We start from the raw sequence: 56,372 nt of genomic DNA on the forward strand, positions 1-56,372 counted from the left end.
AGGTTGCAGGCTGATCCCTGACCTCACTCAGTAGGTTAAGGATCCAGTGCGGCCATGAGCTGCGGTGTAGGTCCCAGATGCGGCTTGGATCCCACGTTGCTGTGGCTGTGGCATAGGCTGGCGGCTATAGCTCTGATTAGACCCCTAGCCTGGGAACCTCCATGTGCCACGGCTGCAGCCCTAGAAAAGCCAAAAAAAAAAAAAAAAAAAAAAAAAAATTAAAAAATTAAATGGGCTCCTTGAGTGAATGCAGCTGGGCAAAGACAGAGGGTGTTATCAAACCCATGAGACTTGAATAAAGAGAACTTGAATGCAAGTGTGGGAAGGATTTGGGCGAAATAATGAACAATGGTACAGCACTCCAGGGCCAGTAACAACTGGGAGCTGTTACTATCCTTAGGTCTCAGGGGTGAGGCAGGGGAGCCCTTGCAGGACCCAAGAGAGAAAGCTGTATGATGAGGGCTGCCCTAGGGGAGCCCATCCCAACAGCCAGCAGGGACAGTGCTGGTAGTGGGGTGGGGTGGGGGGGTGGAAAGTGCCCTGGCTTGAAGCTTCCTTCCACCCTCAGATCTCCAACCAAGATTCCCATTGGCTGAGCTCAGAAACCAAAGGATGAGAAATCCACTAAGGCAGTAGGGGCTGGTCAGCCTCCCAAGGCACAGAGCGGGGTAGAGAAAGACAGAGAATAGATCTGAAAGAGCAAACAGAAGGTATCTAGCTCCCAGACAACTTAACGTTAAAGTAAGGGGATAGTCCTAGGCCTAAGGAATCTGAATGGCTGAGGCGGGGCCTAGGAATCTGGACCCCAAGATGAGTCTGATCAAGATTCAACTTTAAACTCCACTGACCCAGAAGCAGTGGTGGTAGAGTTGCTCAAACCAGAGTTGAGAAATGTCCTGTTGGAGTTAGAATTGTCTGTAAAGGTCTCAATTCTCTTACATGTAGGTACCCTCCTTCCTCTCTCTTTCCATGTGCTTTTCCAGTCTCTGAGAGCTTCCAACTCACCTCAGATGACCCCTGGCCAAAAGCAAGGTGACCTTGGAGTTCCCACTGTAGCTCAGCATGTTAAGAACCCAACTAGTATCCATAAGGATGCGGGTTCGATTCCTGGCCTCACTCAGTGGGCTAAGGATCTGGCATTGCTGCAAGCTGCAGCATCAGTCACAAATGTGGCTCAGATCTGGCGTTGCTGTAGCTGTAGTATAGACCTGAAGCTGCAGCTCCAATTTGACCCTTAGCCTGGGAACTTCCATATGCCGCAGGTGTGGCCCTAAAAAGCAAAAACAAAAACAAAAACAGGGTGGGGAGAGCAAAGTGGCCTTGCCTAGAACCTCCTCCTCCCAATCATTGCATCTGCCCAGGGTGGGGCAGAAGGGGGACTGGGGGCTGTGGTGCAGGGATGCAAGAAGAAACAAGCATCACTGCCCCAACCTAAGGCCCCTCCCCCAGCAGCTTCGGAGACATGCATAAGGCACCTTCCCGGAGAAGACAAATGCATCACTGATTTCCCAACAAGGCCTTGCAAAGTCTGATGTCAGACTTGTTCCCTTGGCCATAAACAGCCGGGCCAGTTTCCTAGCAAAGCTGGCTCTGTACCAAGCCGACACAGCGGTTGGGTCAACTCTTGATTCCCATGAGGTATCCGGTCCCATGTTTTTTTCTCTGTACCACCTGGCACTTTTATAAGGCTTTCTCGGAGGTCCAGCAATGTGCTAAGGGATTTGCTTCTTCGGACTGTACACTTGGCTATGGCCCTTGGCCCTCTGCTGCCCCCAACCAACTCTCTTGTCCAAGGGCCCAACTCAACTGCCAAAAATGAGTAAGCATGACTCCCAAGGAGCTTCCGAAAGCTTCCAGGGTCTCAGTGTTATAGTAGCTCCCAGGGACAAGGTCACTGTTACACCAAAAACCCTGTTTATTGAAGATTCTACTAATTCTGCTTAGGATACACACATACAAGAGGTGCACATGTAATATGTGTGTTAGTCACCTTGTCCCCTCTGCAAAAGGCACCCCTCGAGGCCTGTGCAGTGTCAAACCTACCCATCTGTGAGTGGTGGCCTTGTACTGCTTTACCTAAATCTAGACCATTGGGGTGAAAAGGAGCTTTAAAAATTCACTTCTAGACAGCCCTCCCCTTTTGACAGCTAAGCTACTTGAGGCCCAGAGCAGGTAGGCACTTGCCAAAGATCTTGAACTAGGAGTTCCCACCGTGGCTCAGTGGTTAACGAATCCGACTAGTCCCTGAGGACGCAGGTTCGATCTCTGGCCTCACTCAGTGGGTTAAGGATCCAGTGCTGCCGTGAGCTGTGGTCTAGGTCTCAGACACGGCTTGGATCCTGAGGTGCTATGGCTGTGGTACAGGCCGGCAGCTGTAGCTCCGATTCGACCCGTGGCCTGGGAACTTCCATATGCCTCAGGTGCAACCCTAAAAAAGACAGAAGACCAAAATAAAATAAAATTAATTAATTAATTTTTTTAAAAAATCTTGAACTACCAGGGACAGAAGCGGCCCTGGACCCTGGTCCCCAGGTTCCCCATTCATTCCCCTCTGAACCAGGAAATCTCCTTGCTAGTCCCTGGGGAATCTAATTCCCACAGGACTTGATGGCAGGACTCAAAAGATTGTGCCCGTTAACTTTTTCTTCCAGTACTTGTATAGAAAGATTCAGGAGGAAAGAAAACCTATTTTCAAGAGACACCCACAGGGTGGCCCCAAAGTTACACGTATTCTTTTATTCCCATCCATCACATGATGCAGGTAAATATTTGGAGCTCAGTGGTAAATACTAACACGATGAGAGTCTCTTGCAAGAGTGTGTTTGTTTGTTTGTTTGCTTTTTAGGACCGCATCCACAGCATATGGAGGTACCCAGGCTAGGGGTCGAATCGGAACTGTAGCGGTCAGCCTACACCACAGCCACGGCAATGCAGGATCTGAGCCGCGTCTGTGACCTACACCACAGCTCACGGCAATGCCAGACCCTTAACCCACTGAGCAAGGCCAGAGATCGAATCCATGGCCTCATGAATACTAGTCAGGTTTGTTACTGCTGAGCCGCAACAGAAACCCCATAAATGATGTTTTAAAAGAAAAACTCTAGGGAGTTCCCTGGTGGCCTAGCAGTTAAGGATCTGGCATTGTCGCTACTGTGGTTCAGGTTACTGCCTCACTGCAGGTTCAGTTCCTGGCTTCTGCACGCTGTGGCCACAGCCAAAAATTTAAAAATTAAAATAAATAAATAAAAGAGAAACTCTACTGAATTATGGTGAAAGCAAGCATGAATAAGTAACACCATTATCAGGTGAGTATTGAAAGAAAGTTACCAAATAGTACCTTGAGGTGATTTAGCCAAAGGGTTGAGAGTGTAGGCCCTGGGGTCAGATCCCTACATGCACACCCCAACACTATTTAAATTCTTATGCCTCAGTTTCCTCCTCTGTAAAATGGTCTAAAATTAATGAAGAAGAACAAGCCTCAGGAGATCCCTTGGTGGTTCAGTGATTAATGATCCCGATTAGGATCCATGAGACTTCGGGTTCGATCCCTTCGTTCGGTGGGTTAAGGATCTGGTGTTGCCATGAGCTGTGGGGTAGGTTGCAGATGTGGCTCAGATCCCAAGTTGCTGTGGCTGTGGTATAGGCTGGCAGCTGTAGCTCCAATTCGACCCTTAAAAGCAAAAAAAAAAAAAAAATTTTAAACTGACCTTTTCTACTTTTAGCCATTCATTTACTTATGCCGGCTAAAAAGTCAAACTGGTGAGTTTTCATCTAGGAAGTCACAACCCTGTAAACTTGCAGAAAACTAATCCTAAATTACGCAGCTTCCTGAGGACTAAAACTCATGGGCTGCTGATGAACAGTGAGGAATATGATGCCATCAGAATAAGCCACCACGGTATTTTCTCTTTTCACATCTTATGCTTGAATCCAGCCCCCCAAAATGCCTGCATGTGGTGGATGAAGACTAATGGACCATTCTGGTCATTCATTTAAAAATTAAACATATTCCCCCCATTTTTTTCCTCTTTAAAGATATACCCACAGCATGTGGAAGTTCTGCAGCATATGGAAAGCCGAGGGTGGAATCGGAGTTATAGTTGCTGGCCTACACCACAGACACAGCAACACCAGATCCCCCAACCACTGAACGAGGCCAGGGACCCCCATCCTCACAGATGCTAGTCAGATTTGCTTCCACTGTGCCACAATAGGAACTCCCAAATACATCCCCATTTTAAATGTGGTTCTTCCTCCAAATTTAGAGAAAAAGAATTGAACAGGTTCAGTGACCTCATGGTTTAGCAGAGAGATAGGCCACAAATCAATTAACGCAGCCCAAATATGATCTGTGTTAGAGACAAGATATGCAATGGCTTTATGGGAACACATCGAGGGACTCATAGGTTAGCCTGGGGGATGCTTTCAGGAAGGTCTAATTTGTGAGCTAAACTTTGAGAGAAGAATAGAATTTAGCCAGATAGAGATGCAGGGAAGGACATGAAGTAAAATAGAAGAGTATATGCAAAGTCTCAGCAATGAGATTTTAGAGACAACTGTAAGGGTAGCATTCAAGCCTTCCTTCTCCAAGCTATGTGTGTTCTGGAGTTCCCGTCACGGCACAGCAGAAACGAATCTATCAAGGAACCATGAGGTTGAGGGTTCGATCCCTGGCCTCGCTCAGTGGGTTAAGGATCCAGCATTGCCGTGAGCTGTGGTGTAGGTCGCAGATGCCGCTCAGATACTGAGTTGCTGTGGCTATGGTGTAGGCTGGTAGCTGTAGCTCCATTTAGACCCCTAGCCTAGGAACTTCCATATGCCGCAAGTGAGGACCTAAAAAGCAAAAAAAAAAAAAAAAAAAAAACAAACCAAAAAAAACACCTATGTGTGTATTCTATCTCCCTGGCCAAAGCAGAGCTAGCCAGATTTGTTTTCCGGTAATGGGAGAATGAGTTGTCACCTGGGCTCTTTAATTGATTCAGGATGATACAAACTCATGGATAGCCATGGGCAGAAAGAAACAGAGAAAGCTGGTGTACCTAGAAAGAGGAGTGAAATAGACCTGCTCAATGAAGTAGAGATGAAGAAGCAGTGGCCCTCAAAAAGAGAGAGCTCAGGTGTTCCCGTTGTGGCTCAGCAGGTTAAGCATCCAACTAGTACCCATGAGGATGTGAGTTTGATCCCTGGCCTCACTCAGTGGGTTAAAGGATCCAGCATTGCCATGAGCCCCGGCCCCTGCGTAGGTTGCAGACACCCCTAGGATCTGGCATTGCTGTAGCGTAGGCCAGCAGCTGCAGTTCCAATACAGCCTCTCACCTGGGAACCTCCATATGCCGCAGGTGCAACATTAAAAAGAAGAGAGAGAGGGAGTTCCCGTCGTGGTGCAGTGGTTAACGAATCCGACTAGGAACCATGAGGTTGCAGGTTCGATCCCTGCCCTTGCTCAGTGGGTTGATGATCCGGCGTTGCCGTGAGCTGTGGTGTAGGTTTCAGACGCGGCTCGGATCCCGCGTTGCTGTGGCTCTGGTGTAGGCCGGTGGCTACAGCTCCGATTCGACCCCTAGCCTGGGAACCTCCATATGCTGCTGGAGCGGCCCAACAAATAGCAACAACAACAACAAGACAAAAGACAAAAAAAAAAAAAGAGAGAGAGAGAGAGCCCAAATAAGGAGCCACCTTCCAGTTCCTGCATCAGGTCCCTCTTGGAATCTCGTCACCCTTGGATCCTTTCACTAAATTCCCTTTAGGCTTCAGCTTCTCTAAAGCACGTTTCTATTGCTTACAGACAAAGAGATCTAGACTGAGGCAGACAGTATGATGTGTTTAGGGAAATTCAAGGAATCTTGTGGGGATGCCATAGATAAGCTTGGGCCAGGACTCAGGGCCAAACAGCAGAGGGCCTTGAGTGCTGGGCTAAAGTATTAGACTTCATCCCATGGCAACAGGAGCTTGAAGCAGATGAACTTCTCAATGAGATTGCTCTCTAAGTAGAGTAGGAATGGCCCGAAAGGGCTCAGGACAGGAGTCCGGTTAGGAGGCTATAGAAGAAATGGTGAGTGTTTGGGCAAAGTAATGACCATGGGATGGAGATAAAGAGCTTAAGAGATCTTTAAGGCCAAATCAACAGAACTTGGCTATCAACTGAATGGGGATGGGGCCGCAAGAAAGAGGGAGGGAGCAGAAAAGGAGTCTTCAACACATAGCTTGGACAAACAGCTAGAAGGAAGCAGGTTATGGAGGGAAGATGCTGGCTTTTACTTTGAAGTGATGGGGAGGATACAAGTAGGCACGACAGGGTGCGTGGGAGTCCAGCTCTGGAAGCCCAGGGTAGATGGCTGGCCTAAAAATGTATTTTTGGTTGTCACTCTCACGGAGATGGCAGACCATTCAAGCCACAGGAGTAATGACATCACCCAGGAAAGGCAGACAGGAGGGGAAGGGCAGAAAAGGGGGAAAGAAGAGGCTCTGGAAAAATGTCAGCATTCAAGGAACTGAAAGAGGCAAGGGGCCTCGCAAAGAGACTAAAAGGAAGGCAAAGAGGCAGGAGGAAAGCAGGAGCTCAGGGAAAACAGAATTTTAAGAATGAGGAAGCGTGGTGAGTGGAGAAAAGCCATAACACTCTTCTACACGCCTGGTGGAACTAAAAATTGGACTCCCTTTTCCTTTTTCTTTTTTGTGTGTGTCTCTTTAGGGCTGCCCTTGCAGCACATGGACATTCCCAGGCTAGGAGTTGAATCAGAGCTACAGCTGCAGGTCTACACCACAGCTCACAGCAACGCCGGATCCTTAACCCACTGAGCAAGGCCAGGGATCAAACCCACGTCCTCATGGATCCTGATCGGGTTCGTTAACCACTGAGCCACAGTGGAAACTCTCCCTTTTCCTTTTTGAGCCCTTTCTTTATTTACACCTGTCTGTGTTCACCCAGTGAGCCAGCAGTGATTCAGCACCTCAGGGAACCTCTCCAGGATCCACTTCCCACCATCCCCCCCTGAGGCTCCTGGGCCTTCTTGCCAAGGTGGCCTTCACCCTTCAGCCTAGTCCAGCCTGGCCACCCGGAAGGGAACGGGGCCAGGGTCCCTGATGATGTTGCTTGCACTGCCAAAATCTCCCAGCTTCTCTCATGCTCACTCCCAGCCCCAACTCCCTTTCATTCAGGCGAGAGTCCACAGTCCAGGGCTAGTCTCAGCCCCAGCACCCACTCCCATAGTCCCCAGCCCTGAGCGATGGCCTTCTGCAGGCCTGTGAGCTTTACTCTTGTCCCCTGGGATGAGCTCAGTCCTTAAAGGGCCCTTGACCCCTTATTCCTGTCAGTTGTACCCAGACTTACACAAACCCCAGAATGAGCCCAGGTCAGGACCCAATTAAGACTCTGCTTAGGAGTTCCCCTCATGGCGCAGTGGTTAACCAATCCGACTAGGAACCATGAGGTTGCGGGTTCTATCCTTGGCCTCGCTCCATGGGTTAAGGATCCGGCGTTGCTGTGAGCTGTGGTGTAGGTCACAGACAGGGCTCAGATCCTGCGTTGCTGTGGCTATGGCATAGGCTGGCGGCTACAGCTCCAATTAGACCCCTAGCCTGGGAACTTCCATAGGACATGGTGCGGCCCTAGAAAAGGCAAAAAGACAAAAAAAAAAAAATTCTGCTTAATGTCCCTTGGCTCCCTTCCTAGGCTTAAAGCCTCTCTTGAGCAGTGAGACTCAGAGCTTAGCTGCAATGTGGGGCAGAGAATAGGCCTGTCACTGATAGGGATGTGGGGTCAGGGAGAGTTACGTAAGATGAGAGCTGGAGTTCCCTGGTAGCTTAGTGGTAAAGGATCCAGTATTGGCACTGCTGTGGCAGGTTTGATCCCTGGCCTGGGAACTTCTGTATGCCATGGGTGCAGCCAAAAAAAAAGAAAAAAAAGATGAGAGTGTCTATGCTATCAGCAATGATCTAGGAGAAGAGAAAACATGGGCGTTGCAGGAAGATGAAGGAAGATCATTTGTCCCCTTTCCAAGCTCTGTCTTCTCATGTCAGAGCAGCCCAATGCCCTCGAAGTCCATCTATCCCATCTCTCCTATTAGCATTCTTACCCTGTGATATCAGGCAGGAAACACTGCCCTTAAAATTAGATTTGGGATTACTTGTCTGCTCCTCAACTGATGCACCTTTCCAAGACTCTTTGCTATAATAGGAATGTCTGTCCTTTATCAAGTCCCTAGTCTATTCCAAGAGCCTGGCATCCATTACCTTGAACCCTGGCAAGCTCCTAATGCCACTATCCCTTCAAAGAGACAGGGGTCAGAGAAGTTAAGTGACTTGCTCAGATCATACAGCTCCAGAGAGATCAAGACCCAGCCCAACTCAAAGGCCTCTGGGGCTCTCACTCCACCCCAGTGCTTCTCTGTGTATCACAAGCAATTGAGAGCTCAGTTAATTGAAAGCAGTTAGTCCTTGATGTAAACTCCAATTTGCCACCTATCTGCTGCTGTGTTACCTTGGGCAAGGGACTTAATCTCCTTGGGCCTTATTTTCCTCATCTGTAAAATGGGGATAATAATTCCTACCATAAGGTCTTGGTGAGCGTTCAGTAGAATAATTCATGGAAAAAGGGTTTGTCACTGAGCCTGGCACATCTTAGGTCTGCAGTGACCAGCAGCCGCATCTGTTAGTAAGAGGCTGAGCTAATGTGTTGGATTGTGGCAGGTGAGTTTGCCCATGACCTTGACGGCTCGGAAAGAATGGCTCTTCTGTGAGAATGATTTCAAAAATCCATTCTTTTCCTAGGCTTCATGACTGAAAGAAAAGTATTCCCATCACCAGGAGTATTTGCCTTTTTTCCCAGGGACCTGCCTACCCCAAAGGAACGACATGCTGACAAATGAGGGGGGAAATGTTGGAGGAGGGGTGGGGGAATGGAGGAAGGAGAAAGGTGGGGGCATTGGGCAGAGAGGTCCCTCTAGAACTTTTCATGTCAGACCTGGTCAGTAGCTGCCCAGAAAGCACATACTAAAAAGTACTCTTCTTTGAAACACCTAATTACTAAGGATCATGATCTGAGCAAAGTTAGAAGTTACATATCAGGTTCACATCTGAGATGTATGTTCAGAATGAATGATTGCATTCTTCAATTTAGACCATCTCCTCTTAGAACTGGAAAGGAGTTTACGTAATCCAACCTCGTTTCATGGAAAAGGAAACCTTCAGAAAGGTTTTGCTTGTTTGTTTTGTCTTAGTTTGTTTTTGTTTTAGGGGGTTGGTTTTTCTGGTTTTTTTTTTTTTAGAGCCACACCCATAGCATATGGAGGTTCCCAGGCTAGGGGTCAAATTGGAGCTGTAGCCACTGGCCTATGCCACAGCCACAGCAACATCAGATTGGAGCCACGTCTGCAAACTACACCACAGCTCATGACAACGCCAGATCCTTAACCCACTGAGAGAAGCCACGGATCGAACCTGAACCCGCATGGATACTAGTCAGATTCATTTCCGCTGAGCCACAATGGGAACTCCTATTTGTTTTTACTCTTAAAAGAGCAAACATTTATTGGGCTCCTACGTGCCAGCAGAATGTTTAAATGAATATTCAAGGTCACACAGCTACTAAGTCTTTCTTTTCTTTCTTTTATGTAATTAGAAACCTTTTTTCCTAAATCTTCAGATTCAGCTTGTGGTGCACTAGGACCCCCAGATAAACCTCTTTGTCCTGGTCACCTTGACACTACAGGAAATTTCATGAACTCCTCATATGCCCTCCATTCACAGGTTTCCTTGTCTCCTAAGTTTCGTTCCTGCAGTACCTGCCCTTGTTTTAAGGGTCTAACACAAAGTTGGGTGCATACTAGGCATTCAATACAGAATCAGCTATCTCGCTGTTGCTGTAACACCTTGGTGAATAAGCACAGGGGACTGTGCGTGCGGAGTATCATCAGAATGCCAGCTAAGAAGAGCACAAGGACGCTGGCAAAGTGGGGAGCCCTGGGATATGCAGTCTTTAAGCCTTACTTGTTCACCCTCCCTCCACCTTCAACATTCTTAAAGTTGGAGCAAAGCCAGCTCTTTCAGGAAGACGGTCTTGTTTACAACATGGGAACCAAGAAAAGTACGGATGTGGCCTCATAGGTTTCTGTTGGGCAATACGATTTCTTCCCACGTCGGAAGTGACTGGATTTCTTCAGAGGCACCTCCCCACCTACCTTCTGTATCTTACTTCTCCCACCCTGCTGATGTGAACTTGATGTAGAAGGTGGTAATCCTGGGATAATGCAGGGTCATTCACCTTCAACACACAGATACACCTGCAGATGTGCACCTATGCTTATGCAGCATACACATAACACGCTGTGAGTTAACTAGAAATGTGGTCAATGTGCATTCGAGGTTGACGTGAAAATTTACTGGGAGAAGGCTTGAACATTGCCTATCTTTAAGAAAAGGAAATAAAGAATGGGAAGAGAAAGTGTTTTGTTTCTATGTGCTATTTGAATTTTTATTAACATCCTGTTATGACGGTGGTCTGAGGAGGCTTGGGAAGCAACAACACACACACACACACACACCCTATACTGAAATGTTAGATAACACATTTTTTTTTACAATTTTTTAAATAAATATCTGCTATCAAAAGCAAAGGGGAGGGGGTATTTCTAAGGGCTAAACATGAAAAGGGAACTTAAGAGATGTACAGACTTATCAGGAAGTAGGAATTGAAGCCACAGGAACGCAGAAAGACATCAGAACTGGTCATGTATCTTAAGGATGGGAATGATAGCACCAGGGGTCTATCCAGTAGGAAACTGGATTCTCTGAAAAAAGCCAAGAACCAGGGAAGAGCTGACCCACCCTGGTCTAGCGATAGAAAAACACTTGCTAGCTCTGAGATATGACCCTAAATGAGCTGCCTGCCCTAGACCTGGGAGGTTCACCAGGTGCCAGATAGTCCAGACTTACAAGCCCTAAGTAGTAAATGGTAAGGACCCAAATCTGTGCTTTAAAGTGGTGTGGAAACCTGAGACCAAGCAATAACAACAATGGTAATACAAATACTAAGAATCATATGACCCAGTAAGGCTTCAGCAAGGACTACCATGACACTGTGTAGGCTTCATAATCCAGGACACAGACAAGACTCCCATGGAGAGAGAAATGCCCTTCAATAGAATGAGCTCTCAATCTAATACATTACAAAGAACTAACAACACTACAATCAACAGTCAGCCAAATAACAAATAAGAGAATTCATACCTGAGGAACCAAAGCTATGAAACAACATGAATGTTACTTTATTTTTATTTTATTTTATTTTGCTTTTTTAGGGCTGCATCCGCTGCATATGGAGGTTCCTGGGTAGGGGTCTAATCGGAGCTACGGCTGCCAGCCTACGCCACAGCCACGCCAGATCCAAGCCACATCTGCAGCAATGATGGATCCTTAACCCATTGAGTGAGGCCAGGGATCGAACCGACATCATCATGGATTTTAGTCAGGTTCTTAACCCACTGAACCACAATGGGAACACCAAAATAAGTATGTTTTTTAAATCCAGAGGAATTTTATATCAAAATGGAAGATTGGAGGAGTGTTTTTAGGTATGTTCCCTCTCAAAAACCCACTACACATAACACTGAAGGGATTTTTTTTAAGGCATAGTCCCACATGGTACAACAAAGAGAATAGGAGAGAAAATAAAAGATAAGAGACTTAATGGAAGTCAGAAAGCAGATGTCAAGTGGTAATTGAGTTATCAGACCAAAAGAAAAGACACAGAGACATAAAAGGAGCTAAAGAAATCTTCGCAAGAACCACAATATCCTCAGAAAGATAAGAGGAAATATTACTTCCAGGACACAAGAAAGAAGTGCCATAAAGGCAAATATTGGAGAACCAAAAGAAGCCTACTGGAAATTTAAAATGTGACAGCAAAAATTTTAAGTTCCAATTAAAAGGCTGAGAGATCAGTTTCCGTTGCGGTGCAGTGGAAACGAATCCAACTAGGAACCAGGAAGCTTCGGGTTCGATCCCTGTATTCACTCACTGGGTTGGGGAATCTGGCTTTGCCGTGAGCTGTGGTGTAGGTCGCAGACACGGCTTGGATCTGATGTTGCTGTGACTGTGACATAGGCTGGCAGCTCTGATTCGATCCCTAGCCTGGGAACCTCCATATGCAGCAGGTGAGGCCCTAAAAAGACAAAAGACCAAAAAAATAAAATAAAATAAGTAAAATAAGAGGCTGAGAGATCAAGTTGAGGGTAATTTTATGGCAAGTGAACAGATTAGTAAGATATTTTAAAAATAGGAAAATTGATATTTAAATATTAGAGAATCAATATTGGGAGTTCAACAGTCAAATAAAAGGAATCCTAGGGGGGAAAAAGAGAGAATAGGATAAATGAAGGATAAAAAGTATCAAAGAGGAGTTCCCGTCATGGTGCAGTGGTTAACGAATCCGACTAGGAACCATGAGGTTGCGGGTTCAGTCCCTGCCCTTGCTCAGTGGGTTAACAATCTGGCGTTGCCATGAGCTGTGGTGTAGGTTGCAGACGTGGCTCAGATCCAGCGTTGCTGTGGCTCTGGCCTAGGCTGGTGGCTACAGCTCCGATTCAACCCCTAGCCTGGGAACCTCCATATGCCGCGGGAGCGACCCAAGAAATAGCAAAAAAAAAAAAAAAAAAAAAAAAAAAAAAAGTATCAAAGAAATAAGAAAATTTCACAGAACGTAAGTTTCCAGATTAAAACAATTCACTAGGTGCCCAGCAAAATGAATGGCAAAAGAAAGCCCAACAAGGCACATCATCATGCATTCTAATACTAAAAGAAAAGAGAATATCCTAGAAGTTTCTAAGAGAAAATACAGTCACATGCAATAGATCAAGAAAATAAGATCCTGCTGTATAGCACTGGGAACTATATTTAGCCACTTATGATGGAGGATGATAATGTGAGAAAAAAGAATGTGTATATATATATGTATATATGTGTGACTGGGTCGCCTTGCTGTACAGGGGAAAATTGACAGAACGCTGTAAACCAGCTACAATGGAAAAAAAATAAAAATCATTAAAAAAAAAAAAAAAGAATCAGAACAGCATCCCAAGTGACAACAGCAAACCAAGGAGCTAGAAGAAATTATGAAAAGCCTGCAACATTCTGAAGGAAAATGAATTCTAAAGTAGAATTCAATACCCAGCCAAAATACCACTCACATGTAACAGTGGAATAAAAGTTATTTTTGGAAATTCAGGGTCTCTAAAAAGTTATCTGCTGTACATCTTTTCTCAGCAAAATGCAGTAATACAGCAAAACAAGGGAGTAAACCAAAAGTATGACAGCTAACACTTATATAGCACTTATGATATGAAAAGTATTCTTCTAAATGTTTTCATGTGTGTGTGTAGTCATTTAATTTAATCCTCATAGGAATTAGCTGATCATTATCATCCACATTTTACGAGGTGGTAGAGGGAGGTTAAGTCATCTGCCTTTAGTCACGAAGCCCACAAGAAGGAATCTGGCTCCAGAGGCCATGCCCTTTAAAAAAGAGGAAGATCTAGCACCGTTCATGAAAGGAACTTCCTCAACCTGATAAAAGGCCTCCATGAAAAATCTTTAGCTAACATTATATTTAATAGAGAGAGACTGAATGCTTTATCCCTAAAACTGGAACCAGGGCAAAGATGTCTACTCTTGCAACTTCTATTCAACATTTACTGCAGATCCTAGCCAGTGAAATAAGACAAGAAAAATAAATAAAAGGCATGAAGTAAAGGAAGAAACAAAACCGACTTTATTCTCTGGTGACATAATTGTGTGCATATACAATCCAAAAGAATATTTAAAAATAAAACTATTAGAACTAATAAGTGAATTTACCAAGGTCCCAGAATACAAGGTCAATATATGTAACTCAATAATATTTCTATATACTAGTTAGAAAAAAATTAGAAAATTTTTGAAATTGAAAAAATTAAATACCATTTATAATAGCATCCAAATAACCACAATATATTTAGGGATAAGTTTAACAAAATATGTGTAAGATCTATGTACAGAAAACTATTAACATTGCCGAGACAAATTAGAAAAGACCTAAATAATTGGAGAAAGATGATATGTTCACAGAGGGGAAGACTCAGTATTATTAAGCTATTGATTTTCTCCAAGTCGATCTATAGATTCAATATAATCCAGATCAGAATCCCAGCACTCGACACCACAGATCACAGCAACACCTAATCCTTAACCCATTGAGCAAGGCCAGAGATCAAACCCGAAACCTGATGATTCCTAGTTGGATTCATTTCCACTATGCCATGACGGGAACTCCCAGCAGGATATCTTGTAGAAATTAAAAATCAGATTCTAGAATTTATCTTGAAATGTAGTTAAAGCAATTTGGGGGGTGGGGAAGAAGCAGGCCTGAAGAATAACCTGTCCATATTGGAACTGGGGTCTGAAGGGCTCTAGAAGGGGGTCTCCAAGAAAGAAAAAAAAAATTATAAATTATCTGGAGTTCCCATCATGGTGCAGCAGAAACAAATCTGGCGAGTATCCATGAGGACTCAGGGTTCAATCCCTGGCCTTGTTTAGTGAGTTAAGGATGTGACATTGCCATGAGCTGTGTTGTCATTTGCAGACACAGCTCAGATCCCTTGTAGCTGTGGCTGTGGTGTAGGCATGCAGCTACAGCTCTGATTAGATCCCTAGCCTGAGAATCTCCATTTGCTGCAGGTGTGGCCCTAAAAAGCAAAAAAAAAATTATTTTTATATATATATATATATAAATTATCTAATATTTGTTACCTTGATTATCTGATAAACATGAATGTATTGAGGGAGGCATTTGGCAGTGATATAATGAAAAGTACGTGGAAAAATCCTTTCATTAATTCCAGGAAAAACAAAATTTGTGCCAAAAGAGGAATGTAAACATTGTACCCAACTGTGAATTTTTTTTCCCATGGCATGTAGCACCTTGATGTGGGAACTCAGTTTCACACCAAAGGCTGAACCTGACTGCAGCAGTGAAAGCCCCAAGTCCTAACAACTAGACCATCAGGGAACTCCTTGTAATTATTTTTTATGTAGTCATTTTAACTAAAACATTGAATGTTGATTTAACCAAAATTTGTGGTATTCATGCCCTTGGGAGGACAAGAGAGACCATATTTGTATTTGGACAGGAGTAAAACAAGAGAGTGTTAATTCTTCGTAAGCCAAATAGAAAGTCAATAGATGCTATCTAAAGCTCAGGGAAAAAAAATCTCAAGAGCTGGCAGAATAAGCACGATATTTAGAAATAATATACACCTATTGAATGAAATAGCTATGAGAGTTGAAAGTTGTTGCCTCTGCCTGGGGGAAGTGAGGCAGGAGAGCTGCTGATGGTTCTCATTATAAGCTTGATAAAGCTATTCCATTTATTTATTTATTTATTTATTTATTTATTTATTTATTTAGGTTTTTAGGGCCGCACCCACAGCATATGGAAGTTCCCAAGCTAGGGGTTGAATCCAGCTACAGCTGCCGGCCTATGCCACAGCCACAGTAAAGCTGGATCTGAGCCTCTTCTGCAACCTACACCACAGCTCACGGCAACACCGGATCCTTAACCCACTGAATGAAGTCAGGGATCAAACCCGAATCCTCATGGATCCTAGTCGGGTTCGTTAACCACTGAGCCACGAGTGGAACTCCTATTCCACTTTTTTATGGTAGTTCTTTTTTTTTTTTTTTTGTCTTTTTGCCATTTCTTGGGCTGCTCCCACGGCATATGGAGGTTCCCAGGCTAGGGGTCGAATCGGAGCTGTAGCCACCGGCCTACACCAGAGCCACAGCAACGCAGGATCCGAGCCGTGTCTGTGACCTACACCACAGCTCACGGCAACGCCGGATCATCAACCCACTGAGCAAGGGCAGGGATCAAACCTGCAACCTCATGGTTCCTAGTTGGATTCGTTAACCACTGTGCCACGACGGGAACTCATTCCACTTTTTTAAACAATGTAAGTGAAACACTTCAATAAAAAAGAAAAACTAATTTTAGAAAGTTTGCATTAACATATTCTGCTTGTTTTCATTTTTTAAAATTCTTTAGTTCATTTCTACCCTCAAAGTTGAAAGAAGGATTTTGAGTTTAAAAACAGAATACCAGGAGCTCCTTTGTAGCACAGTGGGTTAAGGATCTGGTCATGCCACTCCAGTGGTTCAGGTTGCTGCTGTGGTGCAAGTCAGATTCCTGGCCCCAGAACTCCATATGCCACAGGTGTGGCCAAAAAAATAAAAATAATAAAACAGTGAAATAAAATAGTCTTTTTAATTTTATTTTTTTGTCTTTTTAGGGCCACACCCACAGCATGTTGAGGTTCCCAGGCGAGGGGTTGAATTGGAGCTGCAGCTGCTAGCCTATGCCACAGCCATGGCAACACCACATCTGAGCCACATCTGCAACCTACGCCACAGTTCACAGCAACGCCGGATCCTTAACCCACTGAGCAAGGCCAGGGATCGAACCCATGCACTCATGGATACTAGTCGGATTCGTAAACTGCTGAGCCACAATGGGAACTCCAAAACAGTCCTTTTAAAATAAATTAAATATTTTAAAATTTAAAAATTAAAATAAAAACAAAATACAAGGATGGATAAAAGCATTCATGGTGAGAGCTCAGCTGTTGGCCACTTGTGGCTTTCTGGGGCACACCCAGAGATCTTTGGGCCCTCCAATCTTTGCTTAGAGATAGCAAAAGGCTATACAGACATACCTCCTTGTTTCATTGCATGTTGCTTTACTTCTTTTTTTTTTTTTACAAACTGGAGGTTTGTGACAACCCTTGCTTCAAACTTCAAGCAAGTCTACTGGTGCAATTTTTCCAACACTGTTTGCTCACTGGTGATCTTTGATGCTACTGGTACAAAGAGATTATGAATCACTGAAAGCTCAGAGGATGGCTAGTATTTTTAGCAATGAAGTATTTTTTAATTAAAAATTAAAGTATTTTTGAGTATTTTTTAATTAATGGGCTTTTAAAAAATTTTACGGCTGCACCTGAAGCATTTGGAAGTTCCGGGGCCAGGGATTGAGTACAAACCCCAGCTGCAACATGTGCCCCATCCTTTAAGTCACTGTGCCAGGCTGAGCTGCCAACCTGAGCTGCTGTGGTCAGGTTCTTAACCCACTGTCACAGCAGGAACTCCAAGGAATGTACAATTTTTAGACACAACCCTAGTGCAGACTGCAGTGTAGAGTAAATATAACTTTTTATGCACACTGGGAAGCCAGAAGAATTCAGGCAACTGGCTTTATCTCCATATTTGCTTTATTGCAGTCATCTGGAAGCAAACACACAACATCTCCAAGTCATGCCTGTACTTCTTCACCATCTCTTGGTTAGAGGTCATGTCTAGAACGACATCTCTGGGAAGACCCTTAGACCAAAGAGGTGATGGTCATTTTATTTCATCTGCATCTATGAGAATTTTTAGTCTCTGAAAGACCCTAATTAAAATACAAGTTGCTGGGAAAGGGGCAATCTTAAACCCCTATGGAATAAAACACAGATTACCATTAATATTTTTGCTGGAACCAGTAAGAATGGGCCACTGGATAGGGAGGTAAGAGGGGGTGAGGGGTCTGGGGTTGGTCAGAAGGGGAACAGTATAGAGGGATATAGTATAATTCAATACAATAACTTGGAGACTGGAACATTTTAACAGCCCAGAAGACAAATTTTCAAAATTTAAAATCAGCAGGCCATTGTGCAGAACTTAGAGTAGCACCCCTCTTTCTGTCCCCCATCCAACTCTTGAAGTTTACCCCATCCCTAACCCAATTCCTTCCCTAATTCTCTCCCCTCTCTGATCCTCCGCTATTCCTCTCCTAAGATGCGCCCCATACCTGATCCCAGCCTCATCCTGCACGTGGAGCTCTTCCGTGAGGTAAACAATCTCCCTGACCTTGACCAGATGTCGAATCTTTACTATATCTGGTGATTGGAACACCAGTTTTTGATATTTTCATACACCTATTATTTCAGTACCAAACCCTGGCATTTTCACAGATCTGAAGTCCAAATCATTGAGCTATACCCAGAGAATTATACACTGCATTAAAAAAAGAATCTAACTAAACTGTGTTGCACTTGTTTGAAAAGAGTTCTTCTCTGTTTAAAAGTCTCCCAAGTTATTAATTGCTGTGTGATTCCCACTTCACAGGTTACTAGTGAGACCAAGCATCTTTTCAGATGTGTATTCATCATTTGTATTTCGCCAGACCCAGTATGGATCCTTATTTACTTGATGGAGTTGTTCTTAGGGGCAACAGAGGATGAAGGAAGATGTGCACTGAGTTATACAGTAGGAGAGGTGGAGAAGGGAGTAAGGGAGGGAGGGAGAGGAAAGGAAGGTTCTCAGACTAGGTTCCCAGAATCTCTCCCCAGATTCTTCCTACATTCTTCTGTCTTCTCCTCCTGAATCAGATGGACCTCTTAGGGCTTGAGCCCCTAACTCCTTCTTCACCAACCTACTCATAGAGTCTCAAGCTGGACAGGCCATGATGTCACCATCCTGGCCCCTGGAAGAGCATCTTAGGCAATGCTCCAGAGAGGATGGTGACACTACTAGTGATGCCTTTTCTTCCAGCCACTAACTAGACTAAACAATAGTGGTCACTATTGCAGCCGCCAACCCATCCCTGACACTCATGCCATTTCTAACACCCTTCCCACACCCCCACATTCATCCCCTTCCCAACCATACCTGCTCCTAAGCCCATTTCCAGCCTCCCTGAATCTCACTCATCCCATCCCTAGCCTCGATCTATTTCTGGATCTCTCCCTTTTCCTGAAATTCATCTGTCTCTGACCATCTGCCTTATCACAAGCTGTCATCCCATCCTCAGCTCTCCTATACTTCCTCTCTGACTCCAACCTAACCCTTGATCCCAATCTTACTGTTGATCTAAATCCCATCTCTGAGCCTTACTCCATTCCCAACCTCAAACCAAATGAAGCTTTTTCCTTTTGTTGTTATTTCGTTGGGATTTTTTTAAAAGAGTTTTGCCATTTTAACTCTTCTGTTTAGGTCTCCAATGCATTCTGAGTTAACTTTTGTATACGGTATAAGATAAGGGTCCAATTTCATTCTTGTGCATATGGCTATCTAATTTTCCCAGCACAATTTGGGGAAAGACTATCCTTTTTCAACTGCATAGACTTGTTATCCTTGCTGAAAATCATTTAATCATTTACTCTTAAGTTTATTTCTGAGCTATTTATTCTCAGGTTCTTTTTATCCTTTGGCTCCATCAGCCGAAGTGTGTTAAGCATAATTTTTGCCTCATTATCGGAAAGTGGCTGCCTCAGCAGCACACATCATGTCCTATAACCATATTCAAAGGCAAGAACCAAGGATATGTACCTATATTTGTGTGTCTCTCTCTCTTCCAAGTCAAGAATATTTCCCAGGAGTCCCCTGGCCCCATTATATTTCCTCTAGTGCTTGTGAAAGAGATTATCACATTTTCTAGGTTTTTTGAGCTGGTTGCTAAACATCACCACCCTTGAAATCAACCATAGAGGGAGCATTTATTTATACCACAGAGCATGGCAAATCCTACAAATCAAGACTTTTTCCCTAGGAGAATGGCTTACCAGCACACTAGTGCCCCTCATTCTTATTAATCAGAACCAGGGGATAGGGCCACTCATAGCTTAAGAGAGGCTTAGAAAGTGAGTGTCTGTCCTTCTCAGCCTCTCTCAAGGGAGGTAGACTTTGCCAGGAGGCAAGGAAAGGGAGAGTTGGGGAAGGAACTCGCAGTGTTTGAGACTGATGGCTCCCAATGGTGGGAACTCTCTGTAATCGCTTCAAGAACACCTTCAAAGAACGTCTGCCAGAAGTCAGAGGGCTGTGGGCTCAATGGTAGAGTCGGGTGGACTGAGCTCTAGCAGTTGACAAGGTAATTACGGTAAGGGCTGGGGGCCAGGGCAGGCTCTCTCCACCAGAAGGTGGGGGCCTGCCAAGGAAGTGGCCTCAGCAACTTCCTGTAACCACAGTGGGGGGCTGCCTTGACCCAGGGCTGTGAACAGCCAGAGGACACGAGGCTGGCTCAGAATGGACACCGAGGGGAAGGGAGGAGTCCCGCGTGGGGGCCTTAGAGGGTGGTAGAAGTGTTCCCTGAAGAAGAGCCAACGAAGGAAGGCCTGCCGTCCTTGACCAAGTACTCCTTGCTGATCAGGCCGTGGATGGCCATGATCTTGAGGAGCCCGTGGCGAAACTTCTGGCCAATGAAGACGTAGATGAGAGGATTGAGGCAGCTGTGCAGGAAGCCCAGGATCTCGGTGGCATCCAGGGCCCGGCCGATGTCGTTGCGGCGCTCACAGGTCTCAGCGATCACCCGGGCCCTCATGAGGGTGTCTGCCACCAGGACCAGGTTGTAGGGCAGCCAGCAGAGCAGGAAGACGAGCACGACGGCAAAGATGACGCGCATGGCCCGGTGCTTCTGCCCCATGTGGGCGGCAAACAGGGTGCGCAGGGTGAGTCCGTAGCAGAACAGCATGACCAGCAGGGGCAGGAGGAAGCCAAAGGTCTGGGGCAGGACCCGCATCACCATCCGCCACTTTGTTGTATTGGCGCCCAGATCCTCGTAGCAGACGGGGCTGGAGTAGGGTGGATGGTAGGCTTCACGGAAGATGAAGATGGGCAGGGCCAGGACCAAGGACAGGGCCCAGATGCCTGTGCATATGAACTTGACCCAGTGGCGCTTCTGGGTCAGCGTGCGTGTGGCGTGGACGATGGCTAGGTAGCGGTCCACGCTGATGCAGGCCAGCAGTAGAATACCACTGTAGAAGTTGACTTCCTTCAGGAGCGAGACCACCTTGCACAGAGGGGTGCCAAAGATCCAGCCCTTTGCCTTGGAGGTGGCCCAGATAGGCAAGGTCAGGGCAAAGAGCAGGTCAGCCATGGCCAGGTTCAGCAGGTAGACATCAGTGACAGAGCGGCCGACACGGCTGTATAAAATGACCAGCATCACCAGGGAGTTTCCCAGTAGGCTTAGCAGGAAGACCAGGGCATAGATGACAACTACGGCATACTTGTTGAGTGACTCAGTGTCTATCCTACAGGGACTATAGTAATGTTCGTCTGTGGGTGGCGTGCCAGTGAAATTTTCAAAGTCATCCCCGAACAATTCCAACAAATCCTTGTCATCCAAGACAGCAGTCATGATGTGATCTAGTTGAAAGACAAGAAAGAAAGAAAGGTGAATTAGTAACTCAGATTCAAGTCACTCTCAGCAAGGATGTGAGAATGGTTGCTAGGATATCTTCTACTTCTCTGTTGGTTTGGCAACTGGAGATCCCTTCCAGCACCTCTATCTTGGACTGCTTTAGAGATTAGCTTCACCATGTTGTCAACTTTCCATAACTCCAAGACTTGAGTGTGGGATAAGATGAACTATAGGGAAAACTTCTGCCATTGGTCGGCCCGACAACGGCATCAACTCTACCTGTAACGCTGCTTCTGTGCTCCTTGGCTTTCTCCATCCTTAGCCATGTGTGTGCATTCGGATGGGAGGACCAGTTTGGTCCTATACATCGGAGGGGGGCCAGCATTAGGTAAAATGGAAGGAAGCAAGTCTGCTCTCAGATGTCCCTGTCTGTGTTATTTTCCATCCTAGGCTTTTCTTGATTCTTGTTTAACCTTCTTAAAATCTACTGTGGGAAGAAAATGACAGCAATGGATTGCTAAAGTGTATTTTCAGCCTTCTCTCTACAGAAGCATTAAATGTTTCGATCTTCCATCTAAAGCCAGTATAAGAATTTGAGAAAGTCCCCACTTGGTCCATGAAATCATACCCTAAACATCCACAGAGTCATTCAGCAGTTTTCAAACATCTTTTTAAATTGTGAAACCTCTGTTGAAGCAAAATCTTTTCAACATGTAAAACAGATAAAAGACCCTCTGCTGGGGAGGGAGGGCATGAAGCTCACTCCACCCACAGACCTGCTACAAAACCCCCAGGGCTCTTTAGAGAACAGTCTGAAAACCTTGAGAAAATTACCAAGACTGGAAAAAAGCATCTTTGGTATCCAGGGCTCATTCTATCCTGATTCTATCATTAATAAGCTGTGTGACCTTGAGTGGATCTTTGGACCTCTACAGATTTCCACTTTCTCATCCAAATTGAGGTAGGCAGAGTAAGTAACCCCTGAGTTCTTTCCAAACCTAAGGTTCTACAAGTTCATTCAAATCCACACCTTTTAATACCCCCGCCAGTACTGCATTTTTACAGAAGACAAAGCCACAGGGCAAAGCAAGAAACATCAGATTTGGGAAAGTCATACTCTTGCCTGTGAAAAGGAGAGGTAGGAAAGGAGGAGGGGAGAGGCTGTGCCTTCCTCAGCACCCTCTACAGCCCCGTTGAAGGTCAGGATTGAATACACTGTCATGAGGGAGAAGGAAGGGAGGCAAATGAGCAGAAATCACAGGTCCCAGACAAATGGATGAATTTTCTAAAAGACAATTAAACTAAGTTGCCCTGCCCCAAAGAAAGTCCTGACAAACAGAGGTGGCTTCCTACCTGAATCACCAGCCATGTTCATCCAGCCAGAGCCTGGAGCTCAGAAACCTGAGTGACTTAACGCTGAGAGGGAACTTGATGAGTAAAGTGCAATTGGGAAGCTACGTCACAGCACACCTCCTCCCCCAGCCCTGCCCATGTCTACCTTTGGAGAACAGGTTAAGTCAAGAGATCACAGAGCATCAGACACCCCCAGGGCCCACATATCCAAGCAGGGGAACCAGAAATGAAAGTGGAGTTGAGAGTCCATTATCTGAATTCTCCGCTCTGTGGGTGACTATTTTTCTTCTCTTTCTTTTCTTGCATGTGTTTCCATTTGAAGCCTTCTAACTTGCCTGCCATGAATAAAGGGGAAAGGACTTGACTTTGTACAGCAGAGACTTCAGAAGGAGTCCACAGTAGGGGGGCACCTTGTAGGAAGCCCCCACTAGGAGGGACTAGAGGGCAGCTTTGTGGAGAGGAGGCAGAAGATTGCCCTTGAGCTGCATTTGGACAGTGAGCACAGAATTTTTGCTGAAACCCTACGCTTCTTTGGGGTAAAGATATTGGTGGAATTTTAAAAGGAGAATTAATCAATTAGAATGGCCCCAAGGCTGGGGGCCACTCTTGGAGTCTGGCTGGACAAGAGAGGGACCACTGGAACTGGGGCAGCGGGTGAAGCAAGGAGTGGGGGTAAGTCATTCTCTCCTCTCTCAGGGATGATGGAACCTGCCTCAGTTGCCACCAGCCACTAACGTCTGTCCCCTGGCTCCACTGCTGGTACGTTTTGTGCCCATACTTTACCTCTGGTACTTCCGTGGCATGTGGACGTTCCCAGGCCCGGGATCGAACTGAGCCGCAGCAGTGACAATGCCGATCCCTAACCCGCTGCACCACAAGAGAAATCCTACCTCCGGTGCTTTAATCACTTCTCCATTATAACATGAACCCCATGGTTCTATGATGATGTGTTTACAAGCCAGCCTGCTCCTCTAGACCATGGGCTGCTAGAGACCCTCTCCGATTCATCTTCAGAGCAGAACAGTGATCCCTCAGTAGTTGGAAAATAAATGACATCAGTCATCTCTCCTTTGACTCACGAGTCCCGGATCCTCATGGTGATGCAGACTGTCTGTCACTGTAAGCCACACGGTCTACATAAGGTGAGCCTGAAAGCTGTACTTCCTTCCAGCTGGGCTGGTCTGTCTGTCCTTTCCAAACCATCGTCTCCTGTTTAGAGTTGGTGCGAATCTGTGCAAGTGTAAATTCTGCCCCTACCATAAGTGCCAGTGTGTCACGGTGCCTACAGTTCTGCCCACTGGCAAGCATATTTTTTAAACTAAGTCATGCTCTCCTCCTGGGTTCTCTTATCCTTTATAAGTAATAGCAGGAAGTGTAAGGAGACAATCGCCCTGGGGCTACCCATGCTTTGCTTTTACAGGTGTTGGACAATTGTGATCTGATGCCTCAACTAGAAAGGACTTGAATATGGGGCAGTCCCTTAAGGGAGCAAATATTCCTCCTGTTAACAATCTTAGGGAAGAGTTCCCATCGTGGTACAGCGGTTAACAAACCAGACTAGGACCCATGAGGATGCGGGTTCAATCCTTGGCCTTGCTCAGTGGGTTAAGGATCTGCATTGCTATGAGCTGTGGTATAGGTCGCAGACGTGGCTCGGATCTGGCGTTACTGTGGCTGTGGCGTAGGCCAGTGGCTACAGCTCTGATTCAACCCCTAGCCTGGGATGCAGCCCTAAAATGACAAAAAATCATCATCATCAACATCATCATCTAGGGAAAAGGTAGCACCTGGGGCAGAAAATGCGGAACGTCAGAGAAAACAGACTGGGGTCTGAACAGCTGAGGGAGTGTTTGCCACAAGGGGGCAGCAGTTCCTGGACAGGGAAGTCTTGGCAAGGAAGGGACTCACTGAGAAAGACCAGGGCGAGAGCCGCCCAATCTAATACCTAGTTTTAAGTTCCTTTTTAAGTATAATTCCTCTCTGCTTTTCCTAAGCCCTCGGTCAAGTTGCTCAGCATTCCGGTCCATTTCAACGAATCACCGGAGTATTAGGGAAGAGTCTGGTTCTCCCTCAAACCCGAGGAGTTATAGGGAAGCAGCCCTTCTGAATGATGGTGGTAGTTTAGGTCTCCAGTGGGAAGACAATCCGGAAGACAAGAGTTGAAAACAGTCTTTCTTTTCATGGTAGAAAAGAGCATTTCCTTGAATGAGAGGGACAGGCACATAGAGATGAGCCTGGAATAACATTTACCCACCTGAAAATGTTCCAGCAAGTTCGCCCACCCAACATATCTTCCGTACCTCACTTCCCACGTGTAACAGCTCCCTCTGAAATGGATTGATAATGTTCCCAGTGGGAAAGCAGTTTCCATTCTGTGCAGAACATCCAGTGCTACAAAGATTATTGTGACATGTGCAATCCGCTGGCAAAACACGGAGGTCTGTTCTTGCCATTCTCATTTAGAAATGTAGCTTCTATGCAAGACCATGTGAACAGCACAGCATGGCTGTATGCATATCTGTTTTGTCCCTCTGTCAGCTTTGATGCCAGCATCAGCATCTCTTCACATCCCTGCAGAAGAACGCACTTGGACCTGGGGACCAAAGAAGAGGCAAGGGAGATGAAGGAGAGAGTTCTCCCTCTCTCGGGTGATGGTCAGCATTGCCTTAGTGATAGGTTCAAGGGCCAGTATGTGACCTAAGATGATCCTACTCAGAGCCAAGTCCGGGATGGTTGTTTAATGACGGTGGAGACGCAAGTATGTAGTCTCATTGCTGCTGCAAGCCATTTTGCTTCCATAAATGGCAAACCAGTCTAATGACAAAAACTAACACTAGGAGGAGGGCAGAATCAGAGAATCATAGCGAAACGGAGCCAGGGTCCTGCACATACCATGCCCAGAGGTCATTGTCTCTGTGTACTTCTCAGTTGCATGAGCCAATAAATTGTCTTTATTGTTAAGACCAGTTCAAGTGGAGTTTGCTGTGACACGCAACCAAAACTGCCCGAGTGAGAAAGTTCTGGAACCCAACAGTGATCTAGGATGAGAGGAGAGGGGAGGGGATGTCAGTGTGTCTCAGGGTCCTGGCAGACAGGATGACGTCAGGACTCGACAGGGGTGTGACCTGGGCGGGTGCAGCCCTCCCAGCCCTGATTCCTAGGCTCTGGTGGAAGCCAGAGGCACCTTGGAGAGTGAGAAGAGACCCAGCTGAGAACAATCTCCTGCATATACTCAGGAAATCCCCGGAAACCCCTGCTTTGGAGACAGACAGACTATGATTCGACTATTGACTTTCCTTTAACATTTTACGACCTTGGGCACATTTCTCAACATGTATCAAAATATCCTTTTCCAGGGAGTTCCCTGGTGGGCTAGTGATTAGGGCTTGGTTCTTTCACCACTGTGATCTGGGTTCAACCCCTGGTCTGGGAACTAAGATCCCACATCAGGCCGCTGTGCACCACAGCCAAAAAAGTAAAAATAAAGAAATAAATAATCCGAATGGATAAAGAAGATATGGTACATATATGCAGTGGAATAGTACTCTGCCATGAAAAAAAGAATGAGATAATGCCACGTGCAGCAACATAGATGGACATAGAGATTATTGTACTAACTCAGAAATAAGTCAGAAAGACAAAGACAAATACCATATATATCACGTACATGTATAATCTAAAATATGACACAAATGAACCTATCAACAAACAGAAACAGAGTCACAGACATAGAGAGCAGACTTGTGGTTGCCAGGGTGGAAGGGGTAGGTGAAGGATGGACTGGGAGTTTGGGATTAGCAGATACAAACTATTATGTATAGAATGGATAAACAAGGTCCTACTGTATAGCACTGGGGACTATTTCACTATCCTGTGATAAACCATAATGGAAAAGAATATAAAAAAGAATATATGTATGTATGTATATGTATAACTGAACCACATTGCTATACAGCAAAAAATAACATGACGTTGTAAATCAACTATACTTGACTAAAATAAATTTTTTAAATAAACAAATAGAGGAGTTCCCTTCGTGGCGCAGTGGTTAACGAATCTGACTAGGAACCATGAGGTTGCAGGTTCGATCCCTGGCCTTGCTCAGTGGGTTAAGGATCCAGCATTGCTGTGAGCTGTGGTGTAGGTTGCAGACGCGGCTCGGATCCCGCATTGCTGTGACTCTGGCGTAGGCAGGCGGCTACAGCTCCGATTAGACTCTTAGCCTGGGAACCTCCATATGCCATGGGAGCGGCCCTAGAAAAGGCAAAAAGACATAAATAAATAAATAAATAAATAAATAAATAAATAGAAAGAAATAGAGATAGTCCACAGGAATCATGAAAAAAAAAATCTTTCTCCACAAAACTGGGACACTTACCTCGTGGAGCTGTGTGATGAGGAAAGGGGTAAGACTACAGGTTCTAGAACCAAACTACCACAGGGCAACTCCTAGCTCTGCCCGTGGCCAGTTGTGTGCCCTTGGGACGCTTAGATACTCACGCTGTGCCTCAGTTTTCTCTTCTGTAGTAATAAAGTAGGAGGTAGCTCATGGGATTGGCATGACGATTGGTGTTTATACATGCAAGAGTGCTTAGCGCAGGATCTGGCAGATAATAGCGTTCCATGATTTTAGCTGTCCACATACAGTCCTGGTGGGAGAGTAACTACCAGACTCACTCAATGTCATCGCAAACCCTCTGACCCTGCAATCCCATGTATGTGATGGAGAGAAGGAAGGAAAGACATAGGAGGGGAGAGAGGGTGGGAACGATGGAGGGAGGACAAGGTTTACCATAGAGTTGTTTTTTGTTTTTGTTTTTGTTTTTTGTTTTTTGTTTTTTTTTTTTTTGTCTTTTTGCTATTTCTTTGGGCTGCTCCCGCGGCATATGGAGGTTCCCAGGCTAGGGGTCGAATCGGAGCTGTAGCCACCGGCCTACGCCAGAGCCACAGCAACGCAGGATCCGAGCCGCATCTGCAACCTACACCACAGCTCATGGCAACGCCGGATCGTTAACCCACTGAGCAAGGGCAGGGACCGAACCCGCAACCTCATGGTTCCTAGTCGGATTCGTTAACCACTGCGCCACGACGGGAACTCCCATAGAGTTGTTTATCGTGATAAAATTGGGTAGCATTTCAAGGCCCTTCAAAAAAAAAAGGAGTTCCCATTATGGCTCAGCAGGTTAAGAACCTCTCATAGTCTCCGTGAGGATGTGGGCTGGATCCCTGACCTCACTCAGTGGGTTAAGGATCTAGCGTTGCTGCAAGCTGCTGCCAGCTGTTGTGGAGGTCTCAGCTGCAGCTCCAAGACGACCCCTAGCCTAGGAACTCCATATGCCACAGGTTCGGCTATAAAAAGGAAAAAAAAAAAAAAAAAAAAAACACTTTTTTACAAATTACACTAGATCTGTAAAATTAAACACTATGTGTCTATAAGACACAATAAAGTGGTAATAACACTTTGTAATGAATATACATAAGTGCACAAGGAGAAAATAGGAGAGGGTCAAAATGTCCACAGTGGTGATCCTTGGGTGGAAGGACTATGGACATTTTCTTTCTTGCTTCCTTTTCTCTTTTCTTTCTTGGCTGCGCCTGCAACTTGCAGAAGTTCCTGGGCTAGGGATTGAACTCCATCCACAGCAGTAATCCAAGCCACAGCAGTGACAACACCAGATCCTCACCCAGGAAGCCACCAAGGAACTCCTTTCGATGTGGCCCATAAATGAGCATTGCTTTTGCAGTTAGAAAGAATTATGGGAGTCCCTGTGGTGGCTCAGTGGTTAACAAATCCAACTCGGAACTTCGAGGTTTCGGGTTCAATCCCTGGCCTTGCTCAGTGGGTTAAGGATCTGGCGTTGCCGTGAACTGTGGTGTAGGTCGCAGACGCGGCTCAGATCCCACGTTGCTGTGGCTGTGGTGGAGGCCGGCGGCTACAGCTCCAATTAGACCCCTAGCCTGGGAACCTCCATATGCCACAGGAGCGGCCCTAGAAATGGCAAAAAGACAAAAAAAGAAAAGAAAAAATAGAAAAGAATTATGTATTTAGCCATTTTCATTAAAGAGTAAATAAATATGGGGTTCCCGCTGTGGTGCAGCAGGATCAGGGGCATCTTGGGAGCACTGGGATGCAGGTTCGATCCCCAGCCTAGCCCAGTGGGTTAAGGATCCAGCATTGCTGCAGCTGCGGCTTCGGTCACAGCAGTGGCTCAGATCTGATCCCGGGCCCAGGAGCTCCATATGCTGCAGGGCAGCCAAAAAAGACAAAAAAGTAAATAACACTCTGATGATGCGTTTCCCTCTCCTGGCTCAGGTTTGCCCGTCCAGCTCAGACTGTGAGCAGATGTCCAGGCCTCTGAGCCTCCTCCCCTTTGAACCCCAAACTCCTCAACCCTTCAACCCTCTACAGCCACCTTCCCTCTGGAGCCCCCGTGTCACCCAACCTGGTTCTCCACTGTTGTACTTTGCAGACGGGATTACACTCATTTTGAGGACTCCTTCTCTCTCACTGGACAGGGACCAGGCAGGACTCAGACACAGGGCATAATTAATAAAGAACCTCTTCCTTTCCCCCTTGCCCCTCTGCAAAGGATTCTATTTTGCATCCTCAGTGCCCAACAAAGTGTGTGACACACACTCATAGAGGCCAAACAGGGAGCAGGCATGGGACCCTGCAGTCTACAGGGCCCGGTGCTGGGAAGAGCCCTGTGCTTGGGGTGTAATGCTTGGGGGCCACTGCCTTGAGAAGCTTAATAGTTTTATCTCAGAATTTGTGTTTCATGGAGAATTTCCCGTCATGGCACAGCCGAAACGAAACTGACTAGGAACCATGAGGTTGCAGGTTTGATCCCTGGCCTCACTCAGTGGATTAAGGATCCAGCGGTGTCATGAGCTGTGGTGCAGGTTGCAGATGCGGCTCGGATCTGATGTTGCTGTGGCTGTGGGCTGCAGCTCCAATTGGACCCCTAGCCTGGGAACCTCCATATGATGTGGGTGCAGCTCTGAAAAAAAAAAAAAAAGAATTTGTGCTTCATGAGTCAAGTCTGATGGGGCAATTGAATATGCACAAGGGCTTGGAGTTCAGCTCTAGTGCAGTCCCACCTCTTGTTGCCTCCCTGGGATGGGGGGCTCAGTCCTCCACTCCCCTCCACAAGTACCCTGCACCCCAGGGAGTGTATCATGAAAAAGCAAATAAAAAACACCCTTAAGAGAAAGACCATGGAAGAAGAAAACAAGTGTTTTGTTTGTTGCTTTTTGAGCAAAGGTCCTGCAAGGGCATATTGTACTGGGTCGGGTCCTGCAAAATTTGCAGCTAGCCTGGACACCAAGGAAATATCTGTTAGATGGATGAAATATTGAAAGAGTGGAGAGGAGATAAATGGCAGGCTGGACACCTTACCCGAGCCCAGGTGATGGCAACTCCATCCTTCCAATAGCTCAGGCCAGAATTCGTGACTCATCTTTAGCACCTCTTTATCTCTTACTTTCAATCCACCAGAAACTTCTGCTGACTCTACCCAAATAAATTCCAATTCAGGGGTTCCCTTCATGGCTCAGCGGTAATGAACCTGACTAGTACCCATGAGGACTCAGGTTCAATCCCTGGCCTCACTCAGTGGGTTAAGGATCCAGCGTTGCTGTGTGCTGTGGTGTAAGTCGCAGACGCAGTTTGGATCCCACATTGCTGTGGCTGTGGCGTAGGCCAGCATCTATAGCTCCAATTCAACCCCTAGACTGGGAATTTCCCTATGCTGCAGGTGCAGCCCTAAAAAGACAAAAAAAAAAAAATCCAGCTCCTATTTTTTTCTCTCCTCTCTTGCTGTCGCCCTGGCCTCTGCCACCATCCCTTCTCAGCTCGATTGCTGAGGCCACCTCTCTGTCTCCCCTGGGTCTGCCCTTTCTCTTCTCCATGTCCGCCAGAGTGATCTGCTTATGTTTTAAATCAGATCATGGCATGTCTTTTACTATCCTCCAGTGTCACCAAGAATGAATTTTACTGCTTTCATGTTTCGAGTGCATTTTAAGTAACTTCACGGTGGAGACACCAGGCAAACCCTACCTTCCCCAAGTGGGCAAGGCTGATGTCACCAAGGATGCGATATGGGTCTCACTTATCCCGAGATGATGTGAGGAGAAGGGCACCTCCCCTCTGTGGAATTCTCTCCAAAAACCCATCACCCCATCTAACCCTGAGAAAAACATCAGACAAGCCCAGGCTGGGATGTGTTCTACAGGGTACCTGGCCAGTCCTCTTCAACGTGCTCAAGGTCATGAAAAGCAAGCAAAGACTAAGCAAAAGCATCACAGACCAAGGGGATTGGGGAGCTATGCCAACCAAATGCCATGGGGAGCCCTAACCTGGGATCCTGCTACAGAAGGAGATCGCGGAAAGCTGACAACATCCAAATAAAATCTGGAGTTTCATTAATACTTGTTTTTAAAGTTGCTATTTTTTTTTCTTTTTAGGGCCGCACCTGTGGTGTATGGAAGTTCCCAGGCTAGAGGTCAAATCAGAGCAGCTGCCAACCTACACCACAGCCACAGCAACACCAGATCCAAGCCATTCTACGATCTACACCACAGCTCATGGTAACACTGGATCCTTAACCCACTGAGTGAGGCCAGAGGTCAAACTCACATCCTCATGGATATTAGTCAGGTTCATAGCCCCTGAGCCACAACAGGAATTCCTATTTTTAGTTCGAAATTGGGAATAGGTATTGAAAAAAGCCCATGAAGAGAGGCATATTTTTTCTCCTCAGATAAATTAGCTTGGGAATTATGTTAATGCTTTTCTAACAAATAATGCTTGCAATATAGCCCACTTAATCATAGGAAAAAGCGAATACAATAAAAGCGAAAATCCTGCCCCCCCGGGGCTAAAACAACAGAGGAGTATTTTCTCACAGTTCCGGAGACTGGAAGTCCAAGATCACGGTGGCAGCAGGGTTGGTTCCTTCCAAGGGCTGTAAGGGAGAAACGGTTCCAGGGCTCTCCCCTAGTTTCTGGTGGTTTGCTGGCAATCTCCTTGGTTGTTCACCTCAGCCTCTGCCTTCGTCTTCACATGGTGTTCTCCTTGTGCGCTTGTGTTTGTGTCCGAATTTCCTCTTTGTATAAGCTATGTTAGATTGGGGCTCCCTGTGATGACCTCATCTTAATTAATTATATCTGCAACAACCCTATTTCCAAATAAGGTCCCGTTTTGATGGACTGGAGGTTGGGGCTTTAACATGGGAATGAGGGAGGCAGGGAGGGACACAATCCGGTCCGTAGCATCCTCTAAGCATCTCTTCCCTTGTCCCTTAGAGCTCTGCTCTGGCCACACTGGCCTCCTGGTGCTGCTCCTGCCTTAGGGCATTGCCTGTGCTCTTTACCCCTGTGGAAATGCTCTCCTGTAGATGCTCCCACAGATAACTCCCTCTCCTTCTCACTGAGGCCCGCCCTGTAACCGAGGTATAGTTGCCCCTCTCCTGGCATTGCTAGCGTTCCTTACCCTCCTTTATTTTAAATATTTTCCTCTCCCCACAGCTCTCATAACGGCCTAATTGTTTACTGTCTCTTTCCTTTCTAGAATACAAATTTCACAGAGGCAGTGATCCTTATATACTTTTTTTTTTTTTTTTTTTTTTTTTGGTCTTTTTGCGTTTTCTTGAGCTGCTCCTGCGGTATATGGAGGTTCCCAGGCTAGGGGTCGAATTGGAGCTGTAGCCACCGGCCTACACCAGAGCCACAGCAACGCGGGATCCAAGCCACATCTGCAACCTACACCACAGCTCACGGCAACGCCAGATCCTTGATCTACTGAGCAAGGCCAGGGATCGAACCCACAACCTCATGGTTCCTAGTCGGATTCGTTAACCACTGCACCACGACGGGAACTCCTTTTTTTTTTTTTCCTTATATACTTTGATTACTGTATCCCAAGTGCCTAGGAGACAGCTTGGCCATTAGGGTGCCATAAAATACTGTTGACGAAAGAAAAGGAGCGAAAGATGGGTCATATTTCTAGAGACTGGGAGACCCGCAAGTGCCTGGCCTTCTGCTTATCTCGCCTCTGGCCTCTGGGAAATTACACTGGAGGGATGACCCCCACCTTGGCTTCAGAAAACATCAGACCCCTAATGATGCTGACAACAGCTGAGATCAAGCAAGAGCAGGAAAAAAATCATCATCATTGTCATCATCTACTCCTGGTCCAGGAGCTGTAGCTGCAAGATCTAGCCAGGAGAGGGCAGCATTACCTTCACATCAAACCAAACATTGCCAGGAGGGGGTGCCGGAGGGGCTGCCAGGCGAGGCGGCTGGGGGCAGGGGGAGTTAAAAACTCCCCCAAAAAATACCCTCCACCCACTAGAAGTTGAATTAAGCAGCCAACAGCTATAACTAATACCACCCTTTAAGGTCGGTAAACCCCTTAGCACTCATTCATTCTCCCTTTAACATCCTCCCAGGGGAAAGTTTAGAAATTGCCAGAGTGTGATGGTGGTTTCAGAGGAGCAGTTGATATTTATCATCCATGTGGCCACTATCTCAGTCAATTTGTCACAGGCTTCAAGCACTTAATCGCCCTGTCCTTGTGGCCATCCTCCTTCCTTCCGACCCATGGTTTTCTGTCCCTTTGTATGACCCCACACTTTCAAACACAACACATTTGGATGCACGTGGCAAAGCAATTCAAAGGTATTTTTCAAAGAACTGAAAATAATCCCATAGTTTTGCCATAGTTCATTTTTTAGTCCTCCAAAACTGTCTTAGCTCGGGCTGCCATCACAAAATACTGTGGACTAGGTGGCTTAAACAGGTATTTGTTTCTCACAGTTTGGGAGGCTGGAAGTCTGAGGTCAGCGTGCTGGCCTGGTTGCTTTAGGGTTTTTTGGTTTTGTTTTGCTTTGCTTTCCTGAAAGGGGCAGCATATGGACGTTCCCAGGTTGGGAGTCAAATCGGAGCTGCATCCACTGCCCTACACCACAGCCACAGCAATGCCAGATCCGAGCCACATCTGCAGCCTATACCGCCACTCAAGGCAATGCCAGATCCTTAATCCATGGAGAGAGGCCAGGGATCAAACTTGCATCTTCATGGATACTAGTCAGGTTCTTAACCCACTGAGCAACAACGGGAAATCCTGATTGGGCTTTGATTTTGGTTTTTAGTTTTTGGTTGGTGGTGTTGTGTGTGTGTATGCCCACCCCATATGGGGTTCCCAGGACGGGAATCAGATCCGAACCACAGCTGCAACCTAAGCTGTAGCTGCAGCAACTCCAGATCCTTAACCCTCTGCGCCAGGTCAGGGATCGAACTTGCATTCGTCCCAAGACACCTCCGACCCCATTGCACCACAGTGGGAACTCTCTGATTGGGATTTTGATGAGAGTTCTCTTCTTGTCCTTGCAGACCTTCCCTCTGTGCAGCTGTTTCTTCACAAGACAGAGAGAAAGAGCTCTGGCCTCTTCCTCTTCTTATAAGGGCACTAACCCCATCACAGGGGCCCTCACCCTCATGACTTCATCTAAACCTAACTGCCTCCCAAAGACCCCACCTCCAAACACCATCACCTCTGAGTTTAGGACTTCAGCACATGAACTGTGATGGTCCTGGCAGATCCAGTGTCTGGGGAGGACCTCCTGATTTATACTCCAACTTGTGTTACCTTTTTCTAATTCTACTAAAACATGATGACAGGAAGTGATCGCCATTGCAGTGTTTCATTCTTCCTCTCAAAAAAATGAGTTTTGGAGTTCCCATTGTGGCGCAGTGGTTAACGAATCCGACTAGGAACCATGAGGTTGCAGGTTCGATCCCTGGCCTTGCTCAGTGGGTTAAGGATCTGGCCTTGCCGTGAGCTGTGGTGTAGGTCACAGACTCTGCTCGGATCCCGAATTGCTGTGGCTGTGGCCTAGGCTGGTGGCTACAGCTCCGATTCAACCCCTAGCCTGGGAACTTCCATATGCCACAGGAGTGGCCCTAGAAAAGGCAAAAAGAGACCAAAAAAAATGAATTTTGAGGGGGTGCAAACATTCCGTCCATGACAAGCACCATGTCCCAGGTTGAGGAAAAGGATCTTCTTCCCTGGGAGCACTCTCTTGAATATTCATGAGGCAAGGTTCTAGCAAGTGCTAACGAATTTCTGTCTTTCCTGCAGCCTTGCTCGTTCGCTCTCACATGCAGCCAGCTGCACCCAGCTCTACCCTCTGTGGCTCCATCGGCATAATCAATATTCAGCCTGACAACCACGGCTGCCAAAGCAGTATCCTTGGTTGCGGTACAAATAAAGGGCACAAATGTTTACCTGGGGGTTGGGGGGGGTGGAGATGGGAACTGGGCAGATGGGAGACAGGTGGGAAGAAGACTTTTCATTAATAGCTTTTAATATTCTTTTATTTTTGTAACATGTGACATGTTTCCTGTTATAAATTTTATCTTTGCCTGTTATAACTTTTAAATGTGAAACATAATCTTCATATGTTAAAAATGAATAACTTTTTTTTTTTTTTTCAGGGCCGCACCTGCCTAGCACTTGTTAACACTTGCTAGAACCTTGCCTCATGAACATGCTCTCAGGGAAGAAGATCATTTTCCTCCCATGGAGGTTCCCAGGCTAGGGGTCAAATCGGAGCAGCAGCTGCCAGCCTATACCACAGCTCACAGCAGGGCAGGACCCTTAACCCACTAATCAGGGTCAGGAATGGAACCTGAGACCCCATGCATACTAGTCAGGTTCGGTACCACTGAGCCACAAAGGGAACTCCAAAAACGAATAACTTGACCACGGGAGTGGGAAGTTTGCCATGCTGGGGAAAGGCATCCTGGAAGCTCTGGCATCTGCAGTTGCAGGTTTTCTGGCTGCTTCTCACCTTCCACTCACTCTGAGACTCTGAGAGGCCTCAGCCAACTCCAGGAAGCAACTTCCCGGGCCCAGGTCTGTTGCTTTTCTTAGTCCCCGTCACTCCAGACCCCTCACCCTGGACTCTTGGTCCTTGTCTCTTTCCTGCAATGGTCTGTCTAGCTGCTTCCACTCCCCTCCACTGCAATCCGGGGTGTCCTGGCCTGTCTTCGTCTCCCACTGGGCCCTCTCGATCTGTATTGCTTCTAGACACAATTCCCTAGAGCAACACCAGGGTCCTCCCCCACTGTCACAGGCACCAAAGAAACCACAGGTGTGGGTGTTAATCTCACCCTGGTAGCGACTTCCCACGCACTCACCTGGACTATTGAAACCCACCCCCTTGCCCTGGCAACATTCCCATTTTATTTCACTTAAAATGAAAACTCCCTTGGGAGTTCCCATTGTGGCTCAGCCGCTTGAGAATCCAACTAGCAACCATGAGGATGAGAATTCCATCCCTGGCCTCGCTTAGTGGGTTAAGGATCCCGCATTGCCATGAGTTGTAGTGTAGGTCACAGACGAGGCTCAGATCTGCTGGCGTAGCTGTGGCTGTGGTGTAGGCCAGTAGCTGTAGCTCCAATTTGACCCCTAGCCTGGGAACTTCCATATGCCACAGGTGTGGCCCTATAAAGAAAAAAAAATAATAAAATAAAAATAAAATGAAGCTCTTGACTTATATATGAATCAACATAGTATAGCCAGCTTCTCTGAAATTACCTCTCCTAGTCCCCATGCCACAGACCTGATCAGCATGCAGATGAGTTTCCTTTGTCCATTTAAATTAGTCAGGAGTTCCCATCGTGGCTCGGTGGAAACGAATCCAACTAGCATCCATGAGGACACAGGTTCTATACCTGGCCTCGCTCAGTGGGTTAAGGATCTGGTGGCGTTGCTGTGCCTATGGTATAGGCCAGCGGCTACAGCTCTGATTCGACCCCTAGCCTGGGAACCTCCATATGCTGCAGATGCGGTCCTAAAAAAAAAAAGAATGGATTTTCAGCTTACTAAAATTTAAACTTTTCCACATTAAAAAAAAATCTGGGTTTCTATATTCTTTTCTAAAATTTGGAAGATAGGGCATTACTGAGCCCATGGCAAAAATCGGCTGAAGTTAGTACATAAAAGAGATCCTAGGAGTTCCCTGGTGGCCTAGCAGTTAGAGGATCTGGTATTGTCACTGCTGGGTCTTGAGTCACTGCAGTGGCATGGGTTTGATCCCTGGTCCCGGAACTTCCACATGCCACAGGCACAGCCAAAAAAAAAAGAGATCCTAAAAATAGAACCACTCTCACACCCTCATTTAATCTTCAACAAAAGTGCCAAAGCAATCATATAGGGAAAGGAAAATTTCATCCACGCAATGGTGGTGGAATAACTAGATATGAAAAGTACGAACTTTGACCCCTACCTCATACACAAACATTATTTTGAGATGAATCATAGGCCTAAATGTAAAAACTAAAACAGCAAAGCTTTTAGAGGAAAACATGGATGAATAGTACAACGTGAAGGCAAGCAAAATATTTTTTTACAAATCAAAGAATGCAATAACTTTTAGAATGGTTTTTTGGTAAATTAGACTTTGCCAAAAATTAAAATATATGTTCCTCGAAAGGACACCAGGAGTTCCCAATGTGGTTCAACAAGATTGGCTGTGTCTCTGAAGATCCAGGACCAAGGTTCGATCTCTGGCCCAGCGCAGTGGGTTCAAGGATCTGGTGTTGCTGCAGCATAGGTTGCAAGTGTGACCGGGATCTGATTCCTAGGAACTCTGTATCCTGCAGGGCAGCCAAAAAGAAAAAAAAAAAAAAGACACCATTATAGGATCCCTGGCCTCACCCAGCAGGTGAAGTATCTGGCAATGCCGTGAGCTGTGGTGTTAGTCGCAGATGTGGCTTGGATCCTGCATTGCTGTGGGTGTGGCATAGGCCGGCAGCTGCAGCTCAGGTTCGACCCCTAGCCTGGGAACCTCCAGAACCACAGGTGCTGCCCTAAAAAAAAAAAAAAAAAAAAAAAAAAAAAACTTAATGCTGAGTGAAAGAAGTCGTCTTATACAAAGAGTACATTCCATATGATTCTGTTTTTATAAAGTTCTAGAACAGGCAAAACTAATCTACAGTGGAAAATAATCAGAACAGTTGTTACCTCAGGGGGAGTGGAAGCAGAGACAAACTTAGGAGGAACTTGAGGGGGTTTTTAGGAATCCTGGTGACGTTTTCTAGATTGGGGCTATTTCTCTATGGAATTGAGATAACAGGAGCACGTATTTGTCAAAACTTAGGGAATATACACTGAAGATCTGTGCATTTCATTGTATATAAATTTTACATCAGAAGAAAAACTATAAACAAATATCTCTAGTTAATGCTGTACATACTGATGTATTTAGGGAGATGTGTCCTGCTGTCTACAATATACTTTGAAATACATTTAAAAATAAAATAGAAGTACCGTTGTGGCTCAGTGGTAATGAACCTGACCAGTATCCATGAAGATGCAGTTTTGATCCCTGGCCTCACTCAGTGGGCTAAGTATCTGGCATTGCCATAAGCTGTGGTGTAGATCACAGATGCAGCTCAGATCCTGCATTGCTGTGGCTGTAGTGTAGGCCGGCAACTACAGCTCCAATTCGATCCCTAGCTTGGGAACTTCTATATGCCACAGGTGCAGCCCTAAAAAAACAAAAAATAAAAATAAAAAATAAAAAGGATTGATGAGTATAAGGATGGCCAAAAGGATGGATATGAGATAAAGCAAGTAAAATATTCATTGCAGAATCTAGGTATTAGGTAGACAGGCATACGCTGTAAAATTCTTTCAACTTTGCTCTGTGCTTGAAATTTTTCACAGTTAAATGCTGGGGAGGCAGATCAGCCGACGCTCAGTCTTAGCTAACTCCCTTAAGCAGGGTGTACACCCTCTATTTTGCCATACTCCTCACCCCTCCTTATTGCCTCATGCCCACACTGCTTCACCTACATACATTACCTGCGCCCCTCGGTACAGGGATGTCTTATTCTAGACAGGTATGGCATATCCTAGTGGTTACTACGTAAGTCTCAGAAAAAGCAAAGTAGTATTGTACCAATCCCGCCACTTACCAGTTTTGTGACCTTGGGCACATTAATTCACCTCTGAGCCTCAGTTTTTTCCTTCCATGGGATAAGTGAAGCGGTGAATGTCAAGTTTCTAGGACACTGCAGGCACCAGGTAAATGTTGACTATTATTACACCGTTTAATGTATTGACTTTGTAAATGTAAACAGATAGAATAATGATGGTTTCTTACAGCAAGAAACTCTGCAGAGTTTAGACTCACAGGGTAAAGAGTGGGAACACTAGTTTCTTAGAAATTGGCCTACTTTGCTTTCACTAAATTTCTTCTCGCAGAGGAAAATCTGTCTTTATTCAACAAATGTTTAACAAGCAACTACAACTACTACAAATATGACCTGTACCTGTGGGCTAATCATAGACTCTGCCATAGAGATTTCAGTGAGGGAACTGCAAAGGGGACAAGAAAAGCTTCAGAGAAGAGGAACATTTGAGTTGGGTCTTGCAGGATGGATAGGAGTTTTCCAGGTAAAACTGTGGAAGGTGGGAGTCTGGACAGAGTGAACAACATATGCCAGGGCACTGGACCATTTCAAAGCAATGGGATCCTCCAATGTGACAAATACTTTGTATTACTAGAGCCCATGGAAGGCACAAAATGAGACAGGGGGGCGGAGGGTAGTGACCAACTCACATCCAGTTTGTCATGTTACAGAGTTTGAGTTTTGTGCTGCAGATAAAAAGCCTCTGGTACATGTTAAGAAGATACTTGTACAGCAGAGCAGGGCTAGGTTGACAAGAGAGAGACCTGAGGCGGGGAGACCCACCAGGTACCAGTGCGGCATATTGCTTGGGAGAATTGCCTGGGACACTTGCCAAGCATACAGATTCCAGGGCCCCACCCCAGGCTTATTGACTCAGAATATAAGGGGAGGGCCTGGGAATCTGGATGATTAACAAGCACCCAGGTTTTCCAATGAGCTTGGAAAACACCACATCCAGGAGCTGGCAGCCACCATCCTCTGAAAGGGAACGAAGCTCTGAACTGATGCATTCAAGGAAGGAAAAGGGGGGCATATCACAGATGATTTCAAGGAAAGAATCCACATAACGTGGCAAGGGTTTGCATGTGGGGGTGATGACTTCCTGGCACGGCTGTGTAGATGGCTCTGCCATTTACCAAGACAGGGAAGGCAGGAAACAAGTCAAGGTTAGGGAGAGGAGATAACGAGCTCTGCTTGACCAGGATGAATCAGGATCTTGGGAACCAGCCCTGTCTTGGTGGTGGTTAAAGCCACGGCTGGTTGAGGTCACCCAGGGAGCGACTCCGTCCGGCGTGAGAAGGGAAGAGGGCGTAGCTCCCAAGCACACTTGCCTTCTCTTGTGCTTCTCACACAGATCCGTAATTTGAGTGTCTCGCATCCTCCAACCACGTTAAACTGTAGTCGGGACAACAAATTCCGTGCGTGAAGTTTGTAAATAGACAAGCCGAAAGCTAAACATTCCCTAGGTCTCCGAATCCCAGATGCGTGACAGTCAGGCTGCCTCCTGCCTTTTGACTTAAGCCAGGGACAGAACTGATGGGTGACACTGACCAGCCAAAAAGGAAACTCCATCTCTCATGTATTTACTCCTTTGTCCTCTTGATGCTATTTGGGAATAAACACTTCCCCTTTAAAGTGGTCCTCCTAAAAATAAAGAGATGAATACATTAGAATACAAAATACGTTAGTTTTCAGAAAAGCTACGTTAAAGTCACATGAAGTTGAATAACTTAACCTCAGAGCTTCTTTTTCCTCTTCTGTAAAATAAGGACTATAATTGCTGCCAAGAACAAATGAGAGGAGTTCCCATCGTGGCTCAGTGGTAACCACCCCGACTAGTATCCACGAGGCCACAGGTTCAATCCCTGGCCTCGCTCAGTGGATTAAGGATTCCACGTTGCTCTGGCGTAGGCTGGCAGTTCCTGCTCCAATTCGACCCCTAGCCTGTTAACTTCCATGTTTTGCATGTGTGGCCCTAAAAAGACAAAAAAAAAAAAAAAAGAAAGAAAAGAAAAGAAAAGAAAAAAGAACAAGAAAACACACTTTAACATACATCGAAATCTCTGCTTGGGGCACAGGTTACTTTATATCCTGTAATAACCTATAATGGAAAAGAATCTGAGAAAGAATGCGTGTGTGTGTGTGTGTGTGTGTGTGTGTGTAAAAGAGAGACTGAATTACTTTTCTGTACACTTGAAACTAACACAAAATTGTAAATTCCTTCTGTGAAAATACAAAAACTCAGGCAAGTTCCCGAGTAGTGCAGCAGGTTAAGGATCCAGTGTTGCTGCAGCTGTGGTGCAGGTTGCAACTGTGAGGCAAGTTCAGTCCCTGGCCCAGGAACTTCCACAGGCTGTAGGTGCAGCCAAAAAACAAAGCAAAACAAACAAACAAAGAAAAAAACCTCTTCTTGGGGCTGTAATGAATAGAAACCCATTCTCACTAGCTCAAGTCGAAGGAGGATTTATGGAAATAAAATAACAGGCAATCTCACCAACTCGCAAGAACAGGAAATTAAGTACAATTTGTTACTTCAGGATCGGAGCTGAGAGCTTAACATGACTGTCACTGCAGCATCTCCCTGAGGCCAGATGGTGTCCCATCTCTGCTTTCTCTGCACATCCACGCGTTCCCACATGGCAGACACTGCTGTTGTCTACCCACTACCCATTCCACTTTTCCTTCCTCACTAAGAGGACCACAGTTTGATGAGGACGGTCTAAGCCAATGACAACAATCTATGGTCCACTTTCCCAGCCTGCTTTATACCTACAGTGACCATATATGTGGATCTGGCAAATGAGGCTTAAGGAGAAGACTGCTGGGAACTCTGGAAAAGCTCCTCCTTTTCCTGACAAACGGCAAAGACACCACTTGGTGGCTCCTCTTCCTTTGCCTTTGTTTAGTTGTGATAGCCAGAGCATCAGCAGCCATCATGAGACCATGAGGAAAAGGCTAAAAAAATGACAAGAGGTCTTTCATATGTGGACATCACTGAGCTCCTGGACTCTTAGTGGAAAATAATAAAACCCAAAAAACAATACACACACACAGCCCCTACCCCCATGTTTTAAGCCACCACTATGATTTAGGTTTTTGTTACTTACATCTGAGGGCTCTCTTATAATACCATCATCTAATTTAGGATTTTCCAAATTTCTTTTTTTTTTTTTTTGTCTTTTGTCTTTTTGTCTTTTGTTGTTGTTGTTGTTGTTGCTATTTCTTGGGCCGCTCCCGCGGCATATGGAGGTTCCCAGGCTAGGGGTTGAATCGGAGCTGTAGCCACCGGCCTACGACAGAGCCACAGCAACGCGAGATCCGAGCCGCGTCTGCAACCTACACCACAGCTCACGGCAACGCCGGACCGTTAACCCACTGAGCAAGGGCAGGGACCGAACCCGCAACCTCATGGTTCCTAGTCGGATTCGTTAACCACTGCGCCACAACGGGAACTCCAGGATTTTCCAAATTTCAATCGTCCTCAAACTATCAGTAGTATTCTTGCCATGTCTACTCAAATACAATGCTCATTAATTGATTTTCTTTTATTTTTGTCAACACCTGAGGCATAGGGAAGTGCCTGGGCCAGGGATAAACCTGTGCCACAACAGTGACCCAAGCCATAGCCGTGACAATGCTTAACCCACTAAGCCACTAGAGAAATCCTTGATTCACTTTTGTTTCCTTAAATACCTACTTTAGCCTTGTGGTTCTCATATGTGAGTCTTATTTTTTTTTCTAATATCCATTAAAATAAATAAATAAGTGATGAAAATTAAAGCAGGTTTCCAGGGAGTTCCCGTCGTGGCTCAGTGAGTAGGAACCATGACTAAGAACCATGAGGTTCCTGGTTCCATCCCTGGCCTTGCTCAGTGGGTTAAGGATCCGCGTTGCCGTGAGCTGTGGTGTAGGTTGCAGACGTGGCTCGGATGCCAAGTTGCTGTGGCTGTGGTATAGGCTGGTGGCCACAGCTCCGATTAGACCCCTAGCCTGGGAACCTCCATATGCCACGGGTGCGGCCCTAGAAAAGACTAAATAAATAAATAAAACAGGTTTCCAGATTGCTGAATACATTCACCTGCTGTGAGGGTGGGGCACCCCAACTCCACAGGGATGATCCTGCTCTCAGGACCCTTCTAGACCTTACCTGTTCATCTCTCTGTTCATTTGTACCCTTTACAATGTAAGTTAAAAACTAAAATAATTTTTAGGAGTTCCTGTTGTGGCTCAGTGGGTTAAGGACCCAACTTATAGTACCCATGAGGATGCAGATTCAATCCCTGGCTTCACTCAGTGGGTTAAGGATCAGTGTTGCCACAAGCTGTGGCATAGCCTGAAGATGTGGCTTGGATCCCAAGTTGCTGTGGCCGTGGGGTAGGCCGGCAGCTGCCAACTCAGATTCAACCCCTAGCCCAGGAACTTCCATATGCCACAGGTGGGGCTATAAAAGGGAGAAAAAAAAGAAAAAATTTTATACTAATTTTTAATTTTTAAATTAATTTAACTCAAACAGACTCACCATATATCACCCCAAATCATCTCATTTTTGCCAGTGGAGCACTTTGCAAAAGCAAAAGTGCTCTCTGTCTATGATAGTCCTGTTCTAGTTTTCCAGAAGGGAATGTTATATAGATCGGGGTCTTCCCCAGAGCCACATGGTACCTACAGCCATATGTACCTCAAGTAACTCAGGGGAGATGGAAATACTGTGCAGGTCTACCACACCCTTACAGAGGAGGAGAAGGATGATGGTGATGATGATGGAGGAAGAGGAAGAGCAGGAAAAGGACGAGGAGAATGGATCTCATTTCAAAGCTGAGATTTCTGTATACATGGGGATAAAACAATTAGGGAACATTGGTCGGCCCTGTATGTCTGTGCAAAGCAAGCTACAGGCCCAGAGAAGAAATAGGAATACCAGGCCAGCTGGTACAGCTGGTACAGCAGACGCAGGAAGACCTTCACATGCTCCTAAGCACTTTACTAAGCCCATCTCCCAACATTATCAATCTAGTGTCCATTCAATTATAAAGTAACATTTCAAGTCAGTAGAGGAGAGATGGGTTATTGAACATGTGGTGTAGAGATAATTGGAAAATAATTGGGAAAAATTTAGTTATATCCCTAACTCACTCTACACACAAATTCAGATGAACTAAAGAATCCTTTTTGTTTGTTTGTTTTAAATGGCCACACCCACAGCATATGAAAGATTCCTAGGCCAGGGATTGAACTCAAGCAGCAGCTGCAACCTATGCCACAGCTGCAGCAAGACTGAATCCTTTAACCCACCTCACCTCTGCAGCGACTCAAGCTGCTGCAATCAGATTATTAATCCATTGCACCACAGCAGGAACTCCTAAAGATTTACATATTTTAAAAATATCAGCGTTCCCATTGTGGTTGCAGGTTAAAGACCCGATATTGTCTCTGTGAGGATGTGGGTTCAATCCCTGGCCTCACCCAGTGGGTCAAGAATCTAGCACTGCTGCAGATGCGACTCGGATCTGGTATTGCTGTGCCGGGATTGTAGAACAGAGCTGCAGCTCCGATTTGACCCGTAGCCTGGGAACTTCCATATGCCACAGGTACAGCCATAAAAAGGAAAAACAAAAAAACAAAAAAAACAAACCACAGCTTGTGGTACATTCATACAAAAAAATTTCATTCTGTTAGAAAAGAAAGAGGTCAATCAATAGGTACTGACAAGGAAATATTTAACCACTGTTAACTGAAAAAAACAAGTTATAAAAAACATATACACAATGATACATTTTATGTTGAATATGTGTGTGCACCTTCATATGAACATGTGAGAGTCTGAGAGGACAGGCCTTAATCAAATAACAGTGATAACTTCTAAGAAAGTGACTAGGATGTAATCACACACGGCCCTTCTAATTAGAAATAAGCAGAAATGGATAAAATTTTAACTAAAAAGCTGTAAACTATGGAGTAATAGATAAAATAAGAATTTTTCAATAATTTTGAGATGACCATTTTCTTAGTACTATACCAATGACAGAAATCATTTTGGAAAAAAAAATATTGAGAAAATTGACATGAAAGTGTAAGCTCTCTATATAGCAAAGCTGATCAACAGCACAGCTAAAAGACAAGTAACAAAATGGAGAAGAAATATTTGCAACATGCTGGAGAAAGAGCAATATTATTTAAACCATGGATTATTTAGAAATAAATAAAAACTACAAGCCAAATGGAAAAGGAGAAAAGGCACGAAGCAGCACCCCATAAAAGAGGACTTTGCAAATGCCCCAAATTCATATTCAAGATGTCCAACCTCACTAATAATTATGGACAAGCAAATTAAAATGAGATTCCTTTTTTCACATAGAAAAACAGGATTAAAAAGATTTCTAATGGCCGGTTGTCGGCAAGAGCGTGTGGAATCAGGCACCCTGACATCCTGTTGATGGAAGTTTAAATTGGCAAAGCCCTTTGGAGGGCAATTTGCAGATGGGTATCAAATTTGAAATGTGCATAATGTGCTGCCCTCATCTAAATTTATTTTAAGAAAATAATGGTGCAGGTGCACGAAGCTGTATGGAAAAATTAGCAAAGACCTAAATGCTCATCAAAGGGTTTTTGTTAAATAAATGTGTGAGACTCAGGGGTGTTATGGATACCAAGCAGGTGTTATGAAAGATAAGGACAGTCTTTACATATTGACACAAAGGATACAATGTTAAAGTGAGAAAAACAGCTCACACAATTCCCTGTATGCAATGATCCTCTTTTGTTTAATGTGTAACCCACTGGCTGAGAGGTAGCTGCTCACCATTTATAGCAGTTATCTCCGTGAGGCAGAATTTCAAGGGAAATTTTCCACATTATTTACATCTTTTATAAGGAACAGGTCAGAGTTCCCCTTTTGGCTCAGAGGGTTAAGGATTAGATATTGTTTCTGTGAGGATGCGGGTTCAATCCCTGGCCGTGCTCAGTGGGTTAAGGATCCCGAATAGCTGCAAGCTACAGTGTAGGTTGTAGATGTGGCTCTGATCTGGTGTTGCCACGGCTGTGGCGGAGTCCTGAGCTATAGCTCCGATTAGACCCCTAGCCTGGGAACTTCCGCACACCACAGGCTTAGCCGTAAAAAAGCAAAGAAAAAAAAGGAGCACATGTTATGATAACTAAAGTCAGTATTTTTTTTTCTTTTCTTTTCTTTTTATTTAATTTTATTTATTTATTTATTTATTTGCTTTTTAGGGCCACACCCACAGTATTTGGAAGTTCCCAGGCTAGGGGTTGAATCAAAGCTAAAGCTGCCACCCTACACCACAGTCAAGGCAACACCAGATCCAAGCCGTGCCTGCGACCCTACACCACAGCTCATGGCAATGCCGGATCCTTAACCCACTGAGCCAGGCCAGGGATTGAACTCACATCTTCATGGATACTAGTCGGGTTCGTTTCTGCTGAGCCCACAATGGGAATTCCAATAAGTATTTCATTTTGAAAAATAAAGTCTATTTATGCTGTCCTTTAAAGGATTTTATTCACAAATATTATTTGTTACGTAGAAAGTGATGTCTCAGGGAAGAGGGTGGAAGCAAAAGAGACTTGGACCACCTAAACCCTGGAAACTTCCCTCTACTTCCTGGCACCAAACCAGTATCATCACTGTGCCCACCCCACACCTGCCTTCTTGCTCCTGCCACAGAGGAGCTGGGCCCCTTGGCCATCTCCCTACCATTTTCTCAGTAGCCTCACACCATTTTTTTTTTTTTTTTGGCTTTTTAAGGCTGCACCCGAGGCATATGGAGTTCCCCAAGCTAGGGGTCCAATCGGAGCTGTAGCCACCAGCCTACACCACGGCTCATGGCAACGCCGGAGCGAAGCCAGGGATCAAACCCACAACCTCATCGTTCTTAGTCGGATTCATTTCTGCTGCACCACGACAAGAACTCCAGAAGCTTCACACTGTTGATGACCATTTTTGCTTTATCTTCAAGTTCTCCTTCTCGCTTGCAGCCTACTTACTTGCAAAGAAAAGTGCTCAAGTCCTTTCCATACTAATGGAAGGAAGGAAGGAGGGAGAGAGGGAAGGAAGGAAGGAAGGAAGGAAGGAAGGAAGGAAGAAAGGAAGCAGGAAAGAAGGGATGGCGGAGATTTGGGAGGAGAGAGGAGGAGAGGAAGGGGGAAGAACGAGACCTCTTGAGTGCATTCTCCACCCTTAACATTCTTAAAGAAATCTGTGAGTGTGTCTATAATAAAGGAGAAAGCCTTACAAAAGCAAGACCATGAGACTGGGAGAGAAGGTGTGGTCTTCCCCTCTGCCCTAGAGAGCTGGACCAGCCCCAGCACCTGCCTTGAGTGCTGCCCTCTCTCAACATCCGAAACTGATCTCTATGCTGGATGACTTATCCCTCTCCAGTTATCACTCAATCTCTCCTACCCTATAGCCAGACTTCTAGAAAGAACTGTAGGCCTGCCCTCCCCTTCCTTACCTCCTGTCAACTCCTCAGCCCCACCACTCCACCAAAACCAGCTCTTCCCAGGGACACCTCTCACTTCTGTCTCAGCTTCTCAGGAGCCTTTGGCACCACACTCTTGTGCCCATCCTTTCTTGGTTTTCTTTGGCAATGTTTCCTCTCCAGCCTGACCTCTCGATGTCGGGGCTCCCAGCAACCCGAGATCCTTGCCCTCCTCCCTTTACCCTCTTTCCTAGTAATCTCATCCATGGCAGTGTGTTACTCACAGTACAAACAACAGTGACCTCCAGGAGATATTGGTTCATCACTATCTCCACTTGGATGTCTCACAAACCCATTCGTCCAGCCATTCATTCATTCTGTTGAACACCTACTATGTGTCAGGAACTATACCAGGTACTGGATAAAGAGAGAAGAACAAAATAGGTATCCTTCATGCCCTTGAGCCATTTAACTTCACAGGACAACAACTGAGCTCAAGACCTGCCCTCAACCAACATGCTCCTCCATGCTCTCTTCTCAAGAAATGGCACAATTTCTGCTCACCTGCTTAAAGGCAGAAATCTGAATGTTAGGGCTGGCACTTTGCTTTCCCTTATCCTACCTGGGTGACGCACTCTAAAGTGATAACCCCCCCTCCACTGAATTATGCCCTTGTACCATCCCTTCTCCTTGAGGCAGAACCTTGCTTCCAATCAGTAGAATACAGCCAAGGTGAGGGATGTCAGCCTCTTGTTTCAGTTGTGTTATGTTGCAAGGATGACAGGATGTCACTCCTATGATTACATTATAAGACTCCATCCTGCAGGCTGAAGGGAGAGAGACAGCCTCATTGGCTTTAAAGACTTAAGCTGTCACATTTGTCAAGGAACTGGGTGGGAGGAGGGCTCTGACAACCAGAAAGAAGATGGGGAACTCAGTGCTACATTTGCAAAGAGGGGAATTCTGCCAACAATCTCCGGTAGCTTGGATGTGGGTCTTTCCTCAGTTGAATCTCTGCTGAGCCCACACCCCCAGTCAACACCTGGATTGAAGTCTGGTGAGACCCTGAGCAGAGGACTCAGCCAAGTTATGCCTGGATCTCTGACCCATAGAAATTGTGTTATCACCCATAACATGAGAATGATAGCTAGCCCACCAGAATTGCTGTAAATATTAAATAATATATAGCAGGAGTTCCTGTTGTGGTGCAGTGGAAACAAACCCAACTAGTATCCATGAGAATTCGGGTTTGACCTCTGGTCTTGCTCAGTGGATCAAGGGTCTGGCATTGCCGTGACCTGTGGCTTACGTCAGCAGCTGTAACTCCAATTTTATCCCTAGCCTGGAAATTTCCATTTGCCATGGGTGCAGCCCTACAAAGCAGATAATGAGAGAGAGAGAGAGCAATCACAGAGTGAACATTAGGTGCTCCACACTTTTTTGGTTTCTTACCCAAAACACTAGAAAACCAACCAATGTTCTGAGCTATCTATCATGACAGATCACAAATTATTTTGCAGCATCCTTACTGAATATAAGAATTTTTAAATACCTCTCTCTTCTCATTCAAAAAATCCAGTGGCTAAGGGAAGGACGGCTTAATAGATGAAACCAGGTAACGGATTAACCATTTGGAAACTAATAAATAAAATAAATGTGCGCTTTATGACGTATAACACATCAAAATAATTTTTATGGGAACCATCCATGAAGAAAATATCTACCCATGAAAAAAACCTTGTACAAATTAATGAAATAGAAGAAATTCTAACTGATAGATCTAATTATATAGCAAAAGGATTAAAAATAATTAAAATTAAATAAAGAAAAATAATTAAGCATTAAAAAAAGAAACTGTGAGCTAATAAATGGATGTTATTTGACGTTGCTAAGTTAGGTTGTCATTTTAGGTTGGTAACTCGTTACTCAGCATGGAAAACTTACGTAGCACCCATTCTATCCATCACCGGAACTTTTTGATTCCTTCCCTGAAATCACTGCCCCAAACATGCAATTCTTTCCATCTCTTCTACTCCACCCAGAGCAAGCTGTCATCATCTCCTACCCAGACAAACAGAATATTCTCCTGATCTCCCCTGTCATATTCACCCCTCCTATCAGAACTGAGCCAAGACATGAGAACATCCCCGACAAGTGAATAATTTGGCATTCCTTCAATGCAACATTTATTCAGCAGAGAGGAGACATCGTCTATTAATAAAAGTAATATGTCTCTCGTTTTATGCAAAAATAAGAGGCTTAATACATGTGATTTTCTAAAGCAGATAACTTCTTGGGAGGCACATGAAACCACTTAAAAGTTAAATACACCACTAATTTCCCATAAATAGCACGATCAATGGCATTATTCATATTTAGACTTTCAGCTGACTATACCTAATGACAGTTCTTGGCTGACTCATCTCAGGTTTGGGAGTAAAGTTTTCATGTGTCTATCATAAGTTTTTCATCCTGATGAAGAATTTATTTTTCTTTGTGTTCCTTGTGTTTTAGTGTCAAGTCTAAGAATCCATTGCCAAATCTGAGGTCATAAATATTCCACCCCTATGTTTTCTTCTAATAGTTTTACAGCTTTGGTATTTGTACTTAGATTGTTGATCCAGTTTGAATTTATTTCTGTATGTGGAGTGAGGAAGGGTTACAACTTCATTCTTTTGCATGGTTATCCTGTTGTCTCAGCACAATTTGTTAGAGACTCTTCTTGGGGAGTTCCAGTTGTGGGGCAGCAGAAACGAATCCAACTAAGAACCATAAGGTTGCAGGTTCAATCCCTGGTCTCACTCAGTGGATTAAGGATCCAGTGTTACGGTGAGTTGTGGTGTGGGTAGCAGATGCAACTTGGATCCCGTGTTGCTGTGGCTGTGGCATAGGCTGGTGGCTACAGCTCCAATTCGACCCCTAGCCTGGGATCCTCCATATGCCATGGGTGCGGCCGTAAAAAGCAAAAAAAAAAGAGAGAGAGAGAGAGAGAGAGAGAGAGACTCTTCTTTTCCCTTCTGAACCGTTTTGGCACACTTGTCAAAAGTCGATTGGCCATAGATATGTTTATTGCTAAACTCTCAATTCTATTCCATTGGTCTATATATGTCTGTCTTTATGTCAGTACCATACTGTTTTAGGGGTTTTTGTGGCCATGCCTACAGGATGGAGAAATTCCCAGGCCAGCCATCACACCTGTGCCGTAGCAGCGACCAGAGTCGCTGCAGTGGTGCCAGATCCTTAACCCACTTCACCACAAGAAAACTCCAGTACCACACTGTTTGCTTGAGCTAGTTTTGAAACCAGAAAGTGCAAGTCCTCCAATTTTGTTTTGTTTTTAAATGTTGTTTTGGGAGTTCCTGGCTTAACAATATTCTTTTAATTTATGAATATAGGCAGTCTTTCAATTGATTTGGGTCTTCTTTAATTTCTTTTTTAGCAATGTTTCATAGTTTTTAGTGCACAAATATTTCACACCCTTAGTTATTCTTATTCCTAGGTAGTTTATTCTTTCAGACGTTATTGGAAATAAAGTTGTTTCCTTAATTTCCTTTTCAGATTGCTTATTGCTGGTATACAGAAATGCAACTGATTTTTGTGTGTTGACACTGTATCCTAAAATTTTGATCAATTCATTTATTAGCTTTTGCAGGTGTGTGTGTGTGTGTGTGTGTGTGATCTATGAGATTTTCTTTGTCCATTTTTTTCTTCTATCTTTTTTTTTAGGGAGACACCAAGTCACATGGAAGTTCCCAGGCTACGGATCAAATCAGAGCTACAACTGCCGGCCTACCCCACAGCCATAGCAATGCAGGATCCAAGCCACATCTGCAACCCACAGCACAGCTCATGGCAATGCTGGATCCTTAACCCACTGATCAAGGCCAGGGATCGAACCTGCAACCTCACTGATACTAGTCGGGTTCATTACCACTGAGCTGTGTCAGGAACTCCCAGAGATTTTCATTTTTTTTCTTTTTTTTTCTTTTTTTAGGGCATATGAAGTTTCCTGGGCTAGGCAGTCTAATTGGAGCTACAGCTGCTGGCCTATGCCACAGCCATAGCAATAAGGGATCCGAGCCATGTCTATGACCTACACCACAGTTGATGGCAACTCCAGATCCTTAACCCACTGAGTAAAGCCAGGGATGGAACACACAACCTCATGGTTCCTAGTTGTATTTGTTTCCACTGCACCATGACGGGAACGCCCCAGAGATTTTCTTTATATAGAATCTTGCCAGAGTTCCCATCATGGATCAGTGGTTAACGAATCTGACTAGCATCCATGAGGATGCAGGTTCGATCCCTGGCTTCACTTAGTGGGTTAAGGATCTGGTGTTGCCGTGAGCTGTGGTGTAGGTTGCAGACAAGTCTTGGATCCTGTGTTGTTGTGGCTGTGGTGTAGGCCAGCAGCTACAGCTCCAATATGACCCCCAGCCTGAGAACCTCCATAGGTCACATGTGTGGTCCTAAAAAACAAAAACAAAAAAACAAACAAAGAATCATGCTGTTCACAAATAGAGATAGTTTAATTTTTGTGTTCCAGTTTGGAGATCTTTATTTTTGTTGCCTAATCACTCTGCTAGGACTTCCAGTACAACGTCAAATAGCAATCGTGAAAGCAGACATCTTTGTCTTGTCCCTGATCTTAGGGGAAAACCTTTCAGTCTTTCATAATTGTTGGGTTAGTTGTGGGTTAGTTCATGATGTTCGTTGTGGGTTTTTTTTTATAAATGCCCACTATCATGCTAAAGAAATTCCCTTCTGTTCCTAGTTTTCTGTGTATTTTTATCATTAAAAGGTGCTGTATTTTGTCAAATGCCTTTCCTGCATCTATTGAGATATTCTATATTCTTTTCCTTCATTCTCTTAATGCAATGTATCACATTGATTTTCTTTCACACACATGGCAAGTGAAAGCATAAACTGGTACAACTACTTGGAGAGAAATTGGACAACATCTGGCAAAGTTGAGGCTGTCCATAATAGACATCTCAACAGTTAAACTCCTAGGAATACACTCGAAAGAAATCTTCACACCTGTATACAGGAAATATGTAAAAGAATGTTCCAAACAGCACTGTTTGTCGTAGAAAAAATACTGGAAAGAACTCTAGGGTTCTTCAAAAGGAGAATGGATAAATACCTTGGTAACCATAACCTATAATTATACATTAGAATGCTACATTATGATTTAATTAGCTACATGTAGCAGCATGGGTAAATCTCAAAAACACATTGCTGACTAAAAAAGAAACAATTTTCAAAAGAAGACATATACTATCAACAAAAAAATTCCTTTTGTGTGTTTTAGGACCACACCCACAGCATATGGAAGTTTCTGGGCTAGGGATCAAATCTGAGCTGTGGCTGATGGCCTATGCCACAGCACAGCAAGACCAGATCTGAGGCGCATCTTCAACCTACACCACAGCTGATGGCAATGCCGGATCCTTAATCCACTGAGCAAGGCCAGGGATCGAACCCGAATCCTCATAGATACTATTTGGGTTTGTAACTGCTGAGCCATGACAGGAATTCCCACAAAATCTTAAAATCACGCAAAATATGCGACATCTCATTTATGAATACGTGCATATGTAGTGAAAGTGTCCAAATATGCATGGGGTGGATAAACACCAAAGTGATGGTTGCCTTTAGGGGAAGTGGGAGGAAGAAGAAAAAGAATAGAATTGGGTGGGAAACTTAGAAGTTTTCAATGCATTTCTTTTTTTTTTTTTTTTTTTTTAGGGGTGCACCTGCAGCATATGGAAGTTCCCAGGCTAGGGGCTGAATCAAAGCTACAGCTTCCAGCCTACACCACAGCCACAGCAACATGGGATCAGAGCCATGTCTGCCACCTACACCACAGCTCACAGCAACACCAGATCCTTAACCCACTGAGTGAGGCCAGGGATCAAACCTACATCCTCATGGATATTAGTCATATTCATTACCACTGAGCCATGACGGGAACTCCCTGCATTTCTCCTTTTTAAAGTTCAAAGCAACTGTAATTATAAAACGTTAAGATTCAAGGAAGCTGAGTAGTGAGACAAAGATATTTGTTCAATCAGACATAAGTTTAAATGAACCAAAAGCAAGATGAAGAATATAGGAAGATTGATTGGAAATCTGGTTTAAAAGCCTTTAGCATCCCAACTCCCTAAGCAGTTAAGTGATTACCTCCTTTCTCTCCTGACCTATCCCATGTCCACCCCTTCCTCCATCTCCACACCAGGGATTCCTTTTCCATAGACTTTAGCCTAGTAGAAGGCAGTGGGAGAGACACAGGGCTTATAACAGGACAGTAGAAATTGGCTGGAACTTAAAGAAGCATTCTTAAGACTCTGGGAACACTCATAACCAAGTTTATAATCCCCAAGCAACTGGAGGATTCTTCTCTGGGGATAAGACCTTCCAGTATTGACATTTGTGGGCTGTCTGTGAAATCTGGCACATCATTGGTGCACCTTATAGTGAAGCCCATTAATCCAGGGATTCTCACATCATCATGTGCATTTAAAGCACTAGTGATCTTGTTACAGTGTAGGTTATAAATCTGTAGCTTATGGTGGGGACCTGAGACTCTGTCTTGCTTGCAGATGGAGCCAATGCGGCTAGTCCCTTTTGAGTAGCGAGATACTCAACAACTCATCTTGCCCATACACTCAGTATCCACTCAGCTCTTTGGAATATCATCCCCAACTATGAACAGGCTGCTAAAATAGCCAGAGCTTTTTTAAATTAAATTTTATTAGAGTATACCTGATTTACAATATTGTGTACATATTTTAGGCATACAGCAATGTGAATCAGTTATATATATATATATATATATATATATATATATATATATATACACACACACACATAGAGCCATTCTTTTCCAGATTCTTTTCTTGTACAGGTCACTACAGTGCGTTGATTTCCCTGTACTACACAGTAGATCCTTGTTACTCATCCATTCCATATATAGTAGTGTGCATATGTCAATCCTGACTTCCCATTTTATCCCTCCCTCCACTGTTTTCCCTTTGGAAACATAAATTTGGTTTCAAAATCTTTGACTCTGATTCTGTTTCGTTAACAAGTTCCCCTGTAACATTCTGTTCAATTCCACATATTAGCGATTTCATAGATATTTGTCTATCTCTGTCTGACTTTATAAAGTGGCCAGACTTTTGAAGATAGCCATTAACATAAACAAGAGAGACCAAAATAAAGTAGCATTAAAACAAAACCCCAAAGAAATTGATCAAAGCAAAGAGCTGAAGAAAAACTAAAACGAGCACATTATATCTTCTCCTCAGAGAGAACATATTCCTGTCCCTAAAATACAGACAGAATAACACTGGAAAGGGAGTTGGGGTGTGTGTGGGAAAGGTCTTGGGAAGGGAGTTTCCACTGTGGCTCAGTGGGTTAAGAACCTGACACAGTGTCCATGAGGATGCGGGTTCAATCCCTGGCCTCACTCATTGGATTAAGGATCCAGCGTTGCTGCAAGCTGTAGTGTAGATTGTAGATGAAGCTCAGATCCCAAGTTGCTGTGGCTATGGAGTAGACCAGCAGCTACAGCTCCAATATGACCCTTTGCCTGGGAACTTCCATATGCCGCAAGTGCAGCCTTAACCCCACCCCCCCCCAAAAAAAAGTCTTGGAAATTAAAAATAAGAAAGTTGAAACTTAAAATGGTGATGATAATGACAAGGCAATATCTCAGAAAAATAGAACACATACACACACACAAAAGCAAACAAACAATGAGTATAGGTTCAGTTTTGCAAAATGAAAAGAGTTTTTGGTTGCATTACAATATGAATAAACTTAACACTACTAAACTGTACATTTAAAAATATGAGATGGGAGTTCCCGTCATGGCACAGCGGAAGTGAATCCGACTAGGAACCACGAGGTTTCTGGTTCGATCCCTGGCCTCACTCAGTGAGATAAGGATCCGGCGCTGCTGTGAGCTGTGGTGTAGGTTGCAAACACAGCTCAGATCCCGAGTTGCTGTGGCTCTGGTGTAGGCCAGCAGCTACAGCTCCGATTAGGCCCCTAGCCTGGGAACCTCCATATGCCGCGGGTGCGGCCCTAAAAAGACAAAAGACAGGAAAAAAAAAAAGGGTGAGATGATAAATTTCATGTTATGTATATTTACCACAATTAAAAATAAAAATCAAACAAACAAACCCAAAGAAACAGAAAATAGAAGAAAAAAATGAAAAGGTCAATCCAGAATTCTAACTTCTAAATAACAGACATTCCAGAAAGAACAAAGAAAATGGAAATTACAAAGGAAATAATCAAAGAAAATTTCCTCCGAAGAGTCACAACAAAGCACATCATTATAAAATTTCCAATCAATAGCCTAAAGAGAAAATCCTAATGCTTTCAGAAATGGAGAAGATATAACGTACAAAGGATCAGGAATATGAATAGGAATCAGAATTTTTACAATAGTAACCCTGGAAGGTAGAAGAAAACTAATAACACCTTTAAAATTATGATGGAAAATTATTTTCAAACTTGAATTCAAAAACCAGCCCAACTATAAATCCAACTACAAATCGTGTTAGAATAAAACTAAGACGTTTTAAAATGTACAGTGATCCAACAGCATATCCTCTATCTCTCTTCCTTACAAAGTTACTAGAGGAGGTGCTTTAGCAAAACAAAGAAGTAAATCAAGAAAGAGGAAGGCATGGGATCCAGGAAATGGGCAAAACCAGCCCAGAACAGCAATGAAGGAAAATTCCAGAGTGGCAACTATACAGCAAGTGTAGGGAGTAGTCAGTCCGGATTGAAACAGGAGGAAGGAGGCTCTGAGACAACGATTCTAGAGAAAAAATGGAATGTATGCATTTGAGTATATGGAAAATATTGCCCAACTCTTGGACAGTCTTAGAGCACTTGCAGGGGTGGAGGCAGCTAACTGTAGATAATATAGAAAATTGACAAGTGAGGGGAAAAGGCAATAATGAACCTTTAAGAAAAATGAAGGGAGGAGTTTCCCTTTTGGTCAACAGGCTAAGAACCTGACATGGTGTCCGTGAGGTGGGTTCAATTCCTGGCCTCGCTCAGTGGGTTAAGGATCCAGCATTGACGCAACCTGCCTTATACGTTGCAGATGTGGCTCAGATCCAGAGTTGATGTGTCTGTAGTATAGGCCAGCAGCTCCAATTCGACCCCTAGCCTGGAAACATCCACATGCCTCAGATGCAGCCATAAAAAGAAAAGAAAAATAATGAAGTGGAACTATATCTAATTTCCTGGGATAAAATATAATGGAAGGAAATATTAAAAAAGAATATATATATGTGCACATATATAACTGAGTCACTGTTGTACAGCAGAAATTAGCACAACATTGTATATCAACTAATTTTTTTTTT

The 56,372-nt window shown here is 44.8% G+C and overlaps 1 protein-coding gene across 6 annotated transcripts; it reads right to left on the bottom strand.

Moving 5' to 3' along the window:
* Positions 1 to 17,279: 17,279 nt before the first annotated feature.
* LOC100515345 (C-X-C chemokine receptor type 2) lies at positions 17,280 to 31,700 on the bottom strand. 6 transcript variants are annotated; one of them, XM_084999248.1, is made up of 3 exons: positions 31,463 to 31,700; positions 25,448 to 25,593; positions 17,280 to 21,207 (listed from the first exon to the last, which is right to left on the bottom strand). In XM_084999248.1, the coding sequence occupies exons 2-3, from the start codon at positions 25,461 to 25,463 to the stop codon at positions 20,129 to 20,131; spliced, it is 1,095 nt and encodes a 364-aa protein (XP_084855374.1). In that variant the 5' UTR covers positions 25,464 to 25,593; positions 31,463 to 31,700; the 3' UTR covers positions 17,280 to 20,128. The 6 variants fall into 6 exon arrangements, with proteins under 6 accessions (XP_084855374.1, XP_084855375.1, XP_084855376.1 ...); XM_084999249.1 differs by having other exon boundaries at positions 24,856 to 25,593; positions 31,463 to 31,694; XM_084999250.1 differs by having other exon boundaries at positions 24,810 to 25,593; positions 31,463 to 31,641.
* Positions 31,701 to 56,372: the final 24,672 nt, after the last annotated feature.

Source organism: Sus scrofa, chromosome 15 (assembly GCF_054392235.1).
Source record: "Sus scrofa isolate SSC_HxYL_T2T_F1_AM1 chromosome 15, Sscrofa_HxYL_maternal_Yorkshire_Landrace_v2.0, whole genome shotgun sequence".
NCBI lineage: Eukaryota > Metazoa > Chordata > Mammalia > Artiodactyla > Suidae > Sus > Sus scrofa.

What these genes read in the sequence shown, in the direction of transcription:
- LOC100515345 (XM_084999250.1), bottom strand. Translation starts at nt 25,014, where the DNA reads ATGAGAATGGCAAGAACAGACCTCCGTGTTTTGCCAGCGGATTGCACA. An exon ending in ACTTGCTGGAACATTTTCAG is followed by an intron (nt 21,208 to 24,809) that starts GTGGGTAAATGT and finishes TCTTTCAACTAG; the next exon opens with ATCACATCATGACTGCTGTC.